The sequence below is a fragment of the Cinclus cinclus genome, unplaced genomic scaffold (genome assembly GCF_963662255.1).
Source record: "Cinclus cinclus unplaced genomic scaffold, bCinCin1.1 SCAFFOLD_99, whole genome shotgun sequence".
Classification (NCBI taxonomy): domain Eukaryota; kingdom Metazoa; phylum Chordata; class Aves; order Passeriformes; family Cinclidae; genus Cinclus; species Cinclus cinclus.
This window is the reverse complement of record NW_026912127.1, coordinates 276,511-347,112: the sequence shown is the minus strand read 5'-3', so window position 1 is coordinate 347,112 and position 70,602 is coordinate 276,511. Positions and strand designations below refer to the sequence as shown.

Sequence of the window (70,602 nt, the reverse complement as noted above, 5' to 3'; positions counted from 1 at the left end):
TTTCCTGCTAGCAATGCCATTTCTACCCTGCTGTGGAAAACATTGTCCTTTGCCCTTCTGCTCCGAGAGGCACAGAGCACCTCGGCAGACGCAGTGCAGAGGGAAAGGACACAGTATCCGAGGGAGCGTGGCGCCGCTTAGGCGGGAAAAGCAGAAAGGTGCCGCCCGGCACTGGCTTTGACTCCCTGAGCTTCCTTGCTAGGACAGCAGCTGCCGAAAGCTGGCAACTAGGCTGCCAGAGTGCAGAATGTAGGCGGTCTGGCACGCCTGCTTGCCGAAAGCCAGGATCAGCGAGACAGCGTGCTAGGCTCTGTTTCACAGCACCTTGGAGAACACGCCCTTGAAGAATGCCGTCTCTGTTCCGCAAAAGCTCTGCCACAGTGAAGGTGGAAGAAGCAGCCTGTGGCCACGGGCAGAGCTGGTCAACAGCTGCGCCTAACTTTCCCAAGCTGCGAGAGCATTCTCAGCCGAGTTCTGCTTTGACAGAGCTATTGCTGAACTTTTGCAGTCCCGGAGGCTGCTGAAACCAAGGCTGTGTTCTGCCTCTTCATTCTTGCCTTCCTGTGCTCAGCGAGAAGTGAAGCTCTGGCACGGCATTCAGCTTTGCCGCCTCTCTGCACGGAAAGCACTAGACAGAACTAGTGTGCTTCGTGCATGCTCTCTCCTCGCTTTTATGGTCACTGCTCTGCTTTTTGCTTGGCAGCGTTCAAAGGGTCCACGGCATACCTCTTGCACAGCGAGAGGTGGCCGGCGAGGAATACTTGCTGGCTTAAGTCGTTCCATGCTCAAGGCATTCATCAGAGCAACACAATGCGGGAAAAGAGGGGGGAACATTGCAGGACAAATTTCTATGCTGGAACATGATTGTCTGCGAGACAGCTCTCCGCAGCGCTAGTATTTGGCCAGGCTGAAATCAGCGCCACGGGAAGCCATTCTGACAAGCGGAGTGCAACGAGCGCGGCGATATGGGGCCACATGGCAGGTGGCCGAAGAAAGACGGCTGCCCCGCGAATGTGGTGCCAGAAGGCAAGTTTCAGCAGGGCGTTCCGTGCGAGCTTAATGTGTAGCCGCACTTGTTCTAGGCGAGATTGTAGCCGAGAAGCTTTCCGTCTCCATTCACGAGGCAAGAAAAGCAGAACGCAATGGTCTAGAGGGTTGAGAAGAAAAGTGCTCGTAGCGAGCTCGTTGCGGCAGAAGCGAAAGCCAGGAGCAGCGTGCTCGGTGCGAGAAGTAGACGGCGCTTCGCCTCCTTGGGAAGGAAATGGCGTCTGGGCACGAACGGCAGCCAGCGAAGCTTCAGAACAGCAGGCTGTTCTGCTCAGCGTACGAGCCTGAAGTGAGTGGCAAGGGCTAAGGGGACAGTTCCAAGGCATCTAGCTTTCCTGCTAGCAATGCCATTTCTACCCTGCTGTGGAAAACCTTGTCCTTTGCCCTTCTGCTCCGAGAGGCACAGAGCACCTCGGCAGACGCAGTGCAGAGGGAAAGGACACAGTATCCGAGGGAGCGTGGCGCCGCTTAGGCGGGCAAAGCAGAAAGGTGCCGCCCGGCACTGGCTTTGACTCCCTGAGCTTCCTTGCTAGGACAGCAGCTGCCGAAAGCTGGCAACTAGGCTGCCAGAGTGCAGAATGTCGGCGGTCTGGCACGCCTGCTTGCCGAAAGCCAGGATCAGCGAGACAGCGTGCTAGGCTCTGTTTCACAGCACCTTGGAGAACACGCCCTTGAAGAATGCCGTCTCTGTTCCGCAAAAGCTCTGCCACAGTGAAGGTGGAAGAAGCAGCCTGTGGCCACGGGCAGAGCTGGTCAACAGCTGCGCCTAACTTTCCCAAGCTGCGAGAGCATTCTCAGCCGAGTTCTGCTTTGACAGAGCTATTGCTGAACTTTTGCAGTCCCGGAGGCTGCTGAAACCAAGGCTGTGTTCTGCCTCTTCATTCTTGCCTTCCTGTGCTCCAGCGAGAAGTGAAGCTCTGGCACGGCATTCAGCTTTGCCGCCTCTCTGCACGGAAAGCACTAGACAGAACTAGTGTGCTTCGTGCATGCTCTCTCCTCGCTTTTATGGTCACTGCTCTGCTTTTTGCTTGGCAGCGTTCCAAGGGTCCACGGCATACCTCTTGCACAGCGAGAGGTGGCCGGCGAGGAATACTTGCTGGCTTAAGTCGTTCCATGCTCAAGGCATTCATCAGAGCAACACAATGCGGGAAAAGAGGGGGGAACATTGCAGGACAAATTTCTATGCTGGAACATGATTGTCTGCGAGACAGCTCTCCGCAGCGCTAGTATTTGGCCAGGCTGAAATCAGCGCCACGGGAAGCCAATCTGACAAGCGGAGTGCAACGAGCGCGGCGATATGGGGCCACTTGGCAGGTGGCCGAAGAAAGACGGCTGCCCCGCGAATGTGGTGCCAGAAGGCAAGTTTCAGCAGGGCGTTCCGGGCGAGCTTAATGTGTAGCCGCACTTGTTCTAGGCGAGATTGTAGCCGAGAAGCTTTCCGTCTCCATTCACGAGGCAAGAAAAGCAGAACGCAATGGTCTAGAGGGTTGAGAAGAAAAGTGCTCGTAGCGAGCTCGTTGCGGCAGAAGCGAAAGCCAGGAGCAGCGTGCTCGGTGCGAGAAGTAGACGGCGCTTCGCCTCCTTGGGAAGGAAATGGCGTCTGGGCACGAACGGCAGCCAGCGAAGCTTCAGAACAGCAGGCTGTTCTGCTCAGCGTACGAGCCTGAAGTGAGTGGCAAGGGCTAAGGGGACAGTTCCAAGGCATCTAGCTTTCCTGCTAGCAATGCCATTTCTACCCTGCTGTGGAAAACCTTGTCCTTTGCCCTTCTGCTCCGAGAGGCACAGAGCACCTCGGCAGACGCAGTGCAGAGGGAAAGGACACAGTATCCGAGGGAGCGTGGCGCCGCTTAGGCGGGCAAAGCAGAAAGGTGCCGCCCGGCACTGGCTTTGACTCCCTGAGCTTCCTTGCTAGGACAGCAGCTGCCGAAAGCTGGCAACTAGGCTGCCAGAGTGCAGAATGTCGGCGGTCTGGCACGCCTGCTTGCCGAAAGCCAGGATCAGCGAGACAGCGTGCTAGGCTCTGTTTCACAGCACCTTGGAGAACACGCCCTTGAAGAATGCCGTCTCTGTTCCGCAAAAGCTCTGCCACAGTGAAGGTGGAAGAAGCAGCCTGTGGCCACGGGCAGAGCTGGTCAACAGCTGCGCCTAACTTTCCCAAGCTGCGAGAGCATTCTCAGCCGAGTTCTGCTTTGACAGAGCTATTGCTGAACTTTTGCAGTCCCGGAGGCTGCTGAAACCAAGGCTGTGTTCTGCCTCTTCATTCTTGCCTTCCTGTGCTCCAGCGAGAAGTGAAGCTCTGGCACGGCATTCAGCTTTGCCGCCTCTCTGCACGGAAAGCACTAGACAGAACTAGTGTGCTTCGTGCATGCTCTCTCCTCGCTTTTATGGTCACTGCTCTGCTTTTTGCTTGGCAGCGTTCCAAGGGTCCACGGCATACCTCTTGCACAGCGAGAGGTGGCCGGCGAGGAATACTTGCTGGCTTAAGTCGTTCCATGCTCAAGGCATTCATCAGAGCAACACAATGCGGGAAAAGAGGGGGGAACATTGCAGGACAAATTTCTATGCTGGAACATGATTGTCTGCGAGACAGCTCTCCGCAGCGCTAGTATTTGGCCAGGCTGAAATCAGCGCCACGGGAAGCCAATCTGACAAGCGGAGTGCAACGAGCGCGGCGATATGGGGCCACTTGGCAGGTGGCCGAAGAAAGACGGCTGCCCCGCGAATGTGGTGCCAGAAGGCAAGTTTCAGCAGGGCGTTCCGGGCGAGCTTAATGTGTAGCCGCACTTGTTCTAGGCGAGATTGTAGCCGAGAAGCTTTCCGTCTCCATTCACGAGGCAAGAAAAGCAGAACGCAATGGTCTAGAGGGTTGAGAAGAAAAGTGCTCGTAGCGAGCTCGTTGCGGCAGAAGCGAAAGCCAGGAGCAGCGTGCTCGGTGCGAGAAGTAGACGGCGCTTCGCCTCCTTGGGAAGGAAATGGCGTCTGGGCACGAACGGCAGCCAGCGAAGCTTCAGAACAGCAGGCTGTTCTGCTCAGCGTACGAGCCTGAAGTGAGTGGCAAGGGCTAAGGGGACAGTTCCAAGGCATCTAGCTTTCCTGCTAGCAATGCCATTTCTACCCTGCTGTGGAAAACATTGTCCTTTGCCCTTCTGCTCCGAGAGGCACAGAGCACCTCGGCAGACGCAGTGCAGAGGGAAAGGACACAGTATCCGAGGGAGCGTGGCGCCGCTTAGGCGGGCAAAGCAGAAAGGTGCCGCCCGGCACTGGCTTTGACTCCCTGAGCTTCCTTGCTAGGACAGCAGCTGCCGAAAGCTGGCAACTAGGCTGCCAGAGTGCAGAATGTCGGCGGTCTGGCACGCCTGCTTGCCGAAAGCCAGGATCAGCGAGACAGCGTGCTAGGCTCTGTTTCACAGCACCTTGGAGAACACGCCCTTGAAGAATGCCGTCTCTGTTCCGCAAAAGCTCTGCCACAGTGAAGGTGGAAGAAGCAGCCTGTGGCCACGGGCAGAGCTGGTCAACAGCTGCGCCTAACTTTCCCAAGCTGCGAGAGCATTCTCAGCCGAGTTCTGCTTTGACAGAGCTATTGCTGAACTTTTGCAGCCCCGGAGGCTGCTGAAACCAAGGCTGTGTTCTGCCTCTTCATTCTTGCCTTCCTGTGCTCCAGCGAGAAGTGAAGCTCTGGCACGGCATTCAGCTTTGCCGCCTCTCTGCACGGAAAGCACTAGACAGAACTAGTGTGCTTCGTGCATGCTCTCTCCTCGCTTTTATGGTCACTGCTCTGCTTTTTGCTTGGCAGCGTTCAAAGGGTCCACGGCATACCTCTTGCACAGCGAGAGGTGGCCGGCGAGGAATACTTGCTGGCTTAAGTCGTTCCATGCTCAAGGCATTCATCAGAGCAACACCATGCGGGAAAAGGGGGGGGAACATTGCAGGACAAATTTCTATGCTGGAACATGATTGTCTGCGAGACAGCTCTCCGCAGCGCTAGTATTTGGCCAGGCTGAAATCAGCGCCACGGGAAGCCAATCTGACAAGCGGAGTGCAACGAGCGCGGCGATATGGGGCCACTTGGCAGGTGGCCGAAGAAAGACGGCTGCCCCGCGAATGTGGTGCCAGAAGGCAAGTTTCAGCAGGGCGTTCCGGGCGAGCTTAATGTGTAGCCGCACTTGTTCTAGGCGAGATTGTAGCCGAGAAGCTTTCCGTCTCCATTCACGAGGCAAGAAAAGCAGAACGCAATGGTCTAGAGGGTTGAGAAGAAAAGTGCTCGTAGCGAGCTCGTTGCGGCAGAAGCGAAAGCCAGGAGCAGCGTGCTCGGTGCGAGAAGTAGACGGCGCTTCGCCTCCTTGGGAAGGAAATGGCGTCTGGGCACGAACGGCAGCCAGCGAAGCTTCAGAACAGCAGGCTGTTCTGCTCAGCGTACGAGCCTGAAGTGAGTGGCAAGGGCTAAGGGGACAGTTCCAAGGCATCTAGCTTTCCTGCTAGCAATGCCATTTCTACCCTGCTGTGGAAAACCTTGTCCTTTGCCCTTCTGCTCCGAGAGGCACAGAGCACCTCGGCAGACGCAGTGCAGAGGGAAAGGACACAGTATCCGAGGGAGCGTGGCGCCGCTTAGGCGGGCAAAGCAGAAAGGTGCCGCCCGGCACTGGCTTTGACTCCCTGAGCTTCCTTGCTAGGACAGCAGCTGCCGAAAGCTGGCAACTAGGCTGCCAGAGTGCAGAATGTCGGCGGTCTGGCACGCCTGCTTGCCGAAAGCCAGGATCAGCGAGACAGCGTGCTAGGCTCTGTTTCACAGCACCTTGGAGAACACGCCCTTGAAGAATGCCGTCTCTGTTCCGCAAAAGCTCTGCCACAGTGAAGGTGGAAGAAGCAGCCTGTGGCCACGGGCAGAGCTGGTCAACAGCTGCGCCTAACTTTCCCAAGCTGCGAGAGCATTCTCAGCCGAGTTCTGCTTTGACAGAGCTATTGCTGAACTTTTGCAGCCCCGGAGGCTGCTGAAACCAAGGCTGTGTTCTGCCTCTTCATTCTTGCCTTCCTGTGCTCCAGCGAGAAGTGAAGCTCTGGCACGGCATTCAGCTTTGCCGCCTCTCTGCACGGAAAGCACTAGACAGAACTAGTGTGCTTCGTGCATGCTCTCTCCTCGCTTTTATGGTCACTGCTCTGCTTTTTGCTTGGCAGCGTTCCAAGGGTCCACGGCATACCTCTTGCACAGAGAGAGGTGGCCGGCGAGGAATACTTGCTGGCTTAAGTCGTTCCATGCTCAAGGCATTCATCAGAGCAACACAATGCGGGAAAAGAGGGGGGAACATTGCAGGACAAATTTCTATGCTGGAACATGATTGTCTGCGAGACAGCTCTCCGCAGCGCTAGTATTTGGCCAGGCTGAAATCAGCGCCACGGGAAGCCAATCTGACAAGCGGAGTGCAACGAGCGCGGCGATATGGGGCCACTTGGCAGGTGGCCGAAGAAAGACGGCTGCCCCGCGAATGGGGTGCCAGAAGGCAAGTTTCAGCAGGGCGTTCCGGGCGAGCTTAATGTGTAGCCGCACTTGTTCTAGGCGAGATTGTAGCCGAGAAGCTTTCCGTCTCCATTCACGAGACAAGAAAAGCAGAACGCAATGGTCTAGAGGGTTGAGAAGAAAAGTGCTCGTAGCGAGCTCGTTGCGGCAGAAGCGAAAGCCAGGAGCAGCGTGCTCGGTGCGAGAAGTAGACGGCGCTTCGCCTCCTTGGGAAGGAAATGGCGTCTGGGCACGAACGGCAGCCAGCGAAGCTTCAGAACAGCAGGCTGTTCTGCTCAGCGTACGAGCCTGAAGTGAGTGGCAAGGGCTAAGGGGACAGTTCCAAGGCATCTAGCTTTCCTGCTAGCAATGCCATTTCTACCCTGCTGTGGAAAACATTGTCCTTTGCCCTTCTGCTCCGAGAGGCACAGAGCACCTCGGCAGACGCAGTGCAGAGGGAAAGGACACAGTATCCGAGGGAGCGTGGCGCCGCTTAGGCGGGCAAAGCAGAAAGGTGCCGCCCGGCACTGGCTTTGACTCCCTGAGCTTCCTTGCTAGGACAGCAGCTGCCGAAAGCTGGCAACTAGGCTGCCAGAGTGCAGAATGTCGGCGGTCTGGCACGCCTGCTTGCCGAAAGCCAGGATCAGCGAGACAGCGTGCTAGGCTCTGTTTCACAGCACCTTGGAGAACACGCCCTTGAAGAATGCCGTCTCTGTTCCGCAAAAGCTCTGCCACAGTGAAGGTGGAAGAAGCAGCCTGTGGCCACGGGCAGAGCTGGTCAACAGCTGCGCCTAACTTTCCCAAGCTGCGAGAGCATTCTCAGCCGAGTTCTGCTTTGACAGAGCTATTGCTGAACTTTTGCAGTCCCGGAGGCTGCTGAAACCAAGGCTGTGTTCTGCCTCTTCATTATTGCATTCCTGTGCTCCAGCGAGAAGTGAAGCTCTGGCACGGCATTCAGCTTTGCCGCCTCTCTGCACGGAAAGCACTAGACAGAACTAGTGTGCTTCGTGCATGCTCTCTCCTCGCTTTTATGGTCACTGCTCTGCTTTTTGCTTGGCAGCGTTCAAAGGGTCCACGGCATACCTCTTGCACAGCGAGAGGTGGCCGGCGAGGAATACTTGCTGGCTTAAGTCGTTCCATGCTCAAGGCATTCATCAGAGCAACACAATGCGGGAAAAGAGGGGGGAACATTGCAGGACAAATTTCTATGCTGGAACATGATTGTCTGCGAGACAGCTCTCCGCAGCGCTAGTATTTGGCCAGGCTGAAATCAGCGCCACGGGAAGCCAATCTGACAAGCGGAGTGCAACGAGCGCGGCGATATGGGGCCACATGGCAGCTGGCCGAAGAAAGACGGCTGCCCCGCGAATGTGGTGCCAGAAGGCAAGTTTCAGCAGGGCGTTCCGGGCGAGCTTAATGTGTAGCCGCACTTGTTCTAGGCGAGATTGTAGCCGAGAAGCTTTCCGTCTCCATTCACGAGGCAAGAAAAGCAGAACGCAATGGTCTAGAGGGTTGAGAAGAAAAGTGCTCGTAGCGAGCTCGTTGCGGCAGAAGCGAAAGCCAGGAGCAGCGTGCTCGCTGCGAGAAGTAGACGGCGCTTCGCCTCCTTGGGAAGGAAATGGCGTCTGGGCACGAACGGCAGCCAGCGAAGCTTCAGAACAGCAGGCTGTTCTGCTCAGCTTACGAGCCTGAAGTGAGTGGCAAGGGCTAAGGGGACAGTTCCAAGGCATCTAGCTTTCCTGCTAGCAATGCCATTTCTACCCTGCTGTGGAAAACATTGTCCTTTGCCCTTCTGCTCCGAGAGGCACAGAGCACCTCGGCAGACGCAGTGCAGAGGGAAAGGACACAGTATCCGAGGGAGCGTGGCGCCGCTTAGGCGGGCAAAGCAGAAAGGTGCCGCCCGGCACTGGCTTTGACTCCCTGAGCTTCCTTGCTAGGACAGCAGCTGCCGAAAGCTGGCAACTAGGCTGCCAGAGTGCAGAATGTCGGCGGTCTGGCACGCCTGCTTGCCGAAAGCCAGGATCAGCGAGACAGCGTGCTAGGCTCTGTTTCACAGCACCTTGGAGAACACGCCCTTGAAGAATGCCGTCTCTGTTCCGCAAAAGCTCTGCCACAGTGAAGGTGGAAGAAGCAGCCTGTGGCCACGGGCAGAGCTGGTCAACAGCTGCGCCTAACTTTCCCAAGCTGCGAGAGCATTCTCAGCCGAGTTCTGCTTTGACAGAGCTATTGCTGAACTTTTGCAGTCCCGGAGGCTGCTGAAACCAAGGCTGTGTTCTGCCTCTTCATTATTGCATTCCTGTGCTCCAGCGAGAAGTGAAGCTCTGGCACGGCATTCAGCTTTGCCGCCTCTCTGCACGGAAAGCACTAGACAGAACTAGTGTGCTTCGTGCATGCTCTCTCCTCGCTTTTATGGTCACTGCTCTGCTTTTTGCTTGGCAGCGTTCAAAGGGTCCACGGCATACCTCTTGCACAGCGAGAGGTGGCCGGCGAGGAATACTTGCTGGCTTAAGTCGTTCCATGCTCAAGGCATTCATCAGAGCAACACAATGCGGGAAAAGAGGGGGGAACATTGCAGGACAAATTTCTATGCTGGAACATGATTGTCTGCGAGACAGCTCTCCGCAGCGCTAGTATTTGGCCAGGCTGAAATCAGCGCCACGGGAAGCCAATCTGACAAGCGGAGTGCAACGAGCGCGGCGATATGGGGCCACATGGCAGCTGGCCGAAGAAAGACGGCTGCCCCGCGAATGTGGTGCCAGAAGGCAAGTTTCAGCAGGGCGTTCCGGGCGAGCTTAATGTGTAGCCGCACTTGTTCTAGGCGAGATTGTAGCCGAGAAGCTTTCCGTCTCCATTCACGAGGCAAGAAAAGCAGAACGCAATGGTCTAGAGGGTTGAGAAGAAAAGTGCTCGTAGCGAGCTCGTTGCGGCAGAAGCGAAAGCCAGGAGCAGCGTGCTCGCTGCGAGAAGTAGACGGCGCTTCGCCTCCTTGGGAAGGAAATGGCGTCTGGGCACGAACGGCAGCCAGCGAAGCTTCAGAACAGCAGGCTGTTCTGCTCAGCTTACGAGCCTGAAGTGAGTGGCAAGGGCTAAGGGGACAGTTCCAAGGCATCTAGCTTTCCTGCTAGCAATGCCATTTCTACCCTGCTGTGGAAAACATTGTCCTTTGCCCTTCTGCTCCGAGAGGCAGAGAGCACCTCGGCAGACGCAGTGCAGAGGGAAAGGACACAGTATCCGAGGGAGCGTGGCGCCGCTTAGGCGGGCAAAGCAGAAAGGTGCCGCCCGGCACTGGCTTTGACTCCCTGAGCTTCCTTGCTAGGACAGCAGCTGCCGAAAGCTGGCAACTAGGCTGCCAGAGTGCAGAATGTCGGCGGTCTGGCACGCCTGCTTGCCGAAAGCCAGGATCAGCGAGACAGCGTGCTAGGCTCTGTTTCACAGCACCTTGGAGAACACGCCCTTGAAGAATGCCGTCTCTGTTCCGCAAAAGCTCTGCCACAGTGAAGGTGGAAGAAGCAGCCTGTGGCCACAGGCAGAGCTGGTCAACAGCTGCGCCTAACTTTCCCAAGCTGCGAGAGCATTCTCAGCCGAGTTCTGCTTTGACAGAGCTATTGCTGAACTTTTGCAGTCCCGGAGGCTGCTGAAACCAAGGCTGTGTTCTGCCTCTTCATTATTGCATTCCTGTGCTCCAGCGAGAAGTGAAGCTCTGGCACGGCATTCAGCTTTGCCGCCTCTCTGCACGGAAAGCACTAGACAGAACTAGTGTGCTTCGTGCATGCTCTCTCCTCGCTTTTATGGTCACTGCTCTGCTTTTTGCTTGGCAGCGTTCAAAGGGTCCACGGCATACCTCTTGCACAGCGAGAGGTGGCCGGCGAGGAATACTTGCTGGCTTAAGTCGTTCCATGCTCAAGGCATTCATCAGAGCAACACAATGCGGGAAAAGAGGGGGGAACATTGCAGGACAAATTTCTATGCTGGAACATGATTGTCTGCGAGACAGCTCTCCGCAGCGCTAGTATTTGGCCAGGCTGAAATCAGCGCCACGGGAAGCCATTCTGACAAGCGGAGTGCAACGAGCGCGGCGATATGGGGCCACATGGCAGGTGGCCGAAGAAAGACGGCTGCCCCGCGAATGTGGTGCCAGAAGGCAAGTTTCAGCAGGGCGTTCCGGGCGAGCTTAATGTGTAGCCGCAGTTGTTCTAGGCGAGATTGTAGCCGAGAAGCTTTCCGTCTCCATTCACGAGGCAAGAAAAGCAGAACGCAATGGTCTAGAGGGTTGAGAAGAAAAGTGCTCGTAGCGAGCTCGTTGTGGCAGAAGCGAAAGCCAGGAGCAGCGTGCTCGCTGCGAGAAGTAGACGGCGCTTCGCCTCCTTGGGAAGGAAATGGCGTCTGGGCACGAACGGCAGCCAGCGAAGCTTCAGAACAGCAGGCTGTTCTGCTCAGCGTACGAGCCTGAAGTGAGTGGCAAGGGCTAAGGGGACAGTGCCAAGGCATCTAGCTTTCCTGCTAGCAATGCCATTTCTACCCTGCTGTGGAAAACATTGTCCTTTGCCCTTCTGCTCCGAGAGGCACAGAGCACCTCGGCAGACGCAGTGCAGAGGGAAAGGACACAGTATCCGAGGGAGCGTGGCGCCGCTTAGGCGGGCAAAGCAGAAAGGTGCCGCCCGGCACTGGCTTTGACTCCCTGAGCTTCCTTGCTAGGACAGCAGCTGCCGAAAGCTGGCAACTAGGCTGCCAGAGTGCAGAATGTCGGCGGTCTGGCACGCCTGCTTGCCGAAAGCCAGGATCAGCGAGACAGCGTGCTAGGCTCTGTTTCACAGCACCTTGGAGAACACGCCCTTGAAGAATGCCGTCTCTGTTCCGCAAAAGCTCTGCCACAGTGAAGGTGGAAGAAGCAGCCTGTGGCCACGGGCAGAGCTGGTCAACAGCTGCGCCTAACTTTCCCAAGCTGCGAGAGCATTCTCAGCCGAGTTCTGCTTTGACAGAGCTATTGCTGAACTTTTGCAGTCCCGGAGGCTGCTGAAACCAAGGCTGTGTTCTGCCTCTTCATTATTGCATTCCTGTGCTCCAGCGAGAAGTGAAGCTCTGGCACGGCATTCAGCTTTGCCGCCTCTCTGCACGGAAAGCACTAGACAGAACTAGTGTGCTTCGTGCATGCTCTCTCCTCGCTTTTATGGTCACTGCTCTGCTTTTTGCTTGGCAGCGTTCAAAGGGTCCACGGCATACCTCTTGCACAGCGAGAGGTGGCCGGCGAGGAATACTTGCTGGCTTAAGTCGTTCCATGCTCAAGGCATTCATCAGAGCAACACAATGCGGGAAAAGAGGGGGGAACATTGCAGGACAAATTTCTATGCTGGAACATGATTGTCTGCGAGACAGCTCTCCGCAGCGCTAGTATTTGGCCAGGCTGAAATCAGCGCCACGGGAAGCCATTCTGACAAGCGGAGTGCAACGAGCGCGGCGATATGGGGCCACATGGCAGGTGGCCGAAGAAAGACGGCTGCCCCGCGAATGTGGTGCCAGAAGGCAAGTTTCAGCAGGGCGTTCCGGGCGAGCTTAATGTGTAGCCGCAGTTGTTCTAGGCGAGATTGTAGCCGAGAAGCTTTCCGTCTCCATTCACGAGGCAAGAAAAGCAGAACGCAATGGTCTAGAGGGTTGAGAAGAAAAGTGCTCGTAGCGAGCTCGTTGCGGCAGAAGCGAAAGCCAGGAGCAGCGTGCTCGCTGCGAGAAGTAGACGGCGCTTCGCCTCCTTGGGAAGGAAATGGCGTCTGGGCACGAACGGCAGCCAGCGAAGCTTCAGAACAGCAGGCTGTTCTGCTCAGCGTACGAGCCTGAAGTGAGTGGCAAGGGCTAAGGGGACAGTGCCAAGGCATCTAGCTTTCCTGCTAGCAATGCCATTTCTACCCTGCTGTGGAAAACATTGTCCTTTGCCCTTCTGCTCCGAGAGGCACAGAGCACCTCGGCAGACGCAGTGCAGAGGGAAAGGACACAGTATCCGAGGGAGCGTGGCGCCGCTTAGGCGGGCAAAGCAGAAAGGTGCCGCCCGGCACTGGCTTTGACTCCCTGAGCTTCCTTGCTAGGACAGCAGCTGCCGAAAGCTGGCAACTAGGCTGCCAGAGTGCAGAATGTCGGCGGTCTGGCACGCCTGCTTGCCGAAAGCCAGGATCAGCGAGACAGCGTGCTAGGCTCTGTTTCACAGCACCTTGGAGAACACGCCCTTGAAGAATGCCGTCTCTGTTCCGCAAAAGCTCTGCCACAGTGAAGGTGGAAGAAGCAGCCTGTGGCCACGGGCAGAGCTGGTCAACAGCTGCGCCTAACTTTCCCAAGCTGCGAGAGCATTCTCAGCCGAGTTCTGCTTTGACAGAGCTATTGCTGAACTTTTGCAGTCCCGGAGGCTGCTGAAACCAAGGCTGTGTTCTGCCTCTTCATTATTGCATTCCTGTGCTCCAGCGAGAAGTGAAGCTCTGGCACGGCATTCAGCTTTGCCGCCTCTCTGCACGGAAAGCACTAGACAGAACTAGTGTGCTTCGTGCATGCTCTCTCCTCGCTTTTATGGTCACTGCTCTGCTTTTTGCTTGGCAGCGTTCCAAGGGTCCACGGCATACCTCTTGCACAGCGAGAGGTGGCCGGCGAGGAATACTTGCTGGCTTAAGTCGTTCCATGCTCAAGGCATTCATCAGAGCAACACAATGCGGGAAAAGAGGGGGGAACATTGCAGGACAAATTTCTATGCTGGAACATGATTGTCTGCGAGACAGCTCTCCGCAGCGCTAGTATTTGGCCAGGCTGAAATCAGCGCCACGGGAAGCCAATCTGACAAGCGGAGTGCAACGAGCGCGGCGATATGGGGCCACTTGGCAGGTGGCCGAAGAAAGACGGCTGCCCCGCGAATGGGGTGCCAGAAGGCAAGTTTCAGCAGGGCGTTCCGGGCGAGCTTAATGTGTAGCCGCACTTGTTCTAGGCGAGATTGTAGCCGAGAAGCTTTCCGTCTCCATTCACGAGGCAAGAAAAGCAGAACGCAATGGTCTAGAGGGTTGAGAAGAAAAGTGCTCGTAGCGAGCTCGTTGCGGCAGAAGCGAAAGCCAGGAGCAGCGTGCTCGCTGCGAGAAGTAGACGGCGCTTCGCCTCCTTGGGAAGGAAATGGCGTCTGGGCACGAACGGCAGCCAGCGAAGCTTCAGAACAGCAGGCTGTTCTGCTCAGCTTACGAGCCTGAAGTGAGTGGCAAGGGCTAAGGGGACAGTTCCAAGGCATCTAGCTTTCCTGCTAGCAATGCCATTTCTACCCTGCTGTGGAAAACATTGTCCTTTGCCCTTCTGCTCCGAGAGGCACAGAGCACCTCGGCAGACGCAGTGCAGAGGGAAAGGACACAGTATCCGAGGGAGCGTGGCGCCGCTTAGGCGGGCAAAGCAGAAAGGTGCCGCCCGGCACTGGCTTTGACTCCCTGAGCTTCCTTGCTAGGACAGCAGCTGCCGAAAGCTGGCAACTAGGCTGCCAGAGTGCAGAATGTCGGCGGTCTGGCACGCCTGCTTGCCGAAAGCCAGGATCAGCGAGACAGCGTGCTAGGCTCTGTTTCACAGCACCTTGGAGAACACGCCCTTGAAGAATGCCGTCTCTGTTCCGCAAAAGCTCTGCCACAGTGAAGGTGGAAGAAGCAGCCTGTGGCCACGGGCAGAGCTGGTCAACAGCTGCGCCTAACTTTCCCAAGCTGCGAGAGCATTCTCAGCCGAGTTCTGCTTTGACAGAGCTATTGCTGAACTTTTGCAGTCCCGGAGGCTGCTGAAACCAAGGCTGTGTTCTGCCTCTTCATTATTGCATTCCTGTGCTCCAGCGAGAAGTGAAGCTCTGGCACGGCATTCAGCTTTGCCGCCTCTCTGCACGGAAAGCACTAGACAGAACTAGTGTGCTTCGTGCATGCTCTCTCCTCGCTTTTATGGTCACTGCTCTGCTTTTTGCTTGGCAGCGTTCAAAGGGTCCACGGCATACCTCTTGCACAGCGAGAGGTGGCCGGCGAGGAATACTTGCTGGCTTAAGTCGTTCCATGCTCAAGGCATTCATCAGAGCAACACAATGCGGGAAAAGAGGGGGGAACATTGCAGGACAAATTTCTATGCTGGAACATGATTGTCTGCGAGACAGCTCTCCGCAGCGCTAGTATTTGGCCAGGCTGAAATCAGCGCCACGGGAAGCCAATCTGACAAGCGGAGTGCAACGAGCGCGGCGATATGGGGCCACTTGGCAGGTGGCCGAAGAAAGACGGCTGCCCCGCGAATGTGGTGCCAGAAGGCAAGTTTCAGCAGGGCGTTCCGGGCGAGCTTAATGTGTAGCCGCACTTGTTCTAGGCGAGATTGTAGCCGAGAAGCTTTCCGTCTCCATTCACGAGGCAAGAAAAGCAGAACGCAATGGTCTAGAGGGTTGAGAAGAAAAGTGCTCGTAGCGAGCTCGTTGCGGCAGAAGCGAAAGCCAGGAGCAGCGTGCTCGCTGCGAGAAGTAGACGGCGCTTCGCCTCCTTGGGAAGGAAATGGCGTCTGGGCACGAACGGCAGCCAGCGAAGCTTCAGAACAGCAGGCTGTTCTGCTCAGCTTACGAGCCTGAAGTGAGTGGCAAGGGCTAAGGGGACAGTTCCAAGGCATCTAGCTTTCCTGCTAGCAATGCCATTTCTACCCTGCTGTGGAAAACATTGTCCTTTGCCCTTCTGCTCCGAGAGGCAGAGAGCACCTCGGCAGACGCAGTGCAGAGGGAAAGGACACAGTATCCGAGGGAGCGTGACGCCGCTTAGGCGGGCAAAGCAGAAAGGTGCCGCCCGGCACTGGCTTTGACTCCCTGAGCTTCCTTGCTAGGACAGCAGCTGCCGAAAGCTGGCAACTAGGCTGCCAGAGTGCAGAATGTCAGCGGTCTGGCACGCCTGCTTGCCGAAAGCCAGGATCAGCGAGACAGCGTGCTAGGCTCTGTTTCACAGCACCTTGGAGAACACGCCCTTGAAGAATGCCGTCTCTGTTCCGCAAAAGCTCTGCCACAGTGAAGGTGGAAGAAGCAGCCTGTGGCCACGGGCAGAGCTGGTCAACAGCTGCGCCTAACTTTCCCAAGCTGCGAGAGCATTCTCAGCCGAGTTCTGCTTTGACAGAGCTATTGCTGAACTTTTGCAGTCCCGGAGGCTGCTGAAACCAAGGCTGTGTTCTGCCTCTTCATTATTGCATTCCTGTGCTCCAGCGAGAAGTGAAGCTCTGGCACGGCATTCAGCTTTGCCGCCTCTCTGCACGGAAAGCACTAGACAGAACTAGTGTGCTTCGTGCATGCTCTCTCCTCGCTTTTATGGTCACTGCTCTGCTTTTTGCTTGGCAGCGTTCAAAGGGTCCACGGCATACCTCTTGCACAGCGAGAGGTGGCCGGCGAGGAATACTTGCTGGCTTAAGTCGTTCCATGCTCAAGGCATTCATCAGAGCAACACAATGCGGGAAAAGAGGGGGGAACATTGCAGGACAAATTTCTATGCTGGAACATGATTGTCTGCGAGACAGCTCTCCGCAGCGCTAGTATTTGGCCAGGCTGAAATCAGCGCCACGGGAAGCCAATCTGACAAGCGGAGTGCAACGAGCGCGGCGATATGGGGCCACTTGGCAGGTGGCCGAAGAAAGACGGCTGCCCCGCGAATGTGGTGCCAGAAGGCAAGTTTCAGCAGGGCGTTCCGGGCGAGCTTAATGTGTAGCCGCACTTGTTCTAGGCGAGATTGTAGCCGAGAAGCTTTCCGTCTCCATTCACGAGGCAAGAAAAGCAGAACGCAATGGTCTAGAGGGTTGAGAAGAAAAGTGCTCGTAGCGAGCTCGTTGCGGCAGAAGCGAAAGCCAGGAGCAGCGTGCTCGCTGCGAGAAGTAGACGGCGCTTCGCCTCCTTGGGAAGGAAATGGCGTCTGGGCACGAACGGCAGCCAGCGAAGCTTCAGAACAGCAGGCTGTTCTGCTCAGCTTACGAGCCTGAAGTGAGTGGCAAGGGCTAAGGGGACAGTTCCAAGGCATCTAGCTTTCCTGCTAGCAATGCCATTTCTACCCTGCTGTGGAAAACATTGTCCTTTGCCCTTCTGCTCCGAGAGGCACAGAGCACCTCGGCAGACGCAGTGCAGAGGGAAAGGACACAGTATCCGAGGGAGCGTGACGCCGCTTAGGCGGGCAAAGCAGAAAGGTGCCGCCCGGCAATGGCTTTGACTCCCTGAGCTTCCTTGCTAGGACAGCAGCTGCCGAAAGCTGGCAACTAGGCTGCCAGAGTGCAGAATGTAGGCGGTGCTGCACGTCTGCTGTGAGAAAGCCTATAAGGGAGAGGTAGCGTTCTTGTTTTTGTTTCAGACCTCTTCAACAGTCAATGGGTAGGGAGTCGCTTATCGCTGCGGGCATATCTTGTCAACAGCTGCACCTTACTTTGCCAAGCTGCAAAAGCATTCTCGCTTGAGTACTGCTTTGATAGAAATATTGCTGCAGTTTTGCAGTTCCGGAGGCTGCTGAAACCATCTGTGTTTTCTGCCGCTTCATTCTTGGCTTTCTGTGAAACATCGATAAGTGAAGCTCGGGCAGGGCATTTAGCTTTTCCGCGTTTCAGCACGGAGGGCACTATACAGGAATACCGCGAGTCGTGCATGCTTTCTCCTGCCTTTAGCTCCACTGCTGTGTTTTCTAATTGGCACTGTTCCCGTAGGCCACGTAACTGCCGACCGGCGAGAAGTGGCCGGTGAGGAGTACTTGCTGGATTACTCGTTTCCATGGCCAAGGCAATCACCACAACAACAGCATGTGGGAAACGAGGAGGAAACATAGCAGGGCAAGTTTCTCCGCTGGAACATTTTTCTCTGGGAGACATCTCTGAGCCTTACGTGGAAGCGCTTTGCCATTAGGTTTCGAAATGCAAAGAACTCCTCGGCAGATGCAGTGAATAAGGAAAAGACACAATAACCTGGTGGGTGTGATGCGACTTACGCGGGCCAAGCAGGAAGGTATTGCCCTTCACCGTCTTTGATTTCTTGTCCCTGCCTTTTACTTCCAGGTTCTAATAACTAACTTCCGTGCTAGTTTGCTGTGGTGTCACTCCATTCTGTCCAAGGAATGGAGAGAATTTCAGGAATTGGGCAACTATCTCATGTAAAGCCCGCTCTAGGACAGCTTCTCTTGCTAAGCTCTGACAGAACATAACCGTCACCCTAACCCCTAACCCGAACCCTAACCCTAACCATAACCCCAACTCTATCCCTATCCCTATCCCTATCCCTATCCCTATCCCTATCCCTATCCCTATCCCTATCCCTATCCCTATCCCTATCCCTATCCCTATCCCTCTCCCTAAACTAAACCTAACCCATACCTGTACCCGAACACTAACCCCAACACCAACGCTAACCCTAACACTAAACCCAACACTAACCCTAAGAGTAATATTAACACTAATCCTAACCCTGACCCTAAACCTCATCCCTAAACCTAACCCCGCACCCTAACTCTAACGCTAAGCCTAAGCTTAATAATAACATTAACCTAAACTTAACCTGAAACCTAGAGCTAGACATAGGTGGCACTTTCCCCCAGGAAGCCAAACTCAAGAGCCCACAATGCTGATGTCTTTTTGTAGGGTACGTTTGGCCCTCCGTTTGTACACAGGGCCTGGGCTCAGCACACACCTGTGAGTCAGTTGAATAAATCCCGGTTTACATTTCAAGGGTTCTCCTTCTGGCACTGCATGCTTGCCTATCTGGACTGGCATGTTCATCTCCCCTCATGGACACATTCACGAACAACTGACCAGATTTGGCAGAGAACAGCCAATAAAACTCACAGTCCGGGAGCAGAAAATCTCTTGGGGTTTAGTTCCATCTCTCACCTGTTCCAAATGCAGGGAAGATGGGCTTTTGTCACACATCACAACAGCAGTGATGGATCAGGGCTTTTGTTAAATTTAATGAAAGGGTATTAAAAATAAACTAAGTGTGATATGTCTTTTAAGGCCATTAAAGCTTTTTAAAACCCAAGGAGATCATCACAATGCCCGAGTTCAGTCTCCTATTCGTACTGGTTTTGATAGCATGAAATACATAGGGTTCTTTTAAGAAATGGTAATTTGTAGCATCTAAACCTCTGGCTCCTCTTGATTTGCACTTACAGCCCCTTGCAGGAAGCTCTGCAGCCTTTTTTTCCATCCTACATTGGAGAGAGGATGCGTATGAGTGACACACATATGCACAAACTGTCTTTCTGGCTCTTCAAAAAGTTAAAAACGCCTGTAAGAAAAATGATATAAAGCAATAATGTGTCTCAGACTGTTCAATAAAAAGGAAAACGGAGCTTTAATGTCCCTTTAATGAGAGGTGTTGAATAAAATCTTCTCCCTGAGTTTGCACACAGTAATAGCATTTTTTTTAACAAACAAAACTATGATTTTTTTTTTGGACCAAATAAGTTAGGTCTGTATGAGAACAGCTCAGGAGGCTTTCAGGGCTCACAGCGATGATGGCAGAGCACAGAACATTAAAAATGAAGTGTTAGTTCCCTGACTTAATGCCCGGAGGGAGCCAAACCATTTTGCAGAGAGACAAAAGAGCTTCTTCTCCTTGTTTCCGAGCTCCCAAGTCAGCCTGTAGTTCATCTCCTGCACCAGTGCAGACCAATCTGACGTGGGTAAGTAACAGATCCGGCTCCCGAGCTCCAAGCCACACGGCCCCGACGCGAACGCAAGTCAGGAGTACAAAAACAGCTGTGCAAGAAAGATGAGAGAAAAATCAGAAGAGATATTCTCCTATTTCTACACAGCAATACCGAGCCAAGCTGTCTACGTCCAGGACCAGGTTTTCAAACAGTTCCCTAACTCTTTACCTAGATGGAAAAGGTCAAGTGGCTTGGCCCATGCCAAGCCAATGATCCTATTCATGAGAAGGAACAAACCGGCTCCCTGTCAAATCAAACCATTTGAAATCTGACCTGTCAGATGCTCTCATGGACCAGCAATAGGGATCAGCATCCAGGCCTACGTGGATTTGTTTCTTGCAGACCATTTTCCCTCTTGGAATTACATTTCTTTTATAGCTTTTGTTCCATTTTAGTCCTTGAGAAGCAAGTTCTGGGTGAATACCATGCAGAGGTCCAGAATGGTAGTGCTGCTTTATTTTTCCCATCAGTTCCTAGCTTGGTGTGCTGACAGACTATCCCGGAATTCAGAGGTCAAGCAGGGTTGGCTTTGCATTGCCTGTACCTCTGGTCCCACTTTTTGCAAACACAACTTGTGCCTAGGTCACTGAACTCATCACCTCAGCTTTTCCCTCCAAAAGATCCCCTCCTTATTTCCCTGTAGGTGAACTCAGATCCACTCTTCACCTCCACTGGTCATCCAAGTGTCCATTCTGTTCCCCCAGTGACCCCAGCAAGGTCCCTTTGCCTTTCTCCTGCCCCTCTCCAGCCCCAGGCCGCTCCTCTGCTTGCTCTCTCCCACGGGCCTCATCCTACACGGAGCCTCTCCTCCCTTTCTCGCCGGCTGCTGCCAGGGAAGGAGGACACAGAGTCCCGAGGGCTGAGCCCTGCCTGCTAGCCCTGGAGAGTCCTGGCTGCGCTCCCCATGGGCCTCGGAGAAATTTCCCTGAGGAACCGCCTGCCGGGCTCCCTTCAACTACTTCAGCAATCCCCTCAAAAATGCCTCCTCACTCCCCTGGACATCCCCTCGCATTTTCCTACACAAACACTTCTTGTCTCCCCTCTAAATGACACCGGGGCTTTCAGCTAAATCAATGGCATGACCCGTGCCGCCTACTGCTCATGGGTCACCCAACCACAATCAAGAGCAAATGCTGGTTGGCCTTTAAGAACCTGAAATAACTTTGAAGCAAAAGAAATAATATTTTTTCTTCTTTCACATGCTGGACTTGCCTCTGGGGATATGTGCTGAGCTCTCGCTGCAGGGGACTGTCAGGCCCGAATGGCTGGGAGTTCATCTTCTTCTCCCTTGGTCGTCAGAAATTGTCATTAATTACACCACAGAAATGCTTTCTGAAACCTTTCCCCTTTCCTGTCCTTTGCTGGTACATCTTCTCTCTCTGCCTTTGAATTTACAGCTGTTCTTAGGCGGGACCAAGGTGAAATTTTTAGCTGGATTTTTCTAAAATTTCTAATTATACTGAAATTATTTCCAATTCCCCAATGAGAAGAGCACAGACTCACAGCCATTCAGGGCTGGCAGCCACCGAGGGAAATCTGAGACAGTATTAATACAAGTGACCTTTCCTGTGAGTAGCCATCACTCCAGTCCTCCAGCCTCAGCAAGTTTCTGCCGTGAATGGACCCAACTTCTAATGCAAACCTAAATTTCCGTCAGCTTTTGTTAGAAAGATCCCGGACAGTAAATCATACTACAGAATTTAAAATTTGCACAAAGAATAACAGACCCAGGCCAAACCCAACCACCCCATCACTGCTCCACCCCACTTTTGTCAGAAACAGTCATATTGTTTACAAATCTTCTCCTTCCCTGCTGCTTAGTTCTTCACTGCACATCCCCAGAGAGGATTTACTCCACCTTTCGTTCACCACAGCACCTCTCTCCTCAGCACAAATCCCACTTGGCACAGATAAAACGGAGCAGACCTAAGGCAATGGATCCAGCAGCAGCTGCAATTCCAAGCTCCCCGTTCCCTGGATTGCCCACCCAAGCGCTCCTGGCAACCTCACCTCAGCGCGGACTCTCTGTCCTCAGAGGGAAACACAGCCTGATGGGACACGGCTCTGGCACTCCACTTCCTCTTGCTCCTGCTGACCTGGAAAGCCACAGGTAAACCCAGTCCCCCGGACTTCGAATCCCTGGACACCAGCAGAGCTGGAGTTTCACCCAGATTCCAGATTCCCAAGGCACTTCATCCCAGCAGGGAGGAAAAGGGGAACCCTGTATCCTCTTGACTGACCTCACAGCACAGGCAGGACCGGGAGCCCTCCACTGGACTTTGCACAAAGGGACACCCAGGGTGCTGCATTGCAAGAAATCCCAAAGAGAAATGCCTCCAAAACCTGACAGAGAAAGGTTTCAAGTCACTCCAGAACACAGACGGCTGTTCATGCCTTCTCAGGCCACACCAACCCTGTCCTATCCACCTGAGCTGTGCAGGTGAGCTGTGCAAAGGCTCCCCTTCCTCCCAGGCAATTGCTGTCTGAAGCCACAGATGTCCGCCCTGGGCAGCACCTGTAAACAATGTGGGAAAGGCAAAATGAGAATGTTTTCTGTCAGAAAATGAATAATAATAATGATAATAATAATCAGAACTCCTGACAAATTTAGTAACATCACTTTCATATGATAAATACTGGCCATGCCCATCCTTCCGGCCCATGTGAAAACAGGAAGGAGAACTACAGGAAAAGCAGAGTCCCTTCTTTGGATGTCTAAAGACTCTTCTGCACTTTATGCTCTTTGTGCTCTTTAAATGAATGGATTGCTGCTAAAAGAACCTCAGGCCCGTATTTTCTCAGCCACAGGCAGGACAAGGTGACTTGAAGCTGGAGAGCAGGGAGATGCAGGACCTTGGCAAGCGAGGGATAAGAGCAGGGGAAGCAGGGGAGGTGGCGGGGGAGAGCTGGACACTTGAAGGAACAGGTATTTTCTTGTTTACATTCATCAGTGCTGGGAACTTGGAAAACACGTGGTGCTGCATGCATCGAGGACACAATGCCCATGCTGTGGTTGTCTTCCCTTTACTCATAAGCCTTGGCTTCACCCCCTTTCCAGGGTGTCAGATCTTCCCCCTGGTCTCTCTGACCTGCCTCGGCTAGCTCAGGGTCAGAGAGATGGGGGATTTTTTATCTGACATGGACAAAGGTAAAAGATGAGAGGAGGCTCTCTTTCCTGGGATGATGCAAGTTTATTGTCCTGAAGGGTTCCAGGGAGAAGAGAGATAGCATGGGAAACACGGGGTATTTTCAATCCCAACTCAGGGGCGGAGGAATCCCGTATCACAGCCACTCAGGGCTGGCCAGGGGAAAGGGAGGTGTTAAGGGAAGGGGACAACCACGATACAAACCGAGAGTGAAACAGAACGAACCATCCTCAGTGCAACACAAAAACATAAATGTGCATTAAAACACCAGGGGAGCAGAGAATTCCTCCAGGCTAAAGGTGAGTCTGGTCCCACTACAGGGATGTATCCACTAAAGGAGGGGAGTTGTTTATGGGAACTGACCACAAAAATCAAACCCAACAAACACTGAAAGGGACTCTGTCGAGCTGCACCACCGAGTGTTGGCAGCAGGCAGAGGCACGAGGTGCACGCATGACCGAGAAGTACCACTTCACTTGGTTTTTCTGCTTATGTGGATTTCAGTTCTGCTTCACTTCACAGCTGCTATTCTGTCAAGGTCACTTCCATTTTCACAAGCCTGTGTCATGTGTGGTCAAGGCTGTAAATCCTCCCTTAGGATTTCCATGTCTCATCTGGATTTGCCAGGAAGCACGTGCACACAGAGATGCCCGTTTCCGTGACAGGTCACTCAGAAATCATGTAAGCCAGCAACTTGCTCCTCACTGGATCACTTGGAAATACATAAAAGAGCCAGAAGAAAAATAACCAATCAACAACCCACATTTGTTGACATAGCTTAGTGCAGCTTCATCCTAATATTCTGCCCAGTGATGGAGAGAAAGAAGGAGGAAAGCTGTTCTCCCACTTCTCCCAGTTCTGCACCAAGCAGCTGGAAACAGCCAGCACTGCCCTCACCTGCAGCTGTGGCAGCTTCCCTCCTTCCTTCAGCCTCGCCCTGACTTCTGAGGGGCCAGAGGCACCACACCACCCAAAAGCATCAGCGCTCACACCCAGTGCCAGTACGGATGTCTTCATGGTCCATCTTTGGCCAAACAAACCTCGGGCATGGTTTTGCTTTCCTGACAGACTTGGGCAATCTCATTCCCATTTATCAAGGCAACGCACCCCCCCCCCCCCCCCCCCCTCCCTCCCCCCCCCCCCCACCCCGCGTATGGCTCTGGAGTAAGAGCCCCTCTGGAACAAGAACTCGAGAGAAGACTGCAGGGAAGAATCCAAGAGCAAAATGAAATCCCACATATTCAATGCAGGCCGGCTTCTGGCAGGTTCCTTGTGGCTTTTGGGGCACAAGAAAAGCTTTTACACCATAAAAACATATGTGAAAACCCCACACCGAGCACTTGGTTTTAAAGCTGTTATTGCACTTCATGTTACAGATAACAGAATTGCTTTGGGATTTGGCATTTCCTGCACCCACACAAACACATTAAAATAATTAAGTGCTGAGTCCTGAAGCTCAGTTCTTCCAATCTTATTTTGGTGGTGTCACTTGACATACCAAAATCCAAAGCAATACTTCCAAAAATGAAAAGCAACTCCCTCCCCTCCCCATTCAGTTTTCCAGTGGAGGGATCCTTTTAAGAACAAGTTAAAGAAAAGAAGAAAAGCCCAAGACCTACTATCAGCTAGTGTACCAACCCCCTGTTTTCCATAGATTCTCATTATGCCTGATGGCTTCTCTAAGAAAATCAATTTGTACATGTAAAAACCTGTCAAGTAGGGGCAGGGGTTTCTGAGCCCCCACCTCGCAGGTGAAGGATCTGAGGAAGAGTGGCACAGAGGGATCCCAAAGTGCCCAAGAGAGGTTCAAGTTCACTGCGTTTGGGCAGCATTATTTGAAACCAAAGTGCTCTGCAGCTGCCCCAAGCCTGGAGTTCACAGAAACAAAATGAGCGCCCCCTCCTGCCTCGTTTTCTGACTTCTCTCATCCAGGGACAATCACATCATGCAAAAAATAAGAGAGAAGATGCTAACACCAGTCCAGTGCCCCCCAACAGCTGGCACCAGGATTCATTCCCTCCCCTGGCTGATGGAACTTAAACCCAGCTGTTCTGGGATTTAAGGAGCAAAGCCCAGCTTTGCCACTTGCTGTTCCACTCCTTCCCGCATCTGCAGAGCACAGAGATTGCTGGGTTCCATATTACATCTCAAAGCAGCAGCCCTGGGAGTGCTGCTGGAACCCAGAACACCCCCCCCCCCCCCCCCCCTCCCCCCCCCCCCATTCCCAGACTCCAACCGGACTGGTCAGCCTCATACTCCTCAGGGACAAAAAAACCAAAAACCAGTAAAAAAAAATGGTTATTTTACACCAAACAGGACCCATTTCAGAGGACAAATATCCCACACTGCCACCCCGAGCATGCCCAAGGCTTTGTGACAGAAAAGCAAAACTTCACATGTGAAGCACCATTTCCCTTGGAACAACACCCTCCATAAAAATTGCCACATAAAAGCCCAGGTGTTTGCAACATCGTCGGTAACACATTGCACATAAAGGATCAGGTCCCTGGGTGTCCTTTTTTGAAAGACAGGTGTTTGCTAAGGAAAGCAGAAGCTTCCCTTTGGACTGAAAAATGTGATGCTTCCTTCCTTCCGATTATAATGATTTTGAAATTAAGGGAGCTCTCAGCCAAAGATATGGGGGTAGGAATAACAGTTCTTTACTAGTATACCTAACAAGACAAACAAGAACAACAGCTATGAAATTACCCACAAACAGAACAGTAACTCAGTCCCAGTCCTTTCTGAGCTGCAGTTCCCGGTGCTGGGGGCGGGCAGGTCCTGCAGAGCCGCAGGAGGGCTGGGGGTGATGGCAGCGTTGTCCCAGGGGGAGAGAGAGATGGAGAGAGCCCTCCGCTCACGGTGTCGGTCCTGGTGCTCGGCAGAGTGCTGGATGGTGGTAGTTTACAGCAAGAAGACAGCAGGGCAAGGTCCGACAGCAGTGAGGATGGTTCCCGACGCTGGGATGGCGGTGATGGGAAAGAGGCAGCGATTGTCCTTCTCCTCTGAACTCCGAGGGGAGAATGGGCCGAGGCCCCGCCTTCCGCTTCCTCTTCTGGATGTTTGAATCTCGGGGGGTTTCCCTCTTCTCTCCCCTCCCCCTTGCCACCAGGGCCTAGTCAACAGATATCTTAGCATGACAATGGGGAAAATTCCACAGAGGGAAAAAGGAAAGAACCAACCCCCAACAGGTGATCATCCTTATCTCTGTAGGAAGTATCTTCTGTTAATGGGCCTCTGAGTCCTACTGTATAACTAATGAGATTACATCATCCTATTGGGAGATACTCCAGCCAGGAGGACTAGCCAAGCCTTTCCTACCTAGATAAAAAACTGAGGCTTAGAACGCCAAAGGCAACCTTTTTCCACTGGATTCCAGAGGAAGAACCAGGCTTTTTTTCCACATCATTACTGGACCTGCTGCCCGATCCCAAAGAGTAAAACACAAATCAACACAGTTGTTTTGTGCGGTGCTTTATTCAGGGCCCGGGGACCTGCGGACTAGCGTCCAAAGTCAAAGTCCCAACTCCTTAGTGAATCTTACACAGTTTTATACCCTTTTACAAATCTTGCTTCACCATGGCTACATGCTATGGTCCACATACTTCACATCAAAGGCAGCAGTCATTTTCGAGATAACATTTCTAAAGGTTATAACTCTTGCACGCCTGCCTAAGTTAAGACAATAAGATACCTTTCTAACGGTTATAAATCCTACATGCTTGTCTAAACTAGAACTATAGATTAATCCCACCCCTGTTTATTGTACTTCATCAGTAAATTCCCTACTGTTCCTATAAATAACCAGTTGGTCCTTCTTCGCCCCACTGGCCCTTAACTCATTATTCTGTAGCTCAGCACATTCCCTGGCTTAGTTCCCAGGGCCTACCTTGCACTAGCTACAAACTGCAGCCTTAGCATTACTACCACTAACTATTAAATGTATATATATACGCTAACAACTCCCCCCTTTTGAGCATCCTTCAATCTTCTGCAAGGATGCTCAACTTCTTCCCTCCATTCTTCATGTAACCGTCTCTAAGCACGAAGGAGGCGGTGTGTTCCCAGCCGGTTGTCCGTTCCTGGTCATAGCCTTCATTATTCTCCGGGTATGAATTCCTTCTCTGGTGATTACTCCTAGAAGACATCTGTAAACTCCATACACAACTCCAATTAATATCAACAATATTATTGCATATTGAACAATTGAGGATATCCAACCAGAGACCTGGATCCCTAGAGAGCTGAATATTGCTCCAATCCAGTTATATTCCGCATCTTTTGCTATTTCCCTAGTTTTAGATTCAATATTCTCCAATTGATCTATATCTTTTTCTACTTCCTTTGTCACTTTTGGGATATGAATACAGCAATGATCTGTCTTCCCATGCAGATATCCACAAACTCCATGCTCTCTTAGTAACAGCATATCTAATGCCATCCGGTTTTGCAATGTCATCCGAGTGGTTGCCTGTAATTGTGAATTTAAATCTTTAAATCCCTTCTTGGTGGCTGCTGCTAATCTTTCGGTCTGTCCCAGGAGTCTATACAACATTTCCCTATTTCGATATGTGGAGATAGGTGCAAATAAAGATTCTAGTGCCCATCCGAATTTTACTCCCCCTGACGGTTCATGCCACTCATTTTCTTCAATAATTTCATCTCCTATGTCTCTCCTTTGCCTGGCCTGTATTTCTTGTTTATTAAGTTTAGATTGTTTCCAGAATGGACATAAGGTAGGAACTCCTAAAATTATTTGAGTTACCATCCCATCGATCGGTATATGAGTGGTCCATTTCCCATGTCCCATTACCCAGACCAAGTTACCAGGGCTTCTGATAGTGGTAGTTTTGCAATCTACTTGTTTGTTACCGGCCATCTCTCCCCTAATTGTATGATTGTACCCTCTACATTCACATCCCCACTTGAGTAACACTCTTACTGGTACCAAACCTATTTCTGCTTCTGGAGTATCACAAGTAATAACTCGTGAACAATTCCATGTCTCTGTTGTCCCAGTTGATGTCCTCTGAGCTGTCTCTGTTGTTAATACTCTAGTATAAGTCTGGTTCTTATTTCCTATCCATTCAATGCACCAATTCACAGTTCCTAGGTAACTATATGTCTCTAATAAACTTGGTCCCCAAATTGCTCCCCAATCGTCTTCTAAAGACTGTGATTGCGTAATGTTTTGACATACTTCTTCATTTCTTGTGCGTTTTACCTGCATCCAAACCTTATTACATGGTTCCCTTATTGGTCCTTCCACAATGCATTTGTTCATTTTACTAACCCACGCATAGTAGCCTGGCATTTGCTGGCAATCTTTTTCCAACATATTCCTAATTAATTGGCATCCTTCCTTCTTTTCTACATCCTCCTTTGGTATCAATTTACAACTCCAAGTAAAATCCACGAATGCCCTGGGTAAAGTTTTTACTGGGATGATTCCCCACGGTATCGGCTCCCCGGCTGCCTGTGGTAAAGGTAAACAAGCTGTAATCGAGGAAACATTCTGCACTTTACCAAAGTCCCGAATTAATCCTACTATCAAATTTTCCTGTTCCTGACTGCGGGGAAATGTTACATCTATGGCTCGAGTTCTTCTGTGAGTTCCTCTGATGCTATTAAGATAAACTGCAGTTATTGCATGTCCCCGCCCACTATAGACCCCACGTTGGCCAGTGATTCCACCTCTCAAATGCGACCAAGCCCTGACGTTTCGTATTCCAAAGTCACCCATTTCTCCACATGAGACTATACACAAGTATCTACTTCCGAATTTCCCACTCTTCAGATCAGTAATATTTAACCATCCTCCTCCCACGGTTCCTTCGGACCACCAGCTAACTCCTTCGCTGATTTGATTCCACATTCCCTGAGAATTTTCCCTCCACCACTTAACTTGTATCCCATATTCACACTCGTTTTTCAATCGGAAAGTACAATTCATTCGCAAAGGAGGACTGTCCCACATGTCTACATAGGTTGAGGCTGGAATGACCTCAACATCCCCCTTCTTGGTACCATCCCCTAATAATGACATTACCCGTAATTTCAAGTTACCGTAGTCGAAACTATCTCTGATCCAGACTCCACATAAATACTTGTCTTCAGATCCCGAAGTTACATTTATCAATTGTAGGGTAGTGTTTCCCATTTGTGTTTTCATATCCCAAGTTGTGACAATACCTGTGTCTACCCAATCCATATCCTTTTTCCATCTTACATTGACTTCTTCGGATCCAGCTCCCTGGTCATTGGTGAATGAACAAGTCAGATTTACATTCATTCCTTCAACCGCCATAGTCACCGGCTCTAGAACAGTAATCACAACAGATTCATGAGTTAAAGTTACTTGACATGACATGATCAGTCCAATGATTAAGATGTAGGCCTTGGGTCGGTGGGTTTGGCTCGAATAACCATCTTGGTGGAAGACAGTGGCTGCACTTCCCAATGAGTAGGGACTTTCTTGATCCGGGTGTAGTGGATCCAGTTGTTGATGCCCTCGACTTTTGCCGCCGTGAAGGTTGTCATAATCACCTGACGTGGACCCTCCCATGATTCCTTCAAGGGGTCCGTGCTCCAGTTCTTTACATACACCCGGTCTCCTGGTTGGATGTCATGGACTGGATTTTCCAGCGGCAGAGGGCGGTTCCACTGCAAAGCACCTCTCAAAGCTGTAAGAGTCTTGTTAAGAGATAGAACATAGTTAAAGAGCATTTGGTCCCCAACCACGTGAGGATCACCTTTTAATGTTGTTGCATGATATGGTCTGCCATATAGTATTTCATATGGACTTACTCCTACCTTTTCCCTGGGTTTAATCCTGATTCTTAACAAAGCCAATGGTAATGCTTGCGGCCATTGAATCTTAGCTTCTTGACAGATTTTCTTGATCTGACCTTTCAATGTCTGATTCATTCTTTCTACCTGCCCACTTGATTGAGGTCTCCATGGGGTATGTAAATTCCATTTAACATCGAGCACTCGTGCTATGTTTTGTACTATTCCGGCCACAAAATGTGGTCCCCTATCTGATGAAATTCCCAGGGGTACTCCAAACCTAGGAATAATTTCCCTTAATAAGGTTTTGACCACCTCCTTAGCCTGGTTAGTTCTGCACGGAAAAGCCTCGGGCCATCCCGAAAAAGTACATACATATACCAGAAGGTATCTGTACCCTTGAGCCCTGGGCAACTCTGAAAAGTCAACCTGCCAATAATCACCTGGCTCTGGTCCTACCTGTAATTTTCCTAATTGAATCTGCTTCCTCACTACAGGATTGTTCTTTATACAGACTGGGCACATTGCATTAACTCGTTTAGCTAAAGTCAACATCTGGTTAGAAATGATTTCTTTCTTTAAAAATTTAACCAATACCTCTGCCACCCAGTGGCATTTGTTGTGTTCTGCTTCTAAAATTATTTTCATGATCTTGACAGGTACTAATACTTGCCCTATGTCGGTCACATACCACCCTAACGCGTTCTTCTGGGCATTCACAAGTCTGGCCAGTCTTTCATCTTCTAAGGAGTAATTTGGCTTCTGCTCTAGGTGAGGAGTGACTGGGCTTACCTTTGTCGGAATCAATGCCAATTGTGTCCAAACCTCACGTGCCACTTTCCGAGCAGTAGCATCTGCTAGATTATTTCCTTGGTAGATTTTTTCCTTCTTCCTTCTGATGTCCTCTCACATGCATTACTGCTACTGCAGCTGGTTTATGCACAGCATCCAAAAGAGATAGGATTTCGTTTCGATGTTTTATAGATGTCCCTTGGGAACTTAACAGTCCTCTTTCTTTCCATAATGCTCCATGGACATGCAGAACTCCAAATGCATATTTAGAGTCAGTCCATATATTTACCTTCTTTCCTTGACTCAAAACCAAGGCGCGAATCAAAGCCACAATCTCTGCTTTCTGCGCTGATGTTCCCGGGGTGAGGGCTTTAGCTTCCACGACCTGAAGGAGCGTTACCACCGCATAACCCGCATACCTGGTCCCATTCTCGACGAAACTGGATCCATCTGTAAACAGTTCCCAGTCCGGAGACTCCAATGGCACGTCTTTCAGGTCAGTGCGGCTAGCGAAGACTTGTTCAATGACTTCCACACAGTCGTGGGTCAATTCGCCTTCTTCTTGCTCACTGCGGAGAAATTCTGCTGGATTGATATGGTTAGTTACTTTTAGCTCAACATCATCTTGTTCCCTTAATATTGCTTGATATTGCAACATTCTGCTGGAGGACAACCAATGCCCCCCTTTTTGTTCCAGAACTGTTATCACCATATGAGGCACAAACACTTCTATTTTCTTACCCAAAGTCAATTTTCTTGATTCCTGAATCAATAGTACAGTAGCTGCCACGGCTCGCAAACAGGACGGCCATCCAGAGCTGACTGCATCTAGTTGTTTCGAAAAATAGCCGACCGGACGCTTCCATGATCCCAACTTTTGCGTGAGTACTCCTAAAGCCAGTCTCTGTCTCTCATTTACATATAATTGAAAGTCCTTAGTTAAATCGGGTAGTCCCAATGCCGGGGCTTCTTTTAGTGCTTGCTTTAGCCCTTGGAACGCATTCTGCTGTGGCTTGTCCCACCGTAACTGTGTCTCTTTTAGTGCCTCATATAAGGGTTTGGCCAGGAGTCCGAAATTCGGGATCCACAGCCGGCACCATCCTACCATTCCTAGAAAGGATCTTAGTTCCTGATGATTTCGGGGAATAGGTATGGTGCAGATGGCTTCAATTCTATTTGCTCCTAATCGCCTTACTCCTTGTGTTATTTCACAGCCCAAATATAACACACTTGTCCGGATGAGTTGGGCCTTTTCTTTCGAGACCCGATATCCAGCCTGGCCTAGCATGTTCAATAAGCTTATAGTTAAATTTAGGCAAATGTCCCTTTCTTCTGTGGCCAGGAAAATGTCATCTACATATTGAAGTATTACATGAGAAAAGGGAGATTCTTTTACCTGTGTTGTTTTCCATTCCTCCAATTCCTTGGCTAACTGGTTCCCAAATATTGTGGGGGAATTCTTGAATCCTTGCGGAAGTCGTGTCCAAGTAAGCTGTTTCTTCCGGCCAGAGTCAGGGTCTTCCCACTCGAATGCAAAATATTTCCTACTTTCAAATGCCAGAGGGATGCAGAAGAAAGCGTCTTTTAAATCAATTACTGTAAACCATTGAAATCTTTCAGACACAGATGTTAACAAAGTATAGGGGTTTGCCACCACTAGGTGGATATCCTTGGTTATATTATTTATAGCTCTCAGATCCTGAACTAACCTATATTTACCATTGAGTTTTCGTACTGGAAAAATTGGGGTATTAAATTCTGACTCACATTCTTGCAAAATACCTTGGATTAAGAATTGAGCAATCATGGGGGCTACTCCTTTCCTAGCTTCTAACTTAATCGGATATTGTCTAATCCTTACCGGTTGGACTCCCTCCTTTAGCTCAACCACTACTGGTTGAGCTGCCTTAGACTTACCTGGAGTGCCGGTTTCCCAAACCCAAGGTACCACTGCCTGTTCAACCTCTTCAGGAATTGGGGTGGGCTCTACCTCCTTAATCACAAATAGTCTAGATATTTCTTTATCATGAATTTCTAATTTCACTCGTCCTCCTTCAAATAATATTCTCATATTTAGAAGAGATAACAGATCTCTTCCAAACAGTGACTCTGGGCAATTAGGCATATACAGGAATTGATGATCAAATTCTTTTCCTCCGAATTTTATGTCTAACGGCTGCAAAAATGTCCTCTCTTCTACTTGCCCAGTTGCCCCTATTACTTGAATTTTTGCATCACTTAATAACCCTAATTTTGTATTCAAAACCGAATGTGTTGCTCCCGTATCAACTCTAAATTCTCGTTCTTGTCCCCCTACCTCCAATACTACCTTCAGATCCTGATCTAGTCAGCTCTGATTTTGATAGTTGCCTAACACAAATGCTTGAGCGACATCTACCGGCCCCGTGGTAGCTCCTGCGTTTCCCATAGGATTTACATTCCCCACATTACCCACTCCCCATTTGACTGGACATTCATTTTTCCAGTGACCTAACTGTCTGCAAAAGGCGCATTGATTAGGACCCAATTTTCCTTGCCCCCCGAAGGGATTTCCCAATCCTCCCATTGCTCCCCTTCCCAAATTCTGCTGAATTATGCCCCTTCCTCGACCCATACCACCCCGGCCCCGTCCTCGTCCTCTTGGGCTTCCTCCCGTAGCGTGTTGCAATACTGCTAAAATATTTGCCTGATGTCTCTTTGCTGTCTCTTTTTCTCTATTATTATATACCTTCCATGCCACTTCTAGCATTTTCTCTAGGTTCCGAGTGTCCTCCCCTTCTAACTTTTGCAGCTTTTTCCTAATATCATCCTGAGATTGCCCCATAAAAATCAAAGCCAACTGTAATTTCCCTGCCTCCCCATCAACCTCTAAATTAGTAAATCTGCGTGCAGTTTCCTTCAGCCGCTCCAGGAATGCTGACGGGGACTCACTTTTATCCTGTCTTATGGAATACAGTTTTGACCAATTCATTGTTTTTGGCATCCCCGTTCTAATCCCTTCTATTATTAATTCTTGATAAACTTGAAGTCTTTTCCAACCCCGACTGGTGTTAGGATCCCACCCGGGGTCCTCTCTCGGGACCAAGTCATTTAGAGTTCCATCCATCATTTGTACCCTCAACATTTCCCTGGCTCTTTCTGTCATTGCCCGTAACACCATCTCTTTCTCGGTTGAATCCATCAAGGTATCTAGTAACACCTGTAAATCATTCCAATCAGGATTTTGTGTTTTTATTATCATTTTTACCACTCGAGCAACCTTGTCCGGATCCTCCCGGTATGACCCTGCTGCTTGTTTCCAAATTATCAGATCCCCAGGTGAGAACGGGACTTTAATAAACACCTTCTCACCCTGAGGTCCCATAGCTTCCCTTAAAGGGGCTATCAGTTGGGGTTTTTCCCTATTTTTCCTCCCTTGTCTAGTTCTTTCTGCAATAGGGGTTCTCGGTATATTACGGGTATGACCGGGAGATGGCTCCCCAGGACAAGGTATTATCGATTCCTGGGAGCCCTTCCCCATTTCTGGGGTTTGTATTATTTCTCTTTCTTCTTTATCACTATCTTCCTCTTCCGAAGCTAATTCTGCAGGAGGGGCACTAGGAGCTACAAGCAAAGATAGGTCCTCTTCCTGGCTTGTCAGCTTTGTCAAACAACCATTACACCTATTCCTTTGCCTACAACCTTGACAATTTTTTTCCTCTACCTGTAATACCATAATACCACATTCTTTCTGCCATTCGGGTTTGCCTTTTAGGGTATAAAACAAATCCAAATAAGGAATCTCATCCCATTTTTCATTTTCCCGTAAAAACTGCATTAACGGGGATATCACACCAGGGTCAATAGACCCATTAAGGGGCCACCCCGAACTTCCAGTTTCATATTGTGGCCACCAATGATTACAATAATCAATCATCCTTTCCCTTTTTAACTCTTGATGGAACCCTTCTCTTTTCCAACGCCCCAACAAACATCCTAACGGAGTATTTTCCGGAACCTTTTCATTAGATTGAACCAAAGCTTTAAACGTTTTAAATGGCATCATAATAACACAATCACACAATACTATCTCACAAACACACTTCCAACAGTCACGGCTACAACAGATATTGATTATCAAATTATTAACCAATAAACCAACGGATACTGATTATCGAATTATTAACCAACAAACCAACAGACACTGATCATCGAATCATCAACCAACAAACTAACAGACACTGATTATCAAATTATCAACCAACAAACCAACAGACAGTGATTATCAAATTACTAACCAATAAACCAACAGACACTAATTATCAAATTATTTAACCAACAAACCAACAGACAGTGATTATCAAATTATTAACCAATAAACCAACAGACACTAATTATCAAATTATTTAACCAACAAACCAACAGACAGTGATTATCAAATTATTAACCAATAAACCAATAACCAACCAAACTTGCCACTTCTCGACGCCGCGAGGGGCAAGTGCCGATCCTGCGCAGCTTTCGCCGCGTCTAACGGTCGGCGCCTAGGCTTTACCAACCAGAGACGTCTTCTGCCCAACCCTGCGAGGATCGCCGCCTCGACTTATCAGGCAGGCACCTAAACCAAATAATAAAGCACCTTCGGGCTTACCTGTTACAGTTGTCCGTCAGGCGCGGGGTCGGGCGCGGGTCGATGACTCCCCAGGAATCACCTGGTGCCGGCGTGGAGTGGATCAGCTCGCGAACCGCCCCAGCCACCTCCGGAGTCCTGCCGCGGTCGCCAAAAACCGCTGCCCGATCCCAAAGAGTAAAACACAAATCAACAAAGTTGTTTTGTGCGGTGCTTTATTCAGGGCCCGGGGACCTGAGGACTAGCGTCCAAAGTCAAAGTCCCAACCCCTTAGTGAATCTTACACAGTTTTATACCCTTTTACAAATCTTGCTTCACCATGGCTACATGCTATGGTCCACATACTTCACATCAAAGGCAGCAGTCATTTTCGAGATAATATTTCTAAAGGTTATAACTCTTGCACGCCTGCCTAAGTTAAGACAATAAGATACCTTTCTAACGGTTATAAATCCTACATGCTTGTCTAAACTAGAACTATAGATTAATCCCACACCTGTTTATTGTACTTCATCAGTAAATTCCCTACTGTTCCTATAAATAACCAGTTGGTCCTTCTTCGCCCCACTGGCCCTTAACTCATTATTCTGTAGCTCAGCACATTCCCTGGCTTAGTTCCCAGGGCCTACCTTGCACTAGCTACAAACTGCAGCCTTAGCATTACTACCACTAACTATTAAATGTATATGTATATGCTAACAGACCCTTTGGAGGAAAACTGCACCAGCACCCTGACTGACAGGGTATCAGGTTGTATTCTGACTCTGTTAGTGGTTGTATTTTTTTTTTAATTGCATGTATTTTGTTTTTCCTTTTTCTCTTCCCTATTAAAAATTGTATTACTGACTTGAAGTCTCACTGGTTTTGCTTTTGATCCAGTACAGGTGGGTTGGACTGTGAGGGTACACAGAGACCCACTGGGACATACTGGGACATACTGGGAATGATACTGGGCAATAATGTAGCAAACTGAGGATACTGTGAGTGATACGAGGTATAGTGGGACCAACTGGGGACACAGGGAACAGTGTCTCATCCGCCACAGCCTCACAGCCCCTCATAATACAGTTCGGCACCAAAAACACCTGCAAAGTTCGGTGCCCAAAAAGCCTGGTTAGAGCCCCCCAAGCTTCCCCCAAGTGCTCCAGAACCACATGCGTTCTGCCCTGGGGACCTCAAGTCACGGCTCGGACTCAAAAGTGTCCCCCAGGTGCTTTCCCGGACCCCAAATGCTTCGTCCGAGCCACTTCCGGGACTACAGCTCCCATCATGCTCCGCAGTCCCGTTAGAGTGCTATTCCAGCCGTGACTACATCTCCCATCAGGCACCGCGACCCACAAAGAGACAATGCGGATGCGCCCTCCTGTGATGCTCCGCGGCTGTATTCAATCGTATTATGCCCGTGCCTACAATTCCCATCATCCCCCGCGCCCCAGAGAGCCCCGTTCTAGCCCCCCAGGTGCCCGCCCGGACCCCGAAGCGCTCCACATTCCCCTCCCTGACCTCCAAGTTTTCGCCCTGGACCCCCAAGAGCTCTCCCAGCCTCCGAGGTGTCCGTCAGAATCCCTCAGTGCCCTGCCCAGTGCCCACCCGGCCCATTGAAGTGTCCTACATACCCTCAAGTTCTAAATTCCCTGTGTAGACCCAAGACTGCCCCAAATGTACCCCAGAAATGTCTCCCTTGACTCCAGAGTGGCCCCTTTTACCCTGTCTGAGAAAATGATAACAAGGATTAGAGAAGGACTGAAAAAAGTCTACTTATCATACAGAAGGAGAAAGCAATAGCCAGTAGTTTTCAATTAATTAATGAAGGGAATTGTGTTACTTAGAACCAATCACCAAGAATTTTTATGATTGCTAAAACCGTATCGATTTTTTAACACATAAATGAAAAATTAGGTAATAAAAATATTATTTTTATTATTAAAAGAAAAACATCTTTGTAATTTTATTATTTTATTAATATATAATTATAATAATAAACATGCAGGGATTTTTTTTATGTTTTAGGATGTCAGTCCCAGGTGGGCAATGTCTGACATGGTGAGGTTGGAGGTGAGAAGCAGGTTGTCCAAATAGGGTCAACCCTGAAAGGGATCATTCTTCTCTGTGCCCAGACCTTCTAAGGTGACATTCATCATCAAGATCACCTGGGGAATGCTTCGGTCACCTCTTCTCTGAATTGAAAAATTAAAAAAAATATTCACTTGATTAAAACCAAAAATCATGAGGTGCACTTTGAACTCTCTCTCCTTAACGCTGACACTGACACTGACACTGACACTGGGGATCCAAGAGCATTGTGACTGAGGAACCTCATGGAACCAAGAGTCCATTGCTACACTGTGCAGCCTGTGGAACCAAGGGGAGCACAGTGACATTGCGGGGCCTCATGGAACATTGGAGACTATTCTGACACTCTGGGACCCACTGGAACAAGGGACTGTTACAGCTTGGCAGGGCCTCATGGAATCAAGGGCACGGCAGTGAACACTGTGGGTCTGCACAGGATGAAGGGTTCATTCTGACACCGTGGAACCCAGGATACCATTGTAACACTATGGGGCACCATGGAAACAAAGGTGCATTGTGACAGAGCAGGACCTCATGAAACCATCGAGGCCATTTTTACATATTGAGGCCTTGTGAAACCAAAGGGCCATGGTGGCACTTCAGAGCCTTGTGGAGCAAACAGGACCCTAGTGACACTGTTGGACTCAGTGGAACCAAGGGGCCATTGTGACACTTTGGGTGTCATGGAATCAATGGTCTGTTTTGACACTGCAGGCCTTAACGAATCACAGAGACTATTGTGGCACTGCAGGTGATGTCTTGGAGTGGCTACCTAGAACACAGGCTAGACAAGGTTAAGGGAATAAAGTCGGTGCTTATTAAAGGCCTTCAACAGATACACCTTGGACAGTGAAAAGCTTCCCAGAGGCTACACCCAAGGTGGATGGTGGTCATGACTTTTTCAGACAGATATAAGTTTGGTCTGTTTGCATATAAGGGGTTAATCCTCCAATTACAGCTTCCGCTAATGAAGTCATATTCCCTCAGTTTGCTCCCCCCTCCCAATTCACTTTTGTTTATTGTATTTGGAACCTGAGGCTGTAGGGTGTCCTTGAGTTTCAGAGGAATCTTTTTGTCTGACCAAAATGTGAAGATAGTTAACTAATACTTTCTATGGAGTTTAGAGTTATGCATTGATGCATAACAGGATTTCAAAAATATAAAGGCTAAAATCTTATGCCATGACAGGCCTCACTGAACCAAGGGGCCACTGTGACACTTTGTGGCCCCATGGAACCAAGGAGTCCATTGTGACGCTACAAGGCCTCATGGAAGCAAGGAACCATTGTGACACTCTGGGGTCTTGTTGTGCTAAGGGGTGATTGTGTCACTGTGTGACACCATTGAATTAAGGAGTCCATGGTGACACTGCAGGGCCCCATGGAACTAAGGATTCATGGAACAGTGCGGACCCCATGGAACCAAAGATCCACTGTGACACAGCAGGGCCTCATGGAATTCTGGAGACCATGATGACACTTTGAGGCCACGTTGAATCAAGGGGCTCTGCAGGGCCTCGTGGAACCAAGGAGACCATTCTGCCATTGTGAGTCCCCACAGAACCAAGGGTCCATTGTGACACTGCATCACCAAGGAGACCCCTGTGACACTGCAAGGCCTCATGGGAACAAGGGACCTTGCAGTCCCTTGTATATCTGCAGAGGGATTTGTCTCCTCTACAACGCATGTGGGGGAGACACCTGGCTGAGGGCTCCACATCCTCCTGCCTTAATTTTCTTTGCATTTCTCATTGTTCTTTCAAAATACCCAAACCCAGGGTGAAGATGTTGAGCTAAGACAACGATGGCAACATGGGGGGGGATCTTCCAGGGGATGTGGGGGGTGCTGTGTTCAAGAGGGTTGAGGGTTCCTGGGAGGGATTTGGGGGTCGCTCAGGGTCTTGGATATTCTAGGCTGAGCAGTTCTAATTGCTTTGGGAAACTCTGGCAGAGGTTCTGGGGCAGTTGATCAAGGATCCCCTGCCCAGGAACTGTCCACATATCCCCTGTACCAGTTTTGGGTTTCTCCTGTCCTGGATCCCCCTCTCCTCGCTGTCATTCTCCTTGCCCCCTGCTCATTCTCATGTTACCTCGCTCCTGGTCCCACCCTGCTCCCATCCCAGTCTGGATCCCACTCTTGGTCTCATTCCCTGTCCCGTATTCTCTGTCTGGTTGTCATTCTCATAATCCCGGTCCCATATTCCCTGTCCTGTTCCCGTTCTCATATTCCCAGTCCTCATGCTGGTCCCGCATTTCCATTTCCATATTTCCTGTCCCATTTCCGTATTTCCATTCCCAGCCCTATTTCTAATCCCGGTCCCATCTTTCTAATCCCTATCCCATATTCTCTCTCCAGTTGCTGTATCTGTATTCCCTGTCCTGTTCCCACATTTCCATTCCCAGTTCGTGTCCTGTATTCCCCGTCCCAGTCCTGTATTCTTGTTTCTGTTCCTGGTTCCCGTTCCCATTCCCTGTCCCCATTCCCTGTTCCCTCTCACCAGGCCCCGCCGCCATCGCTCCGGCCCCCCCGCGGCCCACACGTGACCAGGGAGAACCCCGCGCTGCTTCCGCCCACCAATCACAGCGCGCGATCGCTCCTGGATTTGCATAACCACGCTTTCGGTCCTGACCCCGCCCACCGCCGGCTGAAGCCGCGTCCGGGCGCTGTTTATTCCCAGTTCCGTCCCAGTGCTCCCAGTAAGAGCGGTCCTAGCACGGAAAGCGCTCCCAATTCCTTCCGGGTTCTCTCAGGATCGCTTCGAGTGCTCCCAGTATTGGTTCCAGCACTGTGCAGGGCACGGCCACTTTGGAACCCCCCAGGGCAGAGCACGGCTGCTTTTCAGTGTCGGCACCGACCTGGGCCGGGCTGGGAGCGGAGGAGGGGGAGGAAGGAAAGAGGAGCGGGAAGAACAAGAAGGGGAAAGTCAGGAACATGAGGAAGAGGAGCTGCAAGAGAAAGAGCAGCAGCAGAACCACTCGGCTCCCCCGCCCGCCCGCTCAGGCTGCAGTTCCCCCAACTCTGGCAGCATCACCCTGCCCCCCCGGAACCCACAGGTGAGCAGGAAGGGGAACCTCGCCCCAAAACCAGCGGGGGCGTCTCTGGAAGGTTTTCTTTTTGAGGGGCCAGGGTACGTTTGGATCTTGAAGGACCCCGAAGCTCAGCCGGAAATGCCCCGGGAGGGATCTTGGCAGGTCCCACGTGGTGATCACCCAGTACTGGTGGGCAGAGGGCCAGTATGGGGTTTGGGGATCCCCAGGAGAGCCGTGGGGGAATGCGGGAGCCCCGGAGAGGGGAGAGCGCAGAGGGGCATTCCCAGAGCCAGGGAACCCCCGGCAGCCTGGAGGAGTGCAAGAGGTTGGTGATGAGCAGCCCCAGGCTCTCTGAGGTTGAAAGGGGTGATGACATCTCCAGCTACCCTTGGCCCGCAGGAACATCAAAACCAATGTGCTCAGCCCTTGTTTTTCCCCAAACCCAGGATTTCCCATTCCCAAATCATGGTCAGATGGAGGAGGAGGCCGTGAGGAAGATGGCCCAGAAGCCCTATGCAGGTGAGGGGGAAGTCCCTGCCCCCTTCCCCCTCTGTCCTGCTCCATCTCCCAGCCCAGCACGGCCCCCGGCTGCAGGACAACCCCGCTGCCGACACCGTCCTGCCGGGGACATGCTGGGGGGATCTCCTTCCCCCTCCCTCTGGAACAGAGGCAAATCCCATCCTCTCCTTGTCCTTCCTCCCCCAGACAAGGAGCTGAGGATGGAGACCAGGGAGGACAAATCCCCACAGCTGAACCTTATGGAAAAGGCATTTTAAACCAGCTCCATGGTGCAGGAATCCAAGGAGGAGGAAAAGCCCCAGAGATCCCTCATGAGGGGTTACAAATGCAGATCACGGTGATCCAAAGCAGAAAGACCCACTCCGGGCCAGGGAGGTGGCCAGAGATGCTGCTGGAGCTTAGAGCTGAGAGTCCATGAGCAGCTTCATGATGGGGAGAAGCCCCACAAGTGCTCAGAATGTGGGAAGAGCTTCAGCAAGTGATCCTACCTGATCCAACACTGGAGAATCCACATGAGGGAACAGCCCTATGAGTGTGGGGAGTGTGGGAAGGGCTTCAAGACAAGCTCTGACCTGACTGCCCACCAGATGAGCCACACAAAGCAGAGGCGTGCCGATTGTGAGGAATGCAGGAAGACATTTAAGACTAGCTCCAGTCTCCTCAGGCATCAGCAGATTCAGAGGAGAGGCCCTTCCACTGACCCAACAATGGGAATGGCTTCAACCAAAACTCCACTGTCGTCACCCACCAGCGCATATATACTAGGACGAGGCCCTACGAGTGTCCCAAATGTGTGAAGTCCTGTTCCAGAAGCTCTCACTTTACCCTACACCAATGAAGGCACCACTAAGGGAAGCCCTGCAAATCAAGTGCAGGAAGAGCTTCATGTGCTGCTCCAGCTCCATCCCCCGTGGCAGGATCTGTGCTGGATGTTCCTGTGGCCCCCAGTGGGCAGAGCATTGCTGGTCCATGGTGCCCGTGATCTATGTTAGAAATACACCTGGCTGGGTGGCTCCACATCCTCCTGGCTCCCCATGGGCACCTGGACATATCCACAGATCAACATCAGAAATCCATTGTGAAGAGCACGTTTGTCGACTTCTGACCCGAGAAAAATCTCACTCTTTGCATCTTCTGGTGGTATCAAGCAACACTGAATGGCCTTGGAGGTCTTCTCCAATAGAAATCCATCATTTTAATCCTTTCTGGCTCATGGGCATCTTCCACAGCCAAATGGGAACATACTGGGGCAAACCCCACAATTTTGGAGATGGTGGGGTGGAAACCCCTTCAAAAAGGGTTCTTCCCACCCAGCCAAGCATGTGGATGCTTTGCCAGCAGGGACACATAAATTCTTTTGTTTTGGCCTTGAAACAAAAAGGTTTCTGTTCATTCCTTTGAAAGCCCTGTAACTGGGGTTAAAAATAACGACAAGGAACTAAGACATGGGTGGGGCCATGGGGGGAGATGGATGAGGATGTGAGGAACATGGATGGGGACATTGCGAAGTGCTGTCCAATGCAGGTACTGCCACCACATCCCCACTATCACCACCACAGTGCACCAGCCAGATGTCATCACCCAGCAGGGCAGGAGGTGGAACTTGTTCGGCTGTTGACAAGTGGCCCGGAGGTGAGTGACAGTCACCAGGGCGTCCTAGGGACTCCACGCTCAGAGGACCCCAATGGCCCAAGGTACAGCACAAGGGTCAGTGCCACCCACAGTGTCATGTGGCCCCATGCTACATGTCACCAGGGGTGTCCTGGTGACATTGTCCCCCTGCTATCTGTCCTGGTGGCATCATGTCCTTTCCCCTCTGTATGTCCAAATTCCCTACCATATCTTCCTCTCGCCTTCCATGTGTCCCCTGCCCCCAGTGGGGCCAAAAACCATGAGGTCCTGGGCTGTCTGAGGGGACCCATCCTGTAGTGTCCCTGTGTCCCTCAATGTGTGCCCATGTCCCTCAGGATGTCCCCATGGCTGCTTCTGGCACGGAGCATCTGCACTCACCCTGGCACAGGTAGGAAAACACTGTAACACCCCATGACATCCTTGTCCTCTGATTTTAGGTCCTTCTCCCCTCCATTTTCAGTCCTTTTCCCCTTTTTTGGGTTCAGTGCCCCCTATTTTGAGTCTTTTCTGTGCTTGTTTGGATTCTTTCCATCCTTTACCCCAATTTTATGCACCCTCGCCTTCACTTTGGCACATTTTTGGGTGCATCCCTCCCTTCCAACCCCCTCCGCACCTTTTAGGCGCCCCTCACTCCCCTACACCCCAACTCCCTTCCCCACAGACATCTCCCCAGCTGTGTCCCCAACTGTCCCCCTATGCCACATGGATTCAGTGCTCACCATCCTGGATACCCTTGAGTCCCCGGCCTGGGACTGTGGATTTCCTCTTCCAAGAGATTCAGAGCTGGACCGGCTGCCAGGGGATGCCGATGGCACCAGAGCTCAGGGTGGGTGGCCTGGTGAGGTTGGTGGGAGGGGGTTTGGGGTCATCTTGGGACTGACCAGGGGCTTGTCCACTCTGCAGTGAGAAGCAGCCCTGGCCAGGGAGTCTGGGATGGATGGGGGCAGGAGAGATTGGACACTGGTGGACACTTGATGGACACCTGAGTCATGGATCCCAGCTTGACACTTGTCTGGATAGCTCTTGGCCCTGCAGCCCCCCAGCCTAGGCAGCTCCGAGCCCAGATAACCACCAGCCTTGATACACACCTTGGGTGTGTATCACCTAACTGGCCCACCAGCCCATCCCAGTAGCCCCAACCCCAAAACCCCCCAAAACAAACCCAATTCCAGAACATCAATTCTGGATGCTCCCTGCAGAGTGAGGGGGAAACTGAGGCACGGGATGAGGTGATGGGAGGAGACTTTGAGACTCACCCTGGAGACCCCAAAACGAGCACCCACCCCCCAAATTGTCACTGCAGCATCTCAGGCCCCCCAGCTGTCACACTGGGGCGACTCCAGGAGCCACTGCAACCCCAGGCCCCTCGAGGGGTGACCTGTGGTGTCCCTCTGGTGTCACTGGCGAGTCCCCAGCAGAAGCAACATCACCTCCTCAGCAGGAGGAAGACGAGAAGGAGGTGAGGATGTGACTGAAACTCCTGCCCGTTCACATGGGGAGGTCGCCACACGAACGGGGGCCAAGCACAGGTGGAGCAGCGGAGGTACCATGGGGACTGGGGGGGGACATGGGGACAGTCCCCAAGGTCCCCTCAGGGGATGCTGTGGTGGGGGCGGGGGGGAGGGGGTGCAGGGTGGAGCAGCATCTTCAGGGGGATGTGGGGAGATGGAAATGGCTGGGAGTGACCCCAGAAATGTTTTCACCACCTCCTCCTGTAACATGTGGGCCGCCCCCTTCTTTGGGGTGCTGGTAACAAATTGGCAGATGGCGGTGACAAAAAGCGCAGGTGCCACCTCGGGGATTGCACAGAGAGAGGGTCCTGCAGCATGACCAAGACCCCCCTGACTGAGGGGCACCCCAGGGTGACAAAGGGGGGGGGGGTCAGGGGTGTCCCCAAGGTGTGAGGGGAGCAGGTTTTATGGGGAAGTGTGGTTGGGGCGCAACAGAAATGCGTCCAGTCCTGCCGGTGTCCGGAGCACGAGGGGGACATGGCACCTGTTACCCTGTCACTGTGTCCCCCTGTCTCCCATCATCCACTGTACCCCACTGTCCCTTTTGCTGGGCAGCAAGGGGTGGTGGCACTCCTGGATGGGTGTCCAGGTGGATCTGCACTCACCTGCTATGGACAGAGTTGTCAAACGTGATGTGGGGACACTGGGTTGCACTGTCATTGGCATTTCACTGTCATTGTCACCATCACTGTCAGTGCCACTGCCATTTGTCACTGTTATTGTCACTGTCACTGTCCTTAGCACTGTCACTGTCACCATCACCATCACTGTCATAGCACTCACTGGCTGCTCCCCAGGGTCCGCAGAGGTACTGGGGAACAGCCAGGGGACAGATGGATAGATGTGGGACAGAAGGACATGAGTGAGACACCAGGAGAGACATAAGGCACACAAAAGGGACATGAGAAGATACCAGAAGGACACTCAGGGGACACTGGGACACTTGCGGACACTCACAATATCACTGAAGGTGTAGCAGTCGGGGATTTTCTGTTATAGTAGTGTTTGGATGTTGATGGCCTTGAGCTGGAACTCCATGATGACACTGATCAGCCTGAGGGGACAAAAAACACTACAAGAGGCCTCAAAATCACTAAAAAATAAAATAGGAAAAAATCCACCTCAAAATCCCAAAGAAACCAATGCAAAAGGGAAAACTCCGCCGCAAAAAATCCCCAAAAAAGAGAACAAATCTGCCCATAAATCCCCAAAAAACCCTGTGAGTTCCCCAAGTTCAAAAAAAAACCTGGAAAAGGAAAAATTTGACCCCAAAAATCCCCCAGAAATTAAAATTCCACCCCAAAATCCTAAAAAAAAAAAAAGGAAAATTTCCACCCCAAAATCTCAAAAAATCCAATGCTAATGGAAAATTCCACCTGAAATCCCCAAAAACCTCAGGAGTTCCCAAAATAACAAAAAAAAAAAAAACATTCTAGAAAAGGAAAAATTCTGCACCAAAATCCCCCAGAAAACATCAGGAAAGGGAAAACTTGGCCACAAAATCCCCAAAAATTACCCTGGGAAAGGGAAAATTTCATCCCATAATCCCACACAGGAATTCGGAAAAAGGGGTCGCAAATCCAACACTTGGATTTTAGGGATGGGAAACTTCCCTGGGTGGGACTTGTGGGATTTACCTGTGGAATTGGAGGGTGAAATTGCTGTCAGTGCAATCCAGCACCAGCAGCTGGGGGTCTCCAGGGTACACCCCCAGGCACTCTGTGGGCTTGGGACTGGGGTCAGGGAATGCTGAGAGCCCAGAAACCCTGGGACTTCCCAAATCCTGAATCACATATACTCCAGGACCATCCCAAACCTTGCACCTCAAACCCAAACCCCAAACCCCAAACCAAAACCCTACTCCTAAACCTCTTGGGACCATCCCAAATGCCTTTAGAGTATCCCAAATCTCAAATCCCAACCCTAACTCTAAAACCCAAACCCCAAGTGTCCCCACCAGTGATGACGCTGGAGGCAATGTCGAAGGTGTCATTACCAGGGTCAATGTCCCCTGTGCGGAAGAAGTGCTGTGCCTGGTGCCATCTCTGGTGACACCTGCAGTGCCAGCATAGGGGTAGTGGCCCAGGGTCTTGTTGAGGACAGCCAGGTACTGTGGGGACAGGGAAACAGTGCTGGGGATAGCACTGGGGCACCTCAGCGTCCTCAAATCACACCAGTGTCCCAAATCACCTCCATAGGCTGAGGTCCTTCATGTCCCCAGATGACCACTGTGTCCCCAACTCTTCTAACCCCTTTCGGTGTCCGTGTGCCACCTTCTTGAGGACAAAGGCATGGGGTGGGAGGTGCTGGCCTGGCACAGCCCTCGGGGTGCCCAGTCCCCCTTGTCACTCCCACACCTGTGCATGTCCCTGTGCCAGGGCTGGCATTAACGGTAGCACCGGGCCAGGCACTGGCACAGACACCAACCAAAACGGCTTGCAACCAGCAGGGCCACCCATGGGGTGGGCACGGAGCCACCCCAGCCTGGCCCCACGCCTGGCCTGTCACTGCCATGCCCACCAGCATTGCCACACCATAGACTAATGTGTCCCCTGGCACTGCCGTGCTCGTGGTGGCATCTCCACGGGCATTCCAGCACCTGCGGCGGCACTTCCATGGCCATGTGTGCCTTGGTATCACCACACCCCTGGTGGCACCTCTATGACCACCTCATCCTGACACCCCTGATCACCACCCCCTGTGGATGACAGGGACACTGTGAGCACCTGCACCCTGTTCTGTCCCTTCAGTTACCCCCTTGTAGACATCTCTGCTGCCAGTGGCACAGGTGCCACCTGATGCCACCGTGTGGGACTTGTCCCAGTTATCGCCGATGGATAGACACCTGGTGCCACTGGGCAGGGATGATGTCCCCAGGGCTTGTGGCAGAGCAGGACCCACACTGGGAAGGCCACATCCGAGGCCACCAAACTGTACCCAGCAGGCAGGAGGGACACCGGTGAGAACATGGTGGTGCCGCAGGGGGGGTGGCAGGTGACGTGTGGGGCACATGTGGGCACAGGAACTCATGCATCACGGGCTGGGGCAGGTACCATGCTCCAAAATCATGTCCCCTGTCCCTGTGTCCTGTTCCGTGTCCTGTGCCATGCTCAAGGTCATGTCCTGTGTCCTATACCACACCCTGCACCCTGTGTCATGTCCTATATGCCCCATGTCCCATGTTTCATGTCTTTAGTCCCATGTCCCATGAAACCCTTCACGCTGTGCCCCAGTCATGCCCAGGGCCCTACACCAAGCCCAATCTTGGCATCATGGCCCTGGGAACTGGGACTGGCACTGGGGCTGGAAGCCACCTGGGACAATGCCTGGCATCATGACACAGCAGCTGGAAACGTGGTGGGGATTGGGACTAGACAATGGACACCGGGTCTGGGGCTGGGCACTGGAACTGGACACCAAACCAGGATCTATCTTAAGCCCCCATACTGGTCTGGCAGCACTGAGGTTACTGGGGATACTGGGAGCTACTGGAGGGGTACTGTGGGTGCTGACTGCTTCCCCCCCAGAACACGACGAGAGGAACCCCGGGGGGGGGGGGGGGGGGGGAGGTGGGGGGCAGGAGCCCCGAAAATGAGACACGCGAGCTCCCAGTTCAGCAAGGTCACGGTGCGACAGCCCAGTCCCTGGCTCCTCCCCTGTCCCTGTCCCCTCCTCGGTCCCCAGGGCATGACACGGGGCTGTCCCTATCCCAGTCCCTGTCCCCATTCCCGGTCCTGTATTCCCGGTCCCTGTCCCCATTCCCTGTTTCCATTCTCGGTCCCTGTCCCCATTCCAGTCCCCATTCCAGTCCCCGTTCCCACTCCCGTTCCCGCTCCCGCTCCCATTCCCGTTCCCTCTCACCGCACGCCGCCGCCATCGCTCTGCCCACCGCTCCCGCCCTCACGTGACCAGGGAGAACCCCGCGCTGCTTCCGCACACCAATCACAGCGCGCGATCGCTCCTAGATTTGCATAACCACGCCCTCTGCTCCGACACCGCCCACCACCGGCTGTAGCCGGGTCTAGGCGCAGTTTGCTCCCAGTTCCCTCCCAGTGCTCCCAGTAAGAGCGGTACTGGCAGGGAGAGCGCTCCCAGTTGCTTCTAGGTGCTGTCAGGATCGTTACCAGTGCTCCCAGTATCACTTCCCAGTGCCGCGCGGGGCGCAACCGCTTTGCAATCCCCCAGGGCGGAGCGCGGCTGCTTTTGCGCGTCGGCACCGGGCCGGGCCGGGCTGGGGGAGGAGGAGCGGAAGGAAGAAGAGTAGTGGAAGGAAGAGCAGCAGCAGAACCGAGCGGCTCACTCGCTCGCCCGCTCTAGGCCGCAGCTTCCCCGACTTCCCCGGCATCACCCCTCCCCCCGGAAGCCGCAGGTGAGCTGGGAGGGGGAGCTCGCCCCAAATCCATCGTGGGGAGGTCTCCTGGAGGTTTCTTTGTGGGGCAGGAGATGTTTGGATCTTGCAGGACCCCGAAGCTCAGCCGGAAATGCCCCGGGAGGGATCTTGGCGGGTCCCACATTGCTATCGCTCGTTCTGGCGGAGAGGGGGCGAGATCGGTTCTGGGGATATCCGGGAGAGCCGTGGGGGAATACGGGAACCCCGGAGCGGGGAGAGCGCAGAGGGGCGATCCCGGAGCCGGGGGACCCCCGGCAGCCTGGAGGGGTGTGGGAGGTTGGTGATAAGCAGCCCCAGGCTCTCTGAGGCTGAAAGGGGCACTGGCTTGTCCAGCTGAACTTGGCCCGCAGGAACATAAACCCAACGCGCTCAACCCTTCTTTTCCCCCAAAAATGGATTTCCCATTCCTAAACCTTGGCCCGATGGAGGATGAGGCCGTGAGGAAGAAGAACATGCCCCCGGAGCCCCAGGCAGGTGAGGAGGAAGTCCCTGCCCCTTTCACCCTCTGTCCTGCTCCATCTCCCAGCCCAGCACGGCCCCCGGCTGCAGGACAGCCCCGCTGCCGACGCCGTCCTGCCAGGGACGTGCTGGGGGGATCTCCTTCCCCCTCCCTCTGGAACAGAGGCAAATCCCATCTTCTCCTTGTCTTTCCCCCTCTAGACAAGGAGCTGAGGATGGAGACCAGGGAGGACAAATCCCTGCAGCAGAACCTTGTGGAAGAGGCTGTTTGGAGCAGCTCCATTGCACAGGAAACCAGCGAGGAGGAAAAGCCCGGGAGATCCCACATGAGGATGGGCTGCAAACACAGTTCTTGGGTATCCGAGGAGGAGAACCAGGGCCAAAGAACCGGACAGAGCTGCAGCCAGAGCTCAGAGCTGGGGTTCCATGAGCATCTTCATGATGCGGATAAGCCCCACAAGTGTTCAAATTGTGGGAAGAGCTTCAGCAAGAGATCCTCCCTGATCTGGCACTGGAGAATCCACATGGGGGAACGGCCCTATGAGTGTGGGGAGTGTGGAAAGAGCTTCAGTACGAGATTCAAACTGATCCGCCACCAGATGATCCACACTGGGGAGAGGCCCTATGAATGTGACATACGCAGGAAGAGGTTTCAGACCAGCTCCAATCTCGTCATGCATCAGCGGATTCACACAGAAGAGAGGCCCTTCCGCTGCCCTGACTGTGGGAAGGGCTTCAAATACAACTCCCGCCTTGTCTCCCACAGGCGCATCCACACTGGGGAGATGCCCTATGAGTGTGGGCAGTGTGGGAAGTGCTTCAGGACAAGCTCTGAACTGATTGTCCACCAAAGGATCCACACAGGGGAACAGCCCTATGAGTGTGATAAATGCAGCAAGAGGTTTCTGACCAGCTCCAGTCTCCTCCTGCACCAGCGCATTCACATAGAGGAGAGGCCCTTCTGCTGCCCCGACTACAGGAAGGGCTTCAGGCACAACTCCAACCTCGTCACCCACCGGCGCATCCACACTGGGGAGAGGCCCTATGAGTGTTCTGAGTGTGGGAAGAGCTTTTCACAGAGCTCTCACCTGACCAAACACCAATGGAGGCACCACTAAGGGAAGCCCTGCAAATCAAGTGCAGGAAGAGCTTCATGTGCTGCTCCAGCTCCATTCTCCATGGCAGGATCTGTGCTGGATGATGCCGAGTGACCCCTGGTGGGCAGAGCCCCGGTGATCCATGTTAGGAAGACACCTGGCTGGGCGGCTCTTCATCCTCCTGGCTTCCCTTGAGCACCTGGACATATCCACAGATCAACATCAGAAATCCATTGTGAAGAGCACGTTTGTCGACTTCTGACCCGAGAAAAATCTCACTCTTTGCATCTTCTGGTGGCATCAAGCAACACTGAATGGCCTTGGAGGTCTTCTCCAATAGAAATCCATCATTTTAATCCTTTCTGGCTCATGGGCATCTTCCACAGCCAAATGGGAACATATTGGGGCAAACCCCACAATTTTGGAGATGGTGGGGTGGAAACCCCTTCAAAAAGGGTTCTTCCCACCCAGCCAAGCATGTGGATGCTTTGCCAGCAGGGACACATAAATTCTTTTGTTTTGGCCTTGAAACAAAAAGGTTTCTGTTCATTCCTTTGAAAGCCCTGTAACTGGGGTGTCCTGGTTTGAAGGACAGGTGTTTGCCAAGGAAAGCAGAAGCTTCCCCTTGGACTGAAAGAAAATATGATTCTTCCGATTATTATAATTTCGGAATTAAGAGAGCTCTCAGGCAAAGATATGGGGGTAGGAATAACAGTTCTTTACTAGTATATTTAACAAGACAAACAAGAACAACAACAGCTATGAAATTACCCACAAACAGAACAGTAACTCAGTCCCAGTGTTTTTTGGCTGCAGGCACCTTTTCCCTGAGCTGCAGTTCCCGGTGCTGGGGGCGGGTGGCTCCCGCAGAGCTGCAGGAGGGCTGGGGGTGATGGCAGAGCTGTCCCAGGGGGAGAGAGAGATGGAGAGAGAGCTCTCCGCTCACGGTGTTGGTCCCGGTGCTCAGTAGAGTGCTGGATGGTGGTAGTTCACAGCGAGAAGACAGCCGGGCAGGGTCCGATGGTGGTTTCCCGACGCTGGGATGGGACACAGACGGCGATCGTCCTTCTCGTCCGAACTCCGCGGGAGAAATGGGCCGAGGCCCAGCCTTCCTCTTCCTCTTCTGGCTGTTTGAATCTCGCGGGGCTTGCTTCTTCCCTCCCGTCCCCTCCCCCTTGTCACCAGGGCCCAGTCAACAGGTATCTTAGCATGACAATGGGGAAAATTCCACAGAGGGAAAAAAAAAAAAGAAAGAACTAACCCTCAACATTATCCACCCCGAATTTTCCCCTACCATCATGCCAAATCAAATTAAAAACCTTCAAATTATAGACATCCATACAGTTACAGATACAGGCACAGTATTGTAGGTAGTTCACCCTAAAACAATGTCTCCTTGGGGTATGCATCTGGTCTTTCCATCCCTTTGCATGATCCACCAGGTACACCCTGGCCCTTGAGCAAAAACCACCCCCCGAATTGGATTGTCTTTGCTGGAGGCAGGGTTCACCCAAACAGTTTTTCCTAGCATACCTCTCATATGCACCACTGGAACCTTGTCCCCATCTGGTGTTCTCAAGGGCTCAGACTGGGCAGGGCCTGCTCGATTAGTGGAACCTCGGGTGTTCACTAACCATGTGGCCTTTGGTAGATTAATCTCCCAGTTCTTGAAAGTCCCCCCACTCAGTGCCTTCAAGGTGGTTTTAAGCAGCCCATTGCACCGTTCCACTTTCCCAGCCGCTGGTGCGTGATAAGGAATGTGGTACACCCACTCGATGCCGTGTTCTCTGGCCCAGGTGCTTATGAGGCTGTTTTTGAAATGAGTCCCATTGTCTGACTCAATTCTCTCAGGGGTACCATGTCTCCAAAGGACTTGTTTTTCCAGGCCCAGGATGGTGTTGCGGGCAGTGGCATGAGGCACAGGGTAGGTCTCCAACCATCCAGTGGTGGCTTCTACCATGGTCAGCACGTAACGCTTGCCTTGGCGTGTCTGAGGCAGTGTGATGTAGTCAATCTGCCAGGCCTCCCCATACTTATATTTGGACCACCGCCCCCCATACCAGAGGGGCTTCACTCGCTTGGCTTGCTTGATGGCAGCACACATCTCATAGTCATGGATAACCTGGGAAATACTGTCCATGGTGAGATCCACCCCTCTATCTCATACCCACTTATAGGTAGCATCTCTGCCTTGGTGACCTGAGGCATCGTGGGCCCATCGAGCCAGGAACAACTCTCCTTTGTGTTGCCAGTCTAAGTCTATCTGTGACACCTCTATCCTTGCAGCCTGATCTACTTGCTCATTGTGTTGGTGCTCCTCATTAGCCCGACTCTTGGGGACATGGGCATCTACATGATGGACCTTTACGGGTAGCTTCTCTACCCGACTGGCAATGTCTTTCCACTCATCAGCAGCCCAGATTGGCTTTCCCCTACGTTGCCAGTTAGCTTTTTTCCATCTTTCCAGCCAGCCCCACAGAGCATTGGCTACCATCCATGAATCAGTGTAAAGGTAAAGCTTTGGCCACTTCTCTCTTTCAGCAATGTCCAGGGCCAGCTGAACAGCTTTGAGTTCAGCAAGTTGACTTGATCCACCTTCTCCTTCAGTAGCTTGTGCAACCTGTCGTGTGGGGCTCCATACGGCTGCTTTCCACTTCCGGTTCATCCCCACGATGCGACAGGAACCGTCAGTGAAAAGAGCGTAGTGAGTTTCATCTGCTGGCAGTTGGTTGTATGGCGGGGCTTCATCAGCCCGGGTCACTTGTTCTTGCTCCTCTTCATCGGCAAGACCAAAATTTTCACCTTCTGGCCAGTTTGTAATTATTTCCAAAATCCCAGGGCGATTTGGGTTTCCGATACGGGCGCGCTGTGTGATGAGGGCAATCCACTTGCTCCATGTGGCATCGGTGGCGTGGTGGGTAGAGGGGACCTTCCCTTTAAACATCCACCCCAGCACTGGTAGTCGGGGTGCCAGGAGGAGCTGTGCTTCTGTGCCAATCACTTCTGAGGCAGCTTGAACTCCTTCATAAGCAGCCAAGATCTCCTTCTCTGTTGGGGTGTAGTTGGCTTCAGATCCTCTGTAACTTCGGCTCCAGAATCCCAGAGGTCGGCCTCGGGTCTCACCAGGTACCTTCTGCCAAAGGCTCCAGGACAAGCCCTTGTTCCCGGCTGCAGAGTAGAGCACATTCTTCACCTCTGGTCCCGTCCTGACTGGGCCGAGGGCTACAGCATGAGCGATCTCCTGCTTGATCTGGGCAAAGGCTTGCTGCTGCTCAGGGCTCCAGTGGAATTCGTTCTTCTTCCGGGTGACCAGGTAGAGAGGGCTCACGATCTGGCTGTACTCAGGAATGTGCATTCTCCAAAAGCCTATGGCACCTAGGAAAGCTTGTGTTTCCTTCTTGTTGGTTGGTGGAGACATCGCGGTGATCTTATTGATGACCTCAGTGGGGATTTGGCGCCGCCCGTCTTGCCACTTTACTCCCAGGAACTGGATCTCTCGGGCAGGACCTTTGACTTTGCTCCTCTTGATGGCAAAACCGGCTCCCAGCAGAATCTGGATGATCTTTTCTCCTTTCTCAAATAATTCCATTGCCGTGTTCCCCCACACAATGATGTCAGCAATGTATTGCAGATGTTCTGGAGCTTCACCCTTTTCCAGTGCAGCCTGGATCAGTCCATGGCAGATGGTGGGGCTGTGTTTCCACCCCTGGGGCAGTCGGTTCCAGGTGTACTGCACGCCCCTCCAGGTGAAAGCAAACTGAGGCCTGCACTCTGCTGCCAGAGGAATGGAGAAAAATGCATTGGCAATGTCAATGGTGGCGTACCACTTTGCTGCCTTGGACTCCAGCGCGTACTGGAGTTCCAGCATGTCCGGCACGGCAGCGCTCAGCGGTGGAGTCACTTCATTCAATGCACGATAGTCCACAGTCAATCTCCATTCTCCATCAGACTTGCGCACAGGCCAGATGGGGCTGTTGAAGGGTGAGTGGGTTCTGCTGACCACCCCTTGGCCCTCCAGCTCACGGATCATCTTGTGGATGGGGATCACGGCATCTCGATTTTTCCTGTACTGCCGGTGGTGCACTGTGGAGGTGGCAATTGGCACTTGCTGCTCCTTCACCTTCAGGAGTCCCACTACAGATGGGTTCTCTGACAGTCCAAGCAAGGTGTTCAATTGCTTAATGTTTTCTGCCTCTACAGCAGCTATTCCAAAAGCCCACCTGAGTCCCTTTGGGTCTTTGTAATAGCCATTCCTCAGGAAGTCTATGCCTAGAATACACGGTGCCTCTGGGCCAGTCACAATTGGATGCTTCTGCCACTCTTTCCCAGTCAGGCTCACCTCAGCCTCCAGCAAAGTCAATTCCTGTGATCCCCCTGTCACCCCAGCAATAGAAACAGGCTCTTCCCCCACATGTTCTGATGGTATTAGGGTGACCTGTGAACCAGTATCAACTAAGGCCCTATGTTTTTGTGGCTCTGATGTGCCAGGCCATCGGATCCACACCGTCCAAAAGACCCAGTTTTCCCGTGCCTCTCCCTGGCTAGAGGCAGGGCCCCTCTAGCACTGGTTATTATTTCCTTCCTGGGCATACATGTTGGAGGTTCCCTCAAGGGGATCTGACAAATCATCCTCCCTTTTGTAATACCCTGCATCTTGGTTATGGGAAGTTGAGGCTACCTTCACTTTAGTGGAGCTCCTTTGGTTAGTGTTTCCCTCCTTGAGTTGACGCACCCGTGCTGCCAGGGCAGAAGTGGGTTTCCCATCCCACCTCCTCATGTCTTCCCCATGGTCACGCAGAAAGAACCACAGGTCAGCTCGTGGGGTGTATCCTCTCTCCTTAGCTGGGGGACGTTGGGCTCTAACTCTGGGATCTGTGACTCGCACTGGTGCTGCATTGACCTTCCTCATCTCCTCCCTCACCCCTCTTATCTCCTCCTTGAACTCCTATCTGAGTTCCCTAATCACGGCAGAGACCTGAGCCTGCATTGGGCCATTCATTATACTCTCAAAATTTCTGAGCTTATCGGCAACAGAACCCACTGTCTCGTGGTTGGTGTCAGCATTAATGGCTGCAATGAATGTGGTGTATTGAGATGGCCCCAGGTGTGCCAGATTCCACAACATCTGCCCTGTGCACCTGACCTTGTCGGGGTCATTGTCGTTGTCCACCCGTCCCAAAGAGTACTTCCAGTATTGCTACTTCTCTCAGCTGTTGGATCCCCTCCTCAGCGGTTTTCCAGCACATTCTATGGTGGTGCTCCTGCATTCTCTCTCTATGGACAAACCTCTCTCTTACACTCATTAAAAGCCGCTCCCAGAGGGAAAGGGGGCCTCGTTCCCTTACGAATATGTGATCCACACCTGAGTCCTGGGTTAGGGGTCCCAAATTCCTTGCCTCAGTACCATCCAGCTGCACACCTGTACCCATAAGGTCCCAGACCCGCAGTAACCACGTTGTAAAAGCCTCACGGCCCCTTCGTACAACATCCTTACGGAGATTACGGAGACTCTCGTATGACAGGGACTCTGTGACGATCTCAACCTCTGGCTCCCCTGCTGGTTGTGAGGGCCCTGCTTTCTGATCATTATTATCTAGGTGCTTTGTTTTCACCTTAGACTTTCTAGTTTCCACGGGGGCAACTGCTGCTGGCTGTGAGTGCCCTTGCAGTTCAGCTGGAGCCTGGAGAGATGTAACATTTGTGGGTTCCACTGCTGCACCATCAGGTTCTCCCTCTTTAAGGCAGAGGGAGAGTTTCTCAAGAGCTGGGGAAAGGTACTCCTTCAGCATTTGGCCCATCTCCTTCACTAGAAACCCCACCCACTCTGGATGGTTCCTTTCTGAGGTGAGCTCTGGGGCAGAATCAGGCTCAGGGGCAACATCCTTAACCTCTGGGGCAGAATCCTTAGTCTCTGGGGCAGGGGCAGAGTCAGGCTCTGGGACAGAATCCTTAGTCTCTGGGGGAGAATCCTTAGTCTCTGGGGCAGGGGCAGGGTCAGGCTCTGGGGCAGAGTCCTTAGTCTCTGGGGCAGAGCCAGGCTCTGGGGCAGGGCCAGGCTCTGGGGCAGGATCCCTATTCCTTGGGGGACGTATCAGGGTTGTCATCCAAGTCAATCTCCCCTCATCTCGGAATGTTAAATAGAACAGGTTTACAAGGCCTATTAGCAATGTCAGCCACTGTATGATATCATTACTGCTTAGAAGAGATTTGAACCCCTCAAAAGCTGGTGGAGCAGACCCAAAAAACTGTGTAAGGGGTTGGGACAAAATTTTCCCTGGTGTCATATCCTCACAGTATGTACCATTATTAAAGTAGCCCCAAAAACATACAGTTAGAGTGTGATAGCTCCGAATCCATGTGCCCACCTTCCAGAGGAAGTTAAAAATCCATGAATTTCTCATGTTATCAGCCCACAAAAGGAACTGGATAATAGTTACAGCAGCCTGAGTTATAGGACCCATGTTCAAGTAAGGGATTGCAAATGGGAGAGATAGAGCTGTGGCCACATGGAGCCCAAACCACGGTAAGCTGGACAACATGATGCCACCTAACACAAAACTGAGGTAACTCAAGAACTGTTATTCCTTTTTCACCCTTTTCTCTCAATGCCCTCGGGCCCCACGTTGGGCGCCAAAATCTGTCCTGGTTTGAAGGACAGGTGTTTGCCAAGGAAAGCAGAAGCTTCCCCTTGGACTGAAAGAAAATATGATTCTTCCGATTATTATAATTTCGGAATTAAGAGAGCTCTCAGGCAAAGATATGGGGGTAGGAATAACAGTTCTTTACTAGTATATTTAACAAGACAAACAAGAACAACAACAGCTATGAAATTACCCACAAACAGAACAGTAACTCAGTCCCAGTGTTTTTTGGCTGCAGGCACCTTTTCCCTGAGCTGCAGTTCCCGGTGCTGGGGGCGGGTGGCTCCCGCAGAGCTGCAGGAGGGCTGGGGGTGATGGCAGAGCTGTCCCAGGGGGAGAGAGAGATGGAGAGAGAGCTCTCCGCTCACGGTGTCGGTCCCGGTGCTCAGTAGAGTGCTGGATGGTGGTAGTTCACAGCGAGAAGACAGCCGGGCAGGGTCCGATGGTGGTTTCCCGACGCTGGGATGGGACACAGACGGCGATCGTCCTTCTCGTCCGAACTCCGTGGGGGAAATGGGCCGAGGCCCAGCCTTCCTCTTCCTCTTCTGGCTGTTTGAATCTCGCAGGGCTTGCTTCTTCCCTCCCGTCCCCTCCCCCTTGTCACCAGGGCCCAGTCAACAGGTATCTTAGCATGACAATGGGGAAAATTCCACAGAGGGAAAAAAAAAAATAGAAAGAACTAACCCTCAACATGGGGTTAAAATAAAATGTTGAAGTAAGGCATGGATGGGGACATGTGGCGGACAAGGACATGGGTGAGGTCATGGATGGGGACGTGAGGGGACACAGCCTTTCATGGAGACATAGACATGGATGGGGACACAGACCCAGCTGGGGACATGAAGGTACATGGACATGGGTGGGGACACGAACTGGGACAGCATCAATGCCACCAGCACCTTCATCTCAGCCATGGCAAAGCACTGCCTAATGCAGTTCCTGCCACCACATTCCCACCATCACTGCTGCAGTATCCCAGCTGAATGTCACCATCCACCAGGGCGGGAGGGTTGTCGACAAGTTGTTGTCAGGGCTTGTTCAGTTGGTGACAAGGGGTGTGGAAGCAAGTGACAGCCACCACAGTGTACCAGGGCCACCACCCTCAGGGGAGCCCAACCACCTCTGAGGACAGCGCAAATGTCAGTGCCACCAGCAGTGTCCCATGCAGGGTGTCACCAGTGGTGTCCTAGTGGCAGTGTCCCCACAGGTGTGGCAATGTTGTCCCCTGCTGTGTGTCCTGGTGGCACTGTGTCCCTTCCCCTCCATTTGTCCTCATCCTCCACTGTGGCCATTACCTCTGTGTGTCCCTGTCCCCTTCCATGTGCCCCCATGTCTCCTCCTATGTTCCTGTCCTCCACCCCTGGTGGGGCCTGATCCTCCAAGGTCCCCAGCCCATGTCCTGCAGAGTCTCCCTGTGTCCCTCAGGATGTTTCCGTGGCTGCTCCTGGTGCTGAGTGTCTGCACCCACCCCAGCACACGTAGGGACACACCATGACAGTTATGACACCCCATGAAACCTTTTCTCCTTGGATTTTGGGTCTTCCCCCCTTATTTTGGATACTTTCTCCCTATTCTGGATACTTTATCCCCTATTTTGTGTCTTTCCCCCTCTTTTGAGTCTTTACCATTTATTTTGTTTCCTTTCCCCTTATTTTGCTTCCCTTCCTCATCTTTTGGATCCTTTCCCCCATTTTCCATCCTTTCCCCTAAATTCAGGCACCTTCTTGCTTCTGGTACGTTTTTGGGTGCCTTCCCCCTCCTCCAATCCTCTCCAACTTCTTAAACCTCCTCAGCCCCCACACAGGTTGCCCCCCAGGCATGTCCGCAGCTGTCCCATGCCACATGGACTGGGTGCTCGCCATCCTCGGCGCCCTTGAGTCTCCAGCCCGGGGCAACTCCCCCGGCACTGCCCCCAACAGTGGCACCCCCAAAACTCTGCCGTCTCGGAGCCGCCGAGCGGGTGCCTGGCCCTCGGCCCTGAGCACAGAGCTCTGCCCGGGGGCTCCCGGGGAAAGGCGGCGGCGCTCGGCAGAGGCCCCAGCCCGCCCAGCCCGCGGCAATTCCCCCGCATCGGGACAAAATCCTGCCCCGAAGGAGCCACTTGCAACGTCCGTCTGCGGCTCCTCCGTGCCCCGAAGATCCCGGCAGCTGCCCCGCGCTCGCCAGGCGCTACGGCTTCCGCAACCGGGCACAATATTCACTTCATGCAATCTTTGCTATCTCTGCTTACAGGTGCAAAACCAGCTGCTGCTCAGACAGTCCCAGATCAGACTGAAGGGCTCCCACCCAAAATGCTGCATTCCGTTCTGACCCACCATTAAGAAATCCAAGAGCAAAACAGACAGCTCATTACAGAAAACCTTGCAAAATCACATCTGACAACATTTTGGTCCAAAATCGCAAATATGAACAGAAGCTGAGCAAGTCAGCAACGTTAGAAAACAAGCTTTGAGCATTGCGACTACAAGAGCTCAGGCAATGCATTTAATTGGAATCAGGCCTCTCTTTCTGACATGTGAGCAATGCCATCCAATTTCCCAAACCAGGGAAATGGGGGGTCCTGGCAGCTGCCGCTTCACACGCAGCAATGACACAGAATAGGGCAGGGAGAGCAGCTGCCAAACTCCTACCTTCTACTTGCAATTAAGAACTTTTATTCTGATGTCTAATAAAGCAACGATTAATAGTCAAAAAGACTAAAAATACCTGTACTAATTATAACACAACTAAGAATAACTGTACTATTGATAGCAATAATAGAGCTAATAGCGATAATAAGAATTAATCATGGTAATAAAAACCCTACCACACTTATACTAGGTTTGCCAGGCCAGGTTTTGGTATGGGGGGTCTCTAGAAGCACCTTCTGTGAGAGGCTGCTGGAAGCACCTGCTCCTCCATGTCCTGCAGAGTCAACGCCAGCTGGCTCCAGGACGGACCAGCCGCTGGCCAAGGCTGGGCCAGGTAGAAATGGTGGGAACACCTTTGGGAAAACAGACTGAAGAAAAGCAGTTCTTGTGCAGTTGTAACTGTGGCCAGGGAAGAGCAGGGCGAGAACATGAGAGGAACAACTGTGCACACAGCCAGGGCAGGGCAGGAGGAGGGGCAGGAGCTACTGCAGGTGCTGGAGCTGATTGCCCTGAGATTCTGTGGTGCAGTCCCTGGTGAGGCAGCTGGGCCCCTGCAGCCCATGGAGGGCACAGAGTGCAGAGGTGCACCTGCAGCGCCTGGAGGGGCCCATGCCAGAGCAGGGGGACGCCTGAGTGGAGGCTGTGACCCCATGAGAAACCCGTGCTGGAGCAGGGACCTGGCAGGGACCAGCAACCCGTGGAGAGAGAAGCCCACGCTGGAGCAGGGTCCTGGTAGGACTTGCGAGCCCATAGGAACGTGACCCACATTGCAGCAGTTTATGAAGAACTGCTGTCCCTGAGATGAACTCACCTTGGAGAAGTTCATGGAGAAGCGTCTCAGGGAGGGACCCCATGGTGCAGCAGGGGAACGGCTCCTCTCCCTGAGCAGCAGCAGGAGAAACAACATGTGATGAACTGACCAGAACCCCCATTCCCCATCTCCCTGCACCCACTGGGGGAGGAGGCAGAGCTGGGAAAGAGGGAGGGATGGGCAGAAGATACAGTTATCTTACTTCTCACTCTCCTGGTCTGATTTGGAGAGCAGTTAATTCAATTAATATCACCAATTTCAGACCTGTTTCACCCATTGTGACATTTGCTAAGTGATATGTCCCAGTCCTTATCTCAACCCAGTAAGCCTTCATTCTGTTTTCTGTCTCCTGTCCGTATCTGGAGAGGAGTGAGAGAGCAGCTTTGGTGGGTGTCGGCCATCCAGCCAGGGTCATCTGACAACACTTCCTTTCTCTCATTCTTTCTTTCTCTCTTTCTTTTCACAGGTCACTGTGAAGAGGTTGAGTGGTGCTTTGATGGAGGGAGTGAAGGTGGCAGGGAGCAGCAGGGACAGGAGCCACAGGGATGTGGCACAGGCATCAGAAGGGCCCAGGCAGCTGGCAGGGGCTCTCCCCCTGGCCCAGCAGCAGCCCCGTGCTGTGCCCAAGGCACTCCCACCAGGGGCTGGGCCCAGAGGCAGGGGGAGACTCCAGTCCCGGGGGCGGCGTCTCTGCCCGGATCCCCGTCCAGCCCAGCCTCCCCCGAGTGCGCAGTGACCGCTGGCACGGCTGCACTGGACAGAGTGACCTGTGGGGACATTGAGAGCTGCCCCCACTGTGACACTGCCCTTGGGATTTCACAGGCACCAAACAAATCACAGCCAGCCCTGCTCCTTGTGATGTCACAGGCACCAGAGCACATCACAGTCCTGCCCCTTGTGATGTCACAGGCTCCAGAGCACATCACAGCCCTGCTCCTTGTGATGTCAAATGTGGAGGCCCATGGCTTTGCCTTAGAGGAATTTCCCTTGAGTGGGCTGTGATTAGCTTATCTCAACCCTCCTAGAAGGATGCTCATTAGGTTAGCACACCTTTTCTTGTCATGGTGAGCTACTGAATAGCTTCTCTTATCCCACCATGCCCTAGTATCCATGTTAATCCTTTGTAACCAATTGGTCTTTCCCCCTTGCTCTCTCCCATAAAAACCTCAGTTATTTCCCTCAGTTCTCTAGGGAGCAGTCGTTCCTGGCTCCCTTCACAGAGCTGCTGAATAATAAAGGAATCTTTGTGGAATTTGCCATAAGACGCTTCCCGTCTCTCTGTCCCTGAGGCAGCCTGGGAAAGCCTTGCAAGCAGAGCTGGAATCGCTGAGATTAAATCACTGACCAGAGCTGATGACTTGTGGCCACAGCTACCCCTTCCTGAGGCTTATCCAGTGGCCAGGAGAACAGACAGAAGATCCCCTAGAAGGCAGTTCCTTGCAGGACTCTCTCTCTCTGGGAAGGCTGGCAGCTTCCTGGGTCTGAAGCATTGAATCTCAAAAGACCCCCTACCAGCCTTCAGTCACAGGTACCAGAGCACATCACAGCCCTGCCCCTTGTGATGTCTCAGGCCCCATGAGTGCCCCAAGTGTGGGAAGAGCTTCTCACAGAGCTCTCATTTCACCAGATACCAAGATGCACCACTGAGGGAAGCCCTGCAAGTGCCCGGAGTGCAAGAAGAGCTTTGTGCCAGTCTAAGGTTGCAATGTAAGATGTTAACCACAAGTATATATTCTATCACCATCTGTTAAAAGCAGGTGGAGCAGTGTTCCTTCTCTCTTCCATGACCCATCCATCATAACTCCAGGGGGCAGGGGGAAATATCTTCTGTTAATAGGCCAGCTGTTAAAGCCAGGTGGGGTAGTTTTGTTTACCCCTTTCAGGACCCATCCTTTGTCCAGGAAGGTGTGATAATTGATAAAAGATTCGTGTCAATCATAAAAGTAGTGGGGTTTGTATAAACCAGAATACTTAGGTCTGAAATGAAGCATGGACATTAGATAGAGAAAAATAGAGAAAAATATATATGATTAAATAATTCTCTTTAAATACCCCTGTTATGAATATTGTGTTTTTTAGTAAATTGTATTCAATACCAGTTTGCAAAATGAGGATTTCCCACAGCCTGAAAGATTTTGCAAAATCAGATTTCCTGCCTTTGTGTAATCAATTGCAACCTATCTGCTAAGACCAGACTTCCCACTTCTGCTGTTCTTTATCTACCAAAACCAGATGGTTACTTGACAAATTGTCCAGAGATTTCACAAGCGGTCCCATGGATGTTTTTTTGACCACCACCGCTTACCTGGCAGAATTATGACAACAAAAAAAATAACAGTTATTGATTACTACGAGGAAAAACATCCTATAAAAAGGAGCTGCAAACCAAGGTTTGACAGAGCGTGGAGTGGGCGCTGACCCCTCACGTTCCCCAGCGCTGCTTGCTCCGTCTATATCAAATAAAGCAACTTAAATTTTGCTAAATATGGAGACTTTCTTTCTCATTTATAACAAAGGTATTTTCTGTTAATAAGCCATTAAGTCTCGCTGCATGATTAATCAAATTACATCATCCCATTTGAAATGCCCCACCCAAGGGGAAGAGCCAAGCATTTCCTACCTAAATAAAATCTAAAATTTGAAATATCACAGCAACCTTTTCCCACTAAATTCCTAGAGAAAGACCAGAAAGACCAGGCCCAGCTTCATCACCAGTAAATCTTAAAAAAAAAAAAAATCAAAAAGAACACACCCTTCTCCAAAATCATTGCTTCAACAAAACCACATCTGTCACTCCAGTAAAACTATAGCCTGCATGTAATCAGACTGCTACCAACACTGTGACCAATAGGGTGTCAGGTTGCATTCTAACTCTATCAGTGTTTTCTTTTTAATATTACTATACTTTTAATTTTCCCAGTAAAAATCTGATATTCCTATTCCCATATCTTTGCCTGAGAGCTCCTTAATCTCAAAGTTATAACAGAGAGAGAGAGAGTTTACATTTTCCATTTCAAGAGAGGCTCCTGTCTTCCTCAGCAGACACCTGTCTTTAAACCAAGACTGTGTTCCTCCAGCTCCATCCCCCATGGCAGGGTCTGCATTGGATGATCTCCAGTGACCCTGGGTGGGCAGAGTCCTGGTGATCTGTGGTGCCACTGATCCATGTTGGGGAGACACCTGGCTGGGGGATCCACATCCTCCTGGCTCCCCGTTACCTGTATTTTCTTTGCATTTCTCTTTGTCCTTTCCAAACACCCAAAACTGGGGCAGAAATAAAGATGTTGAACTAAGATGTGGAAGGGGACATGGGGGGATCTTCCAGGGGATGTGGGGGATGCTGGGTTCGTGGGACTTCAGGGTTCCTCAGAGGGACTTGGGGGTTGCTCAGGGCTTTGGGCACTGCAGGCCCAGCAGCTCTGTCGGCACTGGGACACCCTGGCAGAGTTTCTGGGGCAGCTGACCAAGGACCCCCTGCCCTGGAACTGTCCCCATGTCCCCCCATCCCGGTCCCTGGTGTGCCTTGTCCAGGATCCCCCTGTCCCTGCTGCCAGCTCCCTTGCCCCCAGCCCATTCCCAAGTCACCCCACTCCTGCTCCCATGCCAGTTTGGATCCCATTCGAGGTCTCATTCCCTGTCAGTGTCCTGAATTCTCTGTCTGGTTGCCTTTCCCAAATTCCCAGGCCCATATTCCTTGTCCTGTTCCCACTGACATATTCCCAGTTCTGCTCCAGTTCCATACTTCCATTTCTATAGTCCCTGTCTTGTTCCAAAGTTCACATTCCTAGTTCTGCTCCCGTACTCAGGTTCCCAATCTTCCTAATCCACATCCCATATTCTCTCTCTGGTTGCTCTTTCCATATTCCCTGTCCCATACCCATGTTTGCATCCCTGGTCCCATTCCCGCTTGTGTCCCGTATTTGGGGTCCATTCCCAGTCACTGTCTCCAATCCCAGTCCCAGCCCTGTATTCCCGGTCCCATTCCTGTATTGCCAGTCGCTGTCCTTATTTCCAGTCCCTGTTCCCCGGTGCCCTTTCTCAGTCCCCACCCCCATTCCCGGTCTCATTCCAGATCTTGGTCTCCATTCCTGGTCCCATTCCCAGTTCCATTCCCAGTGCTGTCCTGTATTCCCAGTCCCATTCCTGAGGGCCGCCTCTCCCATGGGGGCCGAGGGTTTCACAGCTGGGGCTGCCGTGCCACATGAACCCTTCAGCCCTGCTGCTCTCCTTGGCCAGCTGCAGAGAGTACAAGGCTTTGGGCATTGCTCAGAGGCCCCCAGCTGGCCACAGCAGCCCATCCTGCCAGCACCCCTGTGCCTCAGAGCCCTCCCTCATAGTGGGGCCATGCAAGGGCCATGGGCCTGCACGAGGCTCCTGTTCTTGACACAGGAGCAAGGCTGCAGCTCCAGCCTTGGGGCCCTGGGCCGCAGCAGCCCAGGGCAGGCCCAGCTGCAGAGCTCACAGCCCCGGGGTGTTTCACTGGAACACTTCTGAACACTAATCCCCATCCCATATTCTCTCTCTGCTTGCTGCTCCCACATTCCCTGACCTGCTCCCATATTCCCATCCCCGCTCTCATTCCCGGTTCCTGTCCCGTATTCCCGGTCCCATTCCCCGTCCCATTCCAAGTCCCCATTCCCAGTCACACTTCCCGTTCCCGAACCCGGTTCCCATTCCCCGTCCCCATTCCCGGTTCCCGTCCCCTCTCACCCGACGCCGCCGCCATCCCCAGCCCCCCCCCCACGTCGATCCTCACGTGACTGGGGAAACCCCGCGGTCCTCCCTCCCACCAATTACAGCGCGCGATCGCTCTGGATTTGCATAACCATGCCCTTGTATGTGGCCCCGCCCACCGCCGGCTGCAGCCAGTGCTCCCAGTAAGAGCGGTCCTGGCAGGGATAGCGCTGCCAATTCCTTTCTGGGGCTCTCAGTATCGCTTCCAGTGCTCCTAGTATCGCTCCCAGTGCCCCGCGGGCGCAGCTGCTTTGGAATCCCCCAGGGCAGAACGGGAGGGAGAGTAGCAGCCGCAGAAACACGCAGTTTTCCCCTCAGGCAGCAACTCCCTCGGCTGCGGCAGCATCACCCCCCCTCGGACTCCGCAGGTGAGCTGGGAGGGGAAGCTCGTCCCAAATCAGTCGGCGGAAGGGTCTCCGGGAGGGGTTTTTTGCAGGGCAGGGATCTTGCTGGACCCGGAGCCGGGGGACCCCCGGCAGCCTGGAGGGGTGCGGGAGGTTGGTGCTGAGCGGGCTCTGGGCTCCCCGAGGCTGCAAGGGGCCCTGGCTTCTCCAGCTGCCCTCGGGCAGAGGGACCATCAAACCCAGCGTGCTCAGACCTTGTTTTCCCACAAACCAGGATTTCCCATTCCCCAACCTTGGCCCGATGGAGCAGGGGAAGGAGACCAGGAAGGACAAATCCCCGCAGCAGAACCTCGTGGAAGAGGCCGTTTTGAGCAGCTCCACGGTGCAGCAATCCAACGGGGAGGAAAAGCCCTGGAGATCCCGCATGAGGAGGGGCTGCAAGTGCAGATCACGGGGATCCCAGGAGGAAAGACGCGGCCAGAGCTTGGAGCTGGTGGTCCATGAGCAGCTTCATGATGGGAAGAAGCCCCACAAGTGCTCAAAAGTTGGGAAGAGCTTCAGTCAGAAATCCAACCTCATCTGCCACTGGAGAATCCACACGGGGGAGCGGCCCTATGAACGTGGGGAATGCGGAAAGAGCTTCAGGATAAGTTCAGAATTGACTGTCCACCAAAGGAGCCACACAGGGGAGAGGCCCTTTGAGTGTGATAAGTGCTGGAAGAGATTTCAGAGCAGTTCTGATCTGCTCAAGCACTATCGCATTCACATGGATGAGAGGCCCTTCTGCTGCCCTGACTGTGGGAGGGGCGTCAAGCAAAACTGCACCCTCGTCAGGCACCGGCGCATCCACACTGGGGAGACGCCCTACGGGTGTGGGGAGTGTGGGAGGAGATTCTCACAGCACTCTAACTTGATCATACACCAACAGAGTTTCCACTAAGAGAAGCTCTGTGAGTGCCCCGAGTGTGGGAAAAGCTTCATGTGCTGCTCCAGCTCCATCCCCCATGGCAGGATCTGTGCTGGATGATCCCCAGTGACCCCCAGTGGGCAGAGCTCCGGTGATCTGTGTTGCCACTCATCTATGTTGAGAAGCACCCGGCTGGGGGCTCCACATCCTCCTGGCTCCTCGTGGCCTAGATTTTCTTTCATTTCTCTTTGTCGTTAAAAACACCCAAAATCGGGGTAAAGTCATTGTACTAAGGCATGAATCAGGACACGTGGTGGACAATGACATGGGTGGGGAAATGGGAGACGTGGACATGGATGGGTACATGGCCATGGATGGAGACGTGGCAGGACAAAGACATGGGTGGGGATGTGTGAGGACATGTAAGGACACAGCCCTGGGTAAGGGGACATGGACATGAGGGTACATGGACATGAGTAGGAACATGGGGAATATGGATATGGGGGGACGTGGATGGGGACATGAACTGGGATGGCATCAATGCCACCACTTGTGCCACCACAGTGCCACCAGCACCTTCATCTTGGCCATGGCAAAGCGCTGCTCAATGCAGTTCCTGGTGGGAGGGAGTTTGGGGTCATCTTGGGACTGACCGTGGGTCTTGTCCACTTTGCAGTGAGGAGTATCCCTGGCCAGGGAGTCTGGGATGGATGGGGGCAGGAGAGGTTAGACACTGGTCCTGATGGACACCAGAGCCATGGATACCAGCTGGACACTGGTTCAGATGGACACCAGAGCCATGGATCCCACTCTGGATGGACAGTGCTCTGGGTAGATCCCAGCTGGACATTGGTCTGGACAACCCTTGGTCCTGCAGACCCCCAGCCTGGCCAGCCCCCAGCACAGATGATCACCAGCCTGGCAACGCCCTGGCCAGCCTCACTGGTCCACCAGCCCATTCCAGTTGCCCCAACCCCAAACACCCCAAAATAAACCCAGTATCAGAACATCAGCTCTGGGTAGTCCCTGCAGAGTGAGGAGGAAACTGAGGCATGAGCTGGGGGGGGGGTGAGTATGGTGGTGGGAGGGGACTTCAGGACCTAGGGATCCACCCTGGAGATTCCAAAACAAGCACCCAACCCCCAGATTGTCACCGCAGGATCTCAGGCCCCTCAGCTGTCACACCAGGGGGACTCCAGGAGCCACCGTGACTCTGCAGTCCCCTCGAAGGGTGACCCGTGGTGTTCTTCTGGTGTCACCAGTGAGTCCACCGCAGGAGAAGGAGGAGGAGGTGAGGATGTGACTGAAACTCCTGCCCGTTTACATGGGGAGGTTGCGACAGGAACTGGGGCCAAGCACAGGTGGAGCAGTGGAGGTACCACGGGGGGTCAGGGGGGAGGGGAGGACATGGGGACAGTCCCCAAGGTCCCTTCAGGGAATGCTGTGGCAGGGGCAGTGTTTGGGGGGGCGGGGTGATGTGGGGTGGTGCAGCATCCTCAGGATGATGCAGGGAAAAGGAAATGGTCGGGAGTGACCCCAAAAATGTTGCCACCACCCCCACCTCGGGGATTGCACAGAGAGGGGGTCCTGCGGTGTGACCAAGCACCCCCTGACTGAGGGGCACCCCAGGGTGATAAAGAGGTGGTCAGGGGTATCCCCAAGGTGTAGGGGGGAAGGGAAGTGTGGTTGGGGCGCAGCAGAAATGCCTCCAGTCCCTCCTGCACTTGGGGCACAGGGGTAGCGGGACACCTGTCACCCTGTCCCCAGCAGGGGTGGAGGCTGCGGGAGGCTGGCATGGGTGGGCAGGAGAACCCAAAAATTTGGAACCCCTGGGTGGTCAGGAAATTTGGGACCCTTCAAGGTGGGGATTCCAGGCTGGGGATGCTTCCCACCACCACCCTCAAATCCAGCTCCTGGACCCACCCAAATTATTCTCCCTACCCCATCACTCCCAAATCTGTCCCCAAAATGCCTCCCCTGTCCCACCAACACCAAATCCAAGCCCAAAATTCCTCTCCCCATCCCACCAGCCCCAAATCCAACCCCTGGTCCCCCCAAAATGACTTCCCGCATGATGCCGCCAGCAAATGCAGCTCCTGGACCCACCCAAATTATTCTCCCTACCCCATCACTCCCAAATTCAGTCCCCAAAATGCCTCCCCTGTCCCACCAACCCCAAATCCAAGCCCAAAATTCCTCTCCCCATCCCACCAGCCCCAAATCCAACCCCTGGTCCCCCCAAAATGACTTCCCGCATGATGCCGCCAGCAAATGCAGCCCCTGAACCCCCCAAAATTGACTCCCCGCCACCACACATGGAGGTGTGAGCCCCCCCGGACACCCCTGAGCCCCCCCCGCACTACTGAAGACCTACAAGTGGCACACTGTGGCCGTCACCACCCCAGGAGGGGACCCCAAAAGGGGCGGGGGGTCCCTGGGGAGCCAGCGCTGGGAGCGGCTGCAGGGCTGGAAACGCTCCTACAGCCACCCCGACAGCGACAGGGCTGGTGACAGGGGTGTCCCCAAGGGCAGCGTGCACTGGGCGCTGATCCAGAGGGTGTTTTCTGTCCCCTCCAAGGTGCCCAAGGAGCCGTGGGGTCTTGAGGGGACACAAGGGACAAGGCCATCCCTGCAGCTGTACCTGCGCCCTGTGGGCAGGAGGAGGGGACACGGCGACAGCAGTGCCAGGGCAGAGCTGGGGACACAGGATGGGACAGTGTAACTTTTTGTTGTGTCCCCTGCCGTGTTGTTGGGCAGGGGAAAGTGACAAGGTTTGTGAGCGCTGGCCTTTCAGGCACTTAGCTTCATGGTTTCTCACAGAAACCTGTAGTTTCCAGCCGGCATAAAAAGACCGGGAGAGCAGCTCAGACTTTTTTCCACAGGCTTTATTATTGTCCGTGAAGGGGTCAGGCTACAAATCCAAAGATAGGGGATCACACATGTACTTTTATAGGTTTTGGGGGGATCACAAGTAAACCAATGGAAAACAGGGTAAACACATTTTGGCTAACTACATTATCTTTCTTTGTTTGGGACAACCAATTATAAAGAACCAAACCCAACCAGTAATATTCTAAAAAGATAGGAAGAGCTTGCATTTTTATAACATGAGTCATTCGAAGCAAGTAGTTTTTCTTATCTCAAAGGAGGTTCCAGGGGACTGTTGAAGGGCTGTTTGCAGAGAGATTCATCTCCTCTACAGGGCAGGTGAGTTATTCTGGAGTGGAAGTTGAGTGCTGGATGCTGAAGTAATTTCAGAGAAGTTCAGAATGTGCTGAGTTGGAAGGGACCCATCAGGATCATTGAGTCCAACTCCTGTCCCTGCACAGGACACCGCAACAATTCCACTATGGTCCTGAGAGCACTATCCAAATGCTTCTTGTCCCAAGACAGAATTGGGGCTGGGACCACTTCTCTGGGGACCCTGTTCCAGTGCTCAAGCCCCCTCTAGGTGAAAAAGATTTTCCTAATCAACCTAAGCCTCCTCTGACTCAGCTCCAGCCATTTCCTCGAGTCCTGTCCCTGCTCATGAGAGTGAAGAGATTGCTATTATCCTCTGGACACTCTGCAATGGCTTTATGTCTTCTCTATGTTGTGCTGTCCCTCAAGGTGAGGCCACCCCAGTGCAGAGCAGAGCATGACAATCCCCTCCCTGGCCCGGCTGCTGATGCTGGGCCTGCTGCCCCAGGACATGGTGGCACTTTGGACTGCCAGGGCACTGCTGACTCATGTTCCACTTGCCCTTGGCCAGGACCCCTGGGTCCCTCCCCACAGCTGCTCTCCAGCCTCTCCTTCCTGGTCCATACACCAAGGCAGGGGTGCCCCATCCCAGGGGCAGAATCTGACACTGCCCTTGTTAAACTCCACAGTTGGTGATTGCCCATCTCTAGCTGTGAGGTCTCTCTGCAGAGCCTCTCTGACCTCCAGGCAGGTGACGGCTCCTCCCAGTTTAGTGTCATCAGTAAATTCACTGATTATCCCTTCAAGCCCTGTGTTCAGGTCCTTAAGGAAGATGTTGAAGAGCTGGGGCTGGCAGTGGAGCCCTGCAGAACCCACTGGTGACCACTGTCAGTGTGGTGTCACTGCAGTCACTGCCACCCTTGGTGCCTGACCCCTGAGCCAGTTGCTTGCCCATCCCACAATGTGTTTATTCAGCTGTGTGCTGGACACTTTGTCCAGAAGCATTCTGGGAGACACAGTACCAAAAGCTTTGCTGAAATCCAGAAAGATTCCATGTGCTGGCTTTCCTGCATCAACTGATGTGTTTTACCCTGTTGTAGAAGGAAATCAGACTTCACCAGCAGGACCTTCCCCTCATGAAGCCATGCTGACTCTGACTGATGCCTGTATTGTCCTCCAGGTGTTTTTCAATACTTCCCAGAATAAACTTTTCCATTATTTTATTTGGTATTGAAATGAGACTGACTGGCCTGGAGTGTCTGGGGTCCCCCTTCTTGTCCTCCTTGACATTTGTACATTTGCCAGATTCCAGCCAGCTGGGACCTCTCAAATCCCAGATGTGAGCTCTGTGTATACTTTGATTACTCCAGGGGAAGCAGCCTGCTCAGACCCGCATGTCTGAGCTTCTATTCTCCTCAGGCAAACCCACTCTGAGGGTAGCAATGGTTAAAAGAATAATTAAAAATACTTCCCATATACAGGCACAAAGTCATTGCAGATAAAACAATCTTTACAAAAGCTCTTTAAGGTGAGACTCACAGGGCAAAAGTGGACTGCCGTGAAAGTCAGGTTGGAAAAAAAAAGTCTTAGTCATGTCTGTATTTAGTATAAAATCCCAGTTTCAGGAGAAGTTGAGGAATGTGTTATTCCAGAAGGAATTGTCTTAAGTAGATATATTGTACTTGTTCTTTGCAAAGCAAAGGAGTCTGTCCCATTCTGCTGTTTAAATTAAACTGTCTGATTACATTTCAGGGATTTTGGTGGCTTGGAAACAGTTTGGTGCAATTTTGTGAGCATTCTCTTTCTGTGCATTTCAGCCCTATGTTTGAGGAGCAGTCTCCTGTGTTTTCCTGTAGAAAGCAGGCGTTATTTGGCTGGATGTGTGGGGCATAACTCCAGCAAACTCACACAGTGATAATAGAAAATGCTTCTGTTTTTATACTGTATTTTATATACATATTCACTGATTTTCCTGGAATAAAGATACATATTATAATCCTTTCTCCCAAAATCATTAACATATTTAATGTCCATCATGTAGATGCCCATGTCCCCAAGAGTTGGGCTAATGTGGAGCACTGACACAACGAGCAGATAGATCAG

General features: G+C 52.3%; 2 protein-coding genes across 2 annotated transcripts; both read left to right on the top strand.

Annotated features, from left to right (window-relative positions):
* The first annotated feature begins 36,573 nt into the window (after positions 1 to 36,573).
* On the top strand, positions 36,574 to 42,475 carry LOC134057458 (uncharacterized). The gene is made up of 5 exons (XM_062514443.1): positions 36,574 to 36,597; positions 39,116 to 39,219; positions 39,266 to 39,668; positions 40,091 to 40,163; positions 40,350 to 42,475. Exons 1-5 carry the CDS (start codon positions 36,574 to 36,576, stop codon positions 40,418 to 40,420), a joined length of 675 nt encoding a protein of 224 aa, XP_062370427.1. The 3' UTR covers positions 40,421 to 42,475.
* Positions 42,476 to 46,893: 4,418 nt separating this feature from the next.
* LOC134057457 (zinc finger protein 271-like) lies at positions 46,894 to 65,352 on the top strand. Its single transcript, XM_062514442.1, is given in 5 exon segments — positions 46,894 to 48,170; positions 48,357 to 49,263; positions 60,905 to 60,965; positions 60,967 to 61,026; positions 64,894 to 65,352. Coding segments are annotated over 5 exon segments (1,569 nt in total). The 5' UTR covers positions 46,894 to 48,088.
* The last annotated feature ends 5,250 nt before the right edge of the window (positions 65,353 to 70,602 follow it).

What these genes read in the sequence shown, in the direction of transcription:
- LOC134057458 (XM_062514443.1), top strand. Translation starts at nt 36,574, where the DNA reads ATGTCTGACATGGTGAGGTTGGAG. An exon ending in GCGCGATCGCTCCTGGATTT is followed by an intron (nt 39,220 to 39,265) that starts GCATAACCACGC and finishes CGCCGGCTGAAG; the next exon opens with CCGCGTCCGGGCGCTGTTTA. An exon ending in TGCCCCCCCGGAACCCACAG is followed by an intron (nt 39,669 to 40,090) that starts GTGAGCAGGAAG and finishes CCCCAAACCCAG; the next exon opens with GATTTCCCATTCCCAAATCA.